A 72,089-nucleotide genomic window follows, 5' to 3' on the forward strand; every position below is an offset into this window, starting at 1 on the left:
AAAAGCACGCAACACGTAATTATTTGTGTCGTTGTTTGTGTTACGTATCTTTTACAAATCTTACTTAGCCTAATATATATTGATTAGTATAGTGGCTAGCAAGGTATCAATCCTACTCTAAATAACTAAGTGATGATAATAGAAATTCCTAATCTAAGTTACTCTAATGGATGCAAGTAAAGGATGTGGAAGTAATAATTAATATATAATTGATTTGATTTGAGATTTAAACTATGCATAAAATAAACTAATTTAAATTTATGAATATGAATCAAGAGAAAGAATATCATGGGAGAGATGAATCCACCAAAATCATAGAATTAGTCTAATAGATCTATTTATCATGCTTAATATAAATCACCAATAGAAACTCACCATACCTACAAACCTTATGCTCATAACCATGATGATAATATGTGGCTTTCAACGTGGTTTCTATATTTCCATCAAATACTTCTTCAATCTCCAATGATATCTTCTATCTAACCAAATTGTGCTTTAAGTGGCATTCAATATATAACTCTAGGTGCCATGGAAAATCCACATGTGGCATTAACCATACAACTAATTGAGGTGCCATAAAGAATCCAATCATCACACTATAACACTAAAAATTAGAAGAAAAGAATCTAGGGTTTGTGGTATTTGGCTCTACACAATCATGAATTACCCTAAGACCTCCTAACCTCCACAAGAGCGTTAGATCAATAGACAAATAAGAAGAAAATCAATGAGGGATTTAAACTCAAACATGATAGAAGAAGAATTAAACTAAAACATATGAAAAATGCTTCATCTCCCCTCCCAAGAGAAGGGAGATTAGCACCTCATACTATGCTATGAACACAATATGAAAAGAAATAATCTTTATAGCTATTAATGGTGAAAAGGTTTGAACTTTCTTCTCTCTTAATTCTAGATCTAAGATGCAAACACTAAATTTCTCAGAGCTCTCGTAAAATTGAGGTTTTTGTGCCTTATATATTGGCTTACATGCTCGTCTGGATAGAGATCAGAATCCTATGTTTATTTGGTGTCAAACTCTCTGTAATCTTTCTAGAAGCAATCCTGGAAAAGTTAAATTCGATTGGACCAAAGTTGGACGTGGCCCACTTTGCCCTGCATGCTATTTCCCAAGCTACAACTTCTGACAGCTTTCAGTTTCTTAATTCTTGTGAAACTCTGACTTATTTTCCATGTTGATCTCATCTTCCTACGAAGTCAAAATTAAGGCTTTGAGATCATATTGAAGACTCTTCTAACTCAATTATTATCCTCTTTTAGAGTCCCATTAGGCTTGGCACTTATGGAGACAAATATGACATTTTTGCCCTATGCCTTTAGCTGTAATTTCCAGTGACTCCTTTTTGACTTGTTTGACTTCTTTTCCCTCCATATTTCACATTTAGGTTCTTTGACCTGCAAAAACTCAAATTGCATCATATTAGAATATTTAAATATAAAATGGAGACTAACATACACATAATTGGGGTTATAAATCATTACTTTTGAGCACTTATCAGCGAGTCACGGATTCCTTCAATAATCAATAGCACACCTTACATACAATGTCATTCCCCAATCCATCGAGTTTGTTGATTCACATATAAATCTCACTCATTGATAATTTAAAGCAATGTACAATGCACGTAAGTTCCCGTTATTATATCCGGATTAAGAGGACAAACATTCATAATAACAGAGGTATTTGTTCTCTTATATAGTCAGTATAAAGAGAAACAACCTCACTTGGTCCTGTTCAATATACACAAAGTGTACTAGTGTAATCCTATAGTCAAGATAGACTAGTACCAGATTATACTTTAACCATAACAATGGTTTGTCTAAATCCATTTAGGTTGTGAACGTTTACTTATACTTTATAAGGTACTGATGATATGATCTTCTGTGTGTCAACACACACCATATCATCTAAAACATAAAGTATTAGACATATGCATATAACTAATAACATATATAATATGCATAACATTTTTCCATATGATTCTCATTCAAAATATAAAGAATTAGAGTTAATACAAAAGTAATACTTTTAGTATATAACCCTATCACACTAAACACTCATGCTATGCACGATATCACTTATTCACATAACTGGTCTGATAGTCCTCGTCTCATTCTGGACATCTATAGTCTTAGGTTTTTTCCCATACACGTGTCATCTGTTCAATGGCGGGAGATGAGGTCCCAGGTATTTGGCCATTCGCTCGTCTCTGGCGTCATATCCTCCATAAACTTGGAACACAACCAGTTATGAGTCACTAAACACTGTGAGGTGTGTCAGGCCCAGGTTGAGAGCCATTGTGAGGCAAGCAAGTGTCGCCTCATATTATGCCTCGTTGTTGGAGGCGTTCCAACCCAACCGGATGGATTTCTCTAGTCGCATGTTGTCAGGAGTAACTAATATAGCTCCCACTCCTATACCTCTATCATTTGAAGATCCATCCATAAATAATCACCATCCAAAGCTTGACTGCCATGGGTTTGGACGGGCGTTTGGAGGTTCAGGCAGGATGCCCTCATCAGAACTGGGGGTTGTTGAGTCGTACCTAGTGTAGGTAATTGGTAAATCTCCCAAGAATTCTGCTAGTGCCTGACCCTTCTCTGAGATTCGTGGAACATAGATGATATCATATTCTAACAGTTGGACTGACCACTTAGCTAACCTACGTAACCTGTTCGGCCTTTCCAGAACTGATCATAACTGGTATTCTGTGATTACCCTGATAGTGTGGGACTGGAAGTACAGTCGTAACTTCTCTGCTACAAAAACAAGGGCTAAAGCCACTCTTTTGAGTTTAGGATATCTTGTTTCTTCTGGTAAGAGCGTTCGGATCAAGAAATAGACAGGTTTTTCAACCATCTTTTCATCCACACGTATCAGTACATAACTGATACCGTAGTCAAATAAACAGAGATAAAGACCTAAAACTTCTCCCTCAATTGGTTTGGAAAGGATTGGTGGTGCCCTCAGGTATGTTTTAAGCTGATTGAATACTTTTTGGCATTCTTCCATCCATGCAAAGGAGGTATTTTTTCTAAGTAACTGAAACAAAGGTTTGCACTTATCTGAACTCTTGGAGATGAACCTGTTCAGAGCTGCTAACCTGCCTGTGACTTTTTGAACCTATTTCATATTCTTAGGTGAAGACATTTCTCTGAGCGCCCGGACCTAATCTGGGTTTGCCTCAATTCCTCGCTTAGTAACCAGATACCCTAAAAACTTCCCTAATGATATAGTGAAAGCGCATTTCGTATGGTTGAGTTTCATGTGATACTCTCGACGAACGTCAAATGCATGTATCAAGTGAGAGAGATGATCTCCCCATTTCAGACTCTTGATCAGGAGATCATTTACATACACCTCCACAATGTCTCCTATCAATCTTTCAAACATTTTGCTCACCAAGACCGCACGCGGCCCTCGAATTTTTTTCAAATCGAATGGCATGACGATAACAATAAAGTTATCGATAAGAGCCCAAAACTGTAGTTTTAACCCCTTAATAATCATACTTTGTTAGACCAATTATGTGAATAATAAGTAAGAGTTAATACTGATTACGTGTTTTTATGCATTTCAGGGCTTCAAAGTCCATTACGCGAGAAATGTGCCACTTTAGCGAGATAAAGGAGCAAAAGTCGCCTAGAACTTCGAAGGCCGTATCTTTGGACTCGGACCTGAATTGGGCCTACCTTATGTCAAAACGACCGCTCGGAAAAGAGCTTTCCAATGGACTAAGCCTTGACCCAATCAGAGGAGCAGAAGTGGACAAAACATCTGTCGAAGCCAACTGCAGCTGAGGAGCCCATTTTGGACTAAAGAAATTGGGTTTTGGGCCGATTTTCCGCCCCAAAACATGGCTCCAAGCCCATGCACGATTTTTGGATCTGGAAGTATAAAACAAAAGCTTGACTCTTTGTTAATGGCAGTTAGGTTAGGAAGCTAATGTTAATGGAATTTAGGGTTAGAAAAGATAGATCTAGATTAGCTTTTAGATCTAGATCTAGTTTTGTTACATTCATTCAATTAGTTAGTTTAGAATCATATTTTTAGTTTTAGAATAAAGTATTAGTTCTTCATTTTCAATTTAGATTATTGCTTAAATTCTTATTTAGATTTAGTTGTCTTAAATTCATAATTAGTTATTCACAATCTTAGTTCTAAATTAGTTTTAATTTAGGGTTTAATTTAATTATGTCTTATTGTTATTATTGTTCTTGTGTTGAGAATGGTAGTATAGAAATTTCACACTAAACACATCAAATCATTACTCTCACCATTGTTCCTTTTGGGTTTGAGTAGTTGAATTCAATTTAGTCTTGATAGATTGAGAGTGGAACGAAATCCTTACTCGTTGTATTGCATGATTATGTTTTGAGAGTAAGAAGAATTGATTTAAACGTAAGAACGGTAGGATTTCGTATTAGTGTTCTTGTAGCATTAATATTTAGGATTTTACAGTTTTTACGGGTTATCAAATGGCGCCGCTGCCATCTTAATCTCGTTCAAGACAACAATTCAATTGCTTGAATCCAAGGGGCAATCCCCCATTCTCTACCCACCCGCCCTTTTAATTTTTAATTTTTGTTTCTTGATTTTTGGGCTGTTCAATTTGTTTCAGGAATAGGGCTCTTGGATTCACAGAGAAAAAACACTGCGGTGAAGGTATTTCTAAATTTTCGAAAATTCTGAAAATATTCATACATAATATTTAATGTGTTGTTGATTTACTAGAATATTTTCAGATTTTTCAGAGTTGGTTTACCTTGTAAAACAAATACGATCTTTACAGTACTGCATTTCAGTTTTCACACCGTATGTTCTTGAAAAACAGACGAATAAGGTTACTTAGGGAGTTCTAAAAATTCTATAATCTTTACAGGAGTATCTATCCTAATCCAGAAGTTTGTAGTAAAAATTTGATGAGTTTTTGATTTGTTTTGACCACCTAAATAGTAGAGTGTTTCCAGTGTGTTTCTGCAGTGTTGCAAACACTTAATATCTGAAACACCAGCCAATAAGGAGAGGTTGTAGACATCCAATTTCTCTAAATTTTTTACAGGAACAACTAGAATCTGTCAGGAGTCTCCAGTAAAAATTTGGAAATTTTTGGATTTGTTTTGATGGGTTAACCATTCGGTTGTTTGTATTGTGTCCGAAAACGGTTTCGCAAACTTTGGAGGGCTGTAGAGGGACTTTCACTGCTCCGATCGATTTGAAATTTTACAGGCTACTTGATAGACGTCTTAGAAAATTACTGTAAAAATTTCAGATTTTTGGAGTACGATAAAAGGCCTAAAACTTGAAAACCCTGGAGCGCGCCCGCGCCATGTTGAGCGCGACCAGCCCTTATTCATTGTAATTTCAACTTACCTTGAGCGCCCAACCCAACCCCCCAACCCGCGCCCTACAAGAAAAATTCATCCGAACAGCCCAATTTTCATAGGTAAATGCATATTTTTATTCCTTAAAGTTATTTAGTGTTTCTAACTTGTTAAATACACTGAAATCGCGTATACAAGACGCTATTCAAACGCGTAGCAAGGAGGCATTAAGGTACTCCTTCTTCCACTCCTCGCCTCTTCTGTCAGAGGAGTTTTAATTCTAGTATAATCAGGCTTGTTTTTCATAGAAATAAATACCACACGCCTATCTAGAATTTCACACACTACACTTGCATCAATGGCTAAAGAACAAGAGACTCCTCTCTCTGATTTTTATAAAGCCCTAAACGATGGCCCTAAGTCATGCATCGTTTTTGCAAACCTAGTGGGGATTTTCGAATCCCCTAATATATTTAACTTGTTACCGGTTTTCATGGTTTAGACCACGAGAAGCCTTACCAGCATATCGTGGGATAGACCAAGTTCTCACTACATTCCATCATCCTAGCGTAAAGTCCGGATCAAGTTAAACTTAGGGTGTTTCCTTTCACCCTAGCCGACAAAGGCGGCGTCTTGGTTAATGCCCAAACGCCAAACTCTGTGGACTCATGGGCTCAACTTGTTCAATTGTTCATGGAACAATTTTACCCACCATTGAAGGCGGATGAAATGCTTCACAAGATTCATTTCTTCTTCCCGCCGAATCCTCATGAATCCTTTTCAGAGGCACGGAATCGTTTCAGCGATATTCTCATTGAATGCCCAAGATCATAATCTTGCGAAAGACACGCTTTTGTTCGTGCTTTCTTCAAGGGGGCTTTCACATTATCATAAGGAGGTTCTAGATATCATGTGCGGGGTAGTTTTCTTAGTAAAGGGAGCCTTAGAGGCTTATACATTCTTAGAAGATCAATCTAAGAGGAACAACAATTGGGGAGGTAACGATTCCTCCCGCTCCTCTCCTTCTTCTCGTGAGGTTAAACATGATCTCGAGCTTAAAACTCTTATCGATGCCCTCACTAAAAGGTAGATGCCATCTCTGTTCAACAACAACCCACTCCGGTCATGAACATTAACTCTACCGTTGTTGTAATGTCTGTTGTAGTCTTGAGCATTCCGACTTCTATTGTCCTCTTGTCTATGCACAAACACCACCACAACCATCACACTTCAACCGGTTAACTCAACATTAAGGACAAGGGAACTTAGGTGACCAGAATAGAGCTTTTGTACCCATAACCCGGAACTATCAACATCAAGACATGAGCGGCTCAACAAGCTTTAATTCCAATACAACCATCTACCAGACAAAGTAGTAGTGACCTTGTTGGAGAAACAAAATCAAATTATGCAACAAAACTCCAACTTAATGAAAGATCGGCATGATCAAAACTCTAATATGATGAAACAAACAATGCAAATGATGCGGTCTTTGTGCCAAAAGGTTATTGACATGTCTTCTAACCAAAATAATAACCAAACCGGCGTGTTTCCAAGTCAGCGATTACCTAATCCTAAGTCAACAAACACCGCGATTCGGAAATAAAAAGTATTGATTAATGTAATGGTAATATAAACCAAAGGGGACCTACAGGTGGTCACTACCCTTCGCCGTTCGGGAGTAGTTGATAACCAAGTGACTATGCCTAAAGATTACCCACAAACTAAAAATGATACCATACCACATACTATAATAGAAACTCGAAGACCACTACAACCAGAAGTACCGGTTAAACCACAACCAAAAGGGAAAACATTAGAAGATCCAATAATAGAAAGTGAAGATCCTACACCTGTAGAGGTTCCAATATGGATACCTAGATGGAAAACGGATAGAGATAAAGCAAAGCCTAATAATACTTTTATCCCTTCTGTTAAAAATAGCGATAAAGCACCATATCCCCAAAGACTAGTTGTGTTTTAAAATGGCGAATTTTGATGAGATTAGGGAAGTGTTTAAAAATTTGACTATAAACCTACCTTTTCTAGAAGCTATCAAAAGTCTACCTGGACACGCTAAGTTTCTAAAAGAGTTGTGCACCAAGAAGAGGAAAACCAACATACCCCACGAAGCATTCTTAACTGAACAATATCCCTCTTTATCGAACATAAGCGGATTGTTAAGTACAAGGACCACGGTCGATCCTCTTGTACAATGCACCTTAGGTGATACCTTCATAACAACTGCTTTTATTAGACACAAGGCGAGTGTTAACTTACTCCCTTTTATTTATATAAACAACTAGGTCTAACAAAACTTCAACCAACCAAAATGACTTTGCGGTTAGCCCGATCGTTCTATTAAGTATCCCAAGGGTGTAGTTGAAAATATTCTCGTTAAAGTTCAGGATTTTTACTATCCAGCCAGACTTTGTTATTCTTGACACAGAAGTTGCTCATGATTCCATTCCCATCATCTTAGGGCGTCCTTTCTTGGCAACCGCCAATGCCCAAATCAATTGTCGGGATGGCTCAATGACTCTTTCTTTTGGAAATCTTTCTGTAGAAGTTAACATGTTTAGACAAAAAAAAGGGACAACTAGGTTTGCCTATAGAAGGAGAAGTGAAGTCCATTGAGAGTTTTGTACCTCACATTAGTGGCGGTGACACTTTAGTCCCCACACTAGTAGATACCCCTCTTATGGAAGAAGACAAGGATCACAATTTCTACTCCCTAGACGTAGATAACATCAAGGAGGATTTCCTTGACTCTTTTGCAATCCTTCTTTTTGTCAGCCTCGCGAGTTCTCTCCTATTGACATCCATTCATCTCTTGGACGCCATGACGGAAGAAGAATTTTTTGCCCTTTATCCCAGTGATTCTTCTTACCCACCTATTGAGGAATGTCTTGCATATCTCAAGGCCTCTGATGATATAGACCTAAGAACACTAGTTGAACACCATTCACCCACCTCACATCCTCATGTCACTCATTCACCTTCCATCACGCATGTCCCTCGCCTCTACCTTTTCAAAGAACCATTGAGTTTGTACTTGACCTTGGTGTTTCTCCCAGGCTTCATAACTATCTAAAACCAACCGGTGAAGAAGTAACACCCAAGGATAAGCCACGACACTTTTTCATTTTTCCATTTTTCCCATTTTTCCTTCTCACACTTATCCACATTCCAAGTATTTTCCAAAACCATTCATTTACTCACGATCATTCATTTGGACACCTTCTTATTCAACTAAGTTGCGTCAGAGAAAGTTTTGGAGCTTGATTCTGTTTGGTGGTGCATTCCATGTTAACTATTTGTGGAAAGACCCACAACTTTTTAGATTATTGATATATGGGAAACTGCATGTAAATACATATATATCACTTTAAGTCTAGGGAATCGACTTTAAAAGACCATTTTTAAAAACAAATTTTACAAACCTGTTTTCAAAAATTTGTTTGGGGGTGGGGTGTTTGGTTTTTCCATTCTTGATCACTCAAATTCCTATTCTTACCCCCACCTCACTCCCTTGAAGAGTAGCTAGATTTCTTCTTGTTTGTTGTTTTGATGTTGTTTTTTATTATTTTTAGTAGATAGGATATTACGTTGTTAAATTCCGTAGTTAACTTTGAATTTGGTAGTTAAATGTTGTTTGAATTTCAATTTTAATATAATGTGGTTCTTTTCAAATTGTGCATGGATTTTAGTGTTAATCCCACCTTCCCGAATTGTTTGGGGGTGGTATTATTTATTATATCATGATTTGTAGAAGATCCTCCATTTTAGAGTTTGTTTTGGAGTGAAGGTTGAGAATATTGTCGTAATTGGCATACCTATGATTAGATGTGGTGGTAGGATGAAATCTAAGAGAGTTTAGAAGTTACTAGTCTAAATCCAGTATGAAAGATATTAGGGTTGTTATAGAATCAAGAATATGAGTTGTTTCCGTTTTGGGTTCGAAATTTTATTGTTTCCGGAAATTGCCTTTTTTTTTTTTTTTTTGCAACTTACCGATTCGTTTTTAACAATTCAAAACCTATATAAACTTCCTTCTTTCTACACTAACAAACCACAATACATTCCACCATCATCCCGCACCATCCACTCCAAGTTTTACTTTCTTTTTCATCTAAACTCCGTTTCAGCCTTCGGGATCGCGCCAGCATACCATCGAAGCGCTGCTTCACATTTTTGAAAATTTAGTTAGAAGCGTGCCCAGCTTCAAGCTAAAGCGACCGCCCTCATCTATCTATCTAGACCCATAGCCCCACGCTTGTTGAGCGACCAGCTCAAATAAATATGGAATTCTAAAATTTGGTAGCGCGACTTCGCACCCTATAATGGCCGCCCGCTACTTTTCGTGGACCAGAAAAATTCCAGTTTTCTCGGGTAGTTTCCGGATCATTCACAGCTATTCCAGGCGTAATTTTGAGATGACATCTCCTACATTGATACGGAACAATCTTTCGAAGATTTGTTTCAAAGCACTACTTATGGTGCTTGGTTTCGCGAGGTGATCACACACGTAGGCTGGGACTGCTTATGGTTCTTGCAAGCATTTGTTCTTGGACTTGCCATGCCCGCTGAAATACAAAACCCATGATGCTATTGGGTAGATAATATTCATGTCTACACTTATGACTTTTTGCATGAGGCTTATGGGTCCGACAATTTCCGTGTAGAGGACCAAGGGACATATAATGTAGCCCTTGGTAACTTGTCCCTTAATGTGATACGGTAATGTTCTTTATCATGCTAAACATATTAGGGGAGTGACATTTTTCTTCTTGCGTAATAATGCCACTTGCGATGTTTTCCTTGCTTTTTAGCCGAGGAACTGCTATATGACCTTCCTAAGACCTTAATGTCTAGTTTAGCACGAGCCCCATAGCATGAGGCATAAGTATCTTCTTATGCCTATATTAGTTTGCCATTATTATACTATGTTTCTTCCCTGTTTTTTGTGCCCCTTTCACGGACCGGGTTGGGGGGTGCGACATTGTGAGACCCACCAATTCTATTATTCGATCTTTCCGGTTGCAAATGACTTGGCAAGGGTGGAGGATACAACCTCATCAGGTTGCACCTTACACCCCATCCGACCAAGTGGCTTAATAGGTTAGCAATCATAGATGATAAATGGCGTGAAGCATGGCAAATTATCATGGCATGGCAGATCGCCGAAGGAACCTCACTTCTTTATAGAAGAGGAGGATGACGAGTAAACGCTTTGGAGTGGAGGTAAGTTTTTAGTTTCAGCTTAGTGTCCGCTTATGTCCCAAGCAATTTAATTCTGTTAACCCCATAATGGGTGGAACTCTTATAGAGTTGGGTCAGTTTTTTTTTTTATATTAGTATGTTCTAACCTTGTTTTGCAGATGTTCCAGAATTTCACGCATTTTCATGGTATTTTTCTACCCTCTTTATTTAAATGCTTTGAGGACAAAGCATGCTTCTTGTTTGGGGGCATAGAAACACGTGTAATTAAGACATCTGTTAGGATATAGATATGTATAATATGCACTTGTTTTCTAGTTAAAATTTCAAAAATTCAAAAATATAAATAAAAAGTATGCTATACACTTAGGAATATTGGTATTGTTTTCTTTCTCCATGCTCTTAACAATCTAGAAGTCTCAATTAGAAATTGCATCGAGAATAATTGTTAGAAACTTAGGTTAATATGTAGGTAATAATCTTTGCATCTATCTATAAATTTATTACATGAGTATCTATGATTGTTAGCGATAAGTTTCAAATCTAGGCTAGAGTACTTATTCTACAAATCCTGTGAGAATATAGCCTAAAGCCTTATATGAGCGTAAAACATTTGAGAAATGACACAAGGGAGAAGTAAAATCCGGATAGAGAAATCACACGCCCACTTGCTTGATCACTAAACCATATCCTAAAAGAGAATTTAGGCCCTCTTTGGATCGATATAGCCAGAAATTCAAACCTATGAATTATTTTCCGCTAGTCGCCCCTCGAGCCTTTCTTTAGCCTTCCATAAACCACAATTCCTTTTACCCTATTACAAAACAAAACAAAATAAAAAATCAACCTACCCAATTTAGAATAAGTCCGAGAATAGAATGAGGGAAGAAAGAAGAAGAGAAAACCACATGTAAACAAAAATTAGTTAGTTGCTTCAGAAAATAAAGAAAAGAAGTTTCCATCCAAAGAGAAAAGAAAAAAAAAAAAAAAAAAAAAAAAAAGAAAAAAAAAAAATAGAAATAAATAAAAACTCCAAAAAAATAGAATAAAATGGAGTCAAAGGCCAAAAGAAAAAAAAAATATGGCTAAGGATGGAAACAAAGTGTAGAAGCAAAAAAGTAAATAACAAGGTTTTCTCTAGTTACATAATATGAAGACTCTATTATCTCAGACTTGTCCTCTAGAATATCCATTTCCTTCATTCTTAAACCATCTCCTAATCCCCACAACACCTAATAAAGACCTCTAGCTCAATTAGGAATAGGTTAGTGTGATAGTAAGTGGCAGATGTGTTTGATCGACCCGGCTTCCTTGTTGTCATTGAGATTGTAAGGTAAAGTGTGCCCATTGCACTGCTTGGAGTAGCTTAAACTTGAGTGGAAAAATCAGAGTGGTTTTGTCTTGACATTTATGTGAGGACCTACTTAAGGACGCTTATTCCGAAGTTTTCAGAACGGACCGCTATTACATTTCATTGTATTACTCATTGTTATATGTTTATTTTAGATGATTGATTATTATGCATATATTAGCTTAGGGTTCTGGACTCGGGTTATTCTTATGTAATTGCTAGAGAGATGTATAGATAGTTGAGCATGAATAAGGAAACAATAGTTTTATTTTCTTAGTCGTTGTAGTATAGATGAAGTTTGTGAGTACCTTCACTAGAAAACTCTCTCCGCGAGGCTATAACTCGTCCACTAGGGAATTCCTAGTGGTTTAAAGGCCTTGTTGCATATGGTCAATGCAATCGCGACTCAGCTAAACGAGAGTAGTTAGAACTCCATTTTTGGTCACTTATTCTAATTTCTCATATTTGCTTGAGGACAAGCAAAATGTCGTTTTGGGGTGGTTTGATAAGAGCCCAAAACTGTAGTTTTAACCCCTTAATAATCATACTGTTAGACCAATTATGTGAATAATAAGTAAGAGTTAATACTGATTACGTGTTTTTATGCATTTCAGGCTTCAAAGTCCATTACGTGCAGAAATGTGCCACTTTAGCGAGATAAAGGAGCAAAAGTCAGCAGAACTTCCGAAGGCCGTATCTTTGGACTCAGACCTCGGAATTGGGCCTACCTTATGTCAAAACGACCGGCTCGGAAAGAGCTTTCCAATGGACTAAGCCTTGACCCAATCAGAGGAGCAGAAGTGGACAAAACATCTGTCGAAGCCAACTGCAGCTGAGGAGCCCATTTTGGACTAAAGAAATTGGGTTTTGGGCCCGATTTTCCGGCCCAAAACATGGCTCCAAGCCCATGCACGATTTTTGGATCTGGAAGTATAAAAACAAAAGCTTGACTCTTTGTTAATGGCAGTTAGGTTAGGAAGCTAATGTTAATGGAATTTAGGGTTAGAAAAAGATAGATCTAGATTAGCTTTTAGATCTAGATCTAGTTTTGTTACATTCATTCAATTAGTTAGTTTAGAATCATATTTTAGTTTTTAGAATAAAGTATTAGTTCTTCATTTCAATTTAGATTATTGCTTAAATTCTTATTTAGATTTAGTTGTCTTAAATTCATAATTAGTTATTCACAATCTTAGTTCTAAATTAGTTTTAATTTCAGTTTAATTTAATTATGTCTTATTGTTATTATTGTTCTTGTGTTGAGAATGGTAGTATAGAAATTTCACACTAAACACATCAAATCATTACTCTCACCATTGTTCCTTTTGGGTTTGAGTAGTTGAATTCAATTTAGTCTTGATAGATTGAGAGTGGAACGAATTCCTTACTCATTATATTGCATGAATATGTTTTGAGAGTAGGAAATATTGATTTAAACGTAAGAACGGTAGGATTTCGTATTAGTGTTCTTGTAGCATTAATATTTAGAATTTTACTGTTTTTACGGGTTATCACTATCCTCAGTTGTGAAACTTGCATGCTTGTGGTCTTCCTCATGCAATGGGATTTGGTTGTAGACAGATGACCCATTTGTGAAAGATAACAGTTCATGTCTAGCCGTCGCATCTACCAATTTGTCAATCCGAGGTAGAGGGTAACTATATTTTGGACATGCGCGGTTTATATCCGTGAAGTTGATACATATTCTCCATGACCCATTCTTCTTACGTATTGGGACAATATTAGAGATCTAGGTGGGGAAATTGATCTCTCTAACAAAATTAGCTGACTTTAGTTTTTCAACTTTGGCTTTTATCGCTTTGGACCTGTCAGCAGCTATCCTTCTCGGTTTCTGCTTGACTACTACTACATCACTGCGGACATTGAGCCAGTGGCATGCCACGTGGGGATCAATTCCTAGCATTTCTTTGAATGACCAAGCAAACATGTCTGTGTGTTCTTAAAGAAAATGTATTAGAGCTTGACGCTCTTCTGAACTCAACAAGGTGCCGATGAAAGTGGTTTTTGGGGAGCTGCCTCCCACAATTTCCACTTCCTCTAACGGATCCAATGAGGGGGAGACCCTCCCTCTCTCTTGGGACCAGATTTGAGAGAGGGGGGTCCAACTATAATTGCTATTTGGCGGGTTGTCCCACCTCTATTGGTTTAAAAGGGAGTGGGGATTGCTTCGTTGCCATAGCATAGCATGCTTTGGCAACCACCTGATCCCCTCTGATTGTCTCAATTTTCTTATTGTGTGGGAACATCAGACATTAGTGTTAGGTGCTAGGAATAGCTCGTAGTATGTGCAGCCAAGTCTTGCCCAAGATCATGTGATAAGGTGCATTAGCTTTTACCACAACAATGTTTATGATGAGATTTATCAGACCAGTTGCTACGGGTAGTTGGATCTCCCCAACTGTTAGAGCTTTGTCTCCACTAAATCCATATAGGTTGGAGTTGGTGGCAACCATCTCAGAATCTGGAATCCGCGGCTTCTTGAATGCGTCGTAGTATAGCACATCTGCTGAGCTGCCTGGATAAACCAATATGCGTTCCAAATCATAATCTCCGTAAGGGAGTGTCAGAACAAGTGCATCTTCATGTGGGCTTTGGATGATACAACAGTCGGCCTCAGTCAAGAGGATAAGCAGATCTTTATGGGGTACCGCGTTGACCTATGAACCTGTAGTCAGTTCGCTGTTCATGACCCTCATTTGCTTGGCAATGCGCATTTGATATCAAGCACCCTTTTCCGTAACCTACTGACCTGCACTCCTTTTGTGTGTATGAGATGGTATATGGATGATGTAGATAGATGATGGTCGTTGAACAAAATAGAAGTGTATCAAAACCTAATTATCCCTCAATAAGTAAAGGATGAGTAGGGTATCATTCCACTTTTAAGTGTATGTTTATATGAAGGACAGGACTGGAAAGGGGGTTTGAGGGATTAAAAACTATTATTATAGATTTTAGATTCTAATGCTAAACTAAACTAAACTAACTAAACTATTGAGAATTTATAAGAGAGGGAATTTAAGAGATTAGAATCCACCGATACTTTTAATTCAATGACCTTTTGCTTCATGGTTGTTCTCACAAGTAGACTACAATTAGGCAATCAAGAGAGTGCCGATGCCCTCTTGGATGAAACATCGTTAACGAATAACTCTACTTAAGGTTGTTCCTATGTTTATGTTATTAATATCTTCTTTCCTTTTATGTGAGCTTGGGCAGCTATTCAATGAATCACCATCTAAGGCAAACACAAGGAATACTTCCCTTACTCTAAAACACTACATAACTAGAAGAAAAGTAGAGAATAATAGTATAATATTCAATTACAATAAATAAAACTCTATTCTAGCATTATATTCAATTGCAATAAATAAAAGCATGTCACTAGCAAATATTCAATTGTAATAAATAAAACCCTAAACTAACATGATATTCTATTGTAATAAATAAAAACCTTAATCTATACTTCCATCCCCTGTGTAGGAACCGTTATTTCAGAATGAATATTTCTACAAACCATGAAAACCATGAGTAGCGGAATTAATGGTTCTCATGATTTTGGATTGGAAAACATACCTGTAAATCCGGCTTCTTGATAACTCTAAAAATCCAATAGCTATTAAATCAACAACCAACCACTTGATCTTCTATTGTATTTTTTTCAATAGATTGGACGTTGTGTGGGCAAGGATCTGCCAACCCCTTTCTTTCTCACAAAGCTAGAACCGATTTGGATCTATCTTTCCTTGCCTCTCTTTTCAATCAAGATGAATAGTGAATTTCGGCCAAGAAGAAAGGTTTCTATTTATAGGCTACAACAGGGACCATGAGGAGAAATTAGGGTTAGCTCTCCTGACGGGCTTGGGCTTTCCATGTTCACCCAGAACACACGGCCTAAGTCCGTGAACAAATGGCTTATTCCACTAAAGGCCATTGTTGCACTGCCACCCTAATCCCAAATTACTTGTTACGTTTATGGGCTCCATATTATATGCTCGTTGATCTCCCCGTGTTTAAGATATTGAATGTCCGTTGATTAAGTCAAGTTACTGACAACTACATTAATCAACTTCTTATGTCCTTGAGTAGTACCACTCAACCTTATTGTCATGTCGGATCAAATCCACCTGCAGGGTTTACATGACAATCCGTATGAGCTCCTCAAGGGGACATCATAAGCCCAACTTCTTGCGGGACATGGATTCCTTATATAATAACCAACACACCTTACATACAATATCATTACACAATCCATCGAGTTTGTTGACTCACAAATGAATCTCACTCATTGATGATTTAAAGCAATGTACAATGCACGTAAGTGCTCGTTATTATATCCAGATTTAGAGGACAAGCATCCATAATAACAGTGGCGTTTGTTCTTTTATATAGTCAGTATAAAGAGAAACAACCTTACTTGGTCCTGTTCAATACACACAAAGTGTACTAGTGTAATCCTATAGTCAAGATAGACTAATACCAGATTATACTACAACCGTACCAATGGTTTGTCCAAATCAATCTAGGTTGTGAACGATTACTTATACTTTATAAGGTACTGATGATATGATCTTTTATGTGTCCACACCATATCATCTACAACATAAAGTATTAGACAAATGCATATAACTAATAACATATATAATATGCATAACATTTGCCCATATGATTCTCATTCAAAATATAAAGAATTAGAGTTAATACAAAAGTAATGCTTTTAGTATATAACCCTATCACCCTAGTATGGGCAATGGAACTAAGAACTAAAAACATAAAGAACTAACCTGATTGGAGAATACCATGAACCAGAAGAATCAACGAACCCTAAGCACCGACTTCATCTTCTCCCTAGAAGGAGAAGATTAGCCTTCCATAAAGAAAGAAGAACACAAAAAACGAGAAGAAAAAGAGTCGAAGAACATAAGACTAGAAAGACTAATTTATTAAGATTCGACTAGTTAAAACCGAATCATTTATTATTAATCTCTCTCTGCCTCAAGTTCTGGAGACAAGAGTATAAGTGAATTGGCAAATTACATGAGGAACTTAGGTCCTCTATTTATCGGGGTTACAATGAGTTCTAGAAGCATTCCAAACCGCCATTTGTTTCCTAATACAAATCAACTTCTTTCAAAGTCCAACTTCGTCTCCAAAACTAAGAAGGAAGTCGCTAGACTACCGGATCCATGCGTCTGGACGCACGATCCATGCGTCTCAGGCATAAGCATTGCATCTGGACACACGATCCATGCGTCCCAGACGCGAAAGTCTATTTTCCTTCTTTTGCTCTATCCTTCTATCCTCTTTTGCAGGCTTTGGTCAAAGCAACGAATCTTTTGGCCTTAGGCTTCCAAATAGGCTTTAAAATAGGTCCAAGTCGCATCTTTAATAGCTTCAATTCCTTGGATTTCTCCATGATTGTCCATGGGCTTCCCATGTGATCCTTAATGCTCTAAATTGCTCAGTTTTACCCCTTTTTCTCTAATATTCCACAAAACTCTCTCTTTCACCTGTAGAATCATAAAACATAACTTAGAAACACTATTAGTCTACTAAAATGGCTAAACAAGAGGCATAATCGAGGGTTAAATTGCACTTTTTGAGCATTTATCACCTGCCCACTTCGTTTGCTTGCTTTTTCGGAAATCATATTTAGCTGGAGGCGGCCATTGAGCGGTCCAGTTCCTGGGGTATCCTGAACTGACGTACTGATCTCTTCAAGCTGTACTGCGTTCGCTTGCTCGTGTGCTACAAACTGCTTTAACTACCCCCTTTCAATCAGATCCTGTAGTTCATTTTTCTTGGTCCTGCAGGCTCTGGTGTTGTGACCCATACTCTTATGGAACTTGTAGTAGGTCCTTTGGTCTCTAGTACCCAAGGAGCCTGGCTTAAGCGGAGCTGGCCATTTGAGGTAACTCTGATTTTTGATCGAGTCTAAGACCTGATCTGGTATTTTGTTCAAAGGGGCGAAATTTCTGTCCATCGAGGGAAGAGCTTCTTCAGTTCCTTCCATTCGTGCTTTCTTCTGTGGTTTTCCATCTGCGCTACTGATAAGAGCCCAAAACTGTAGTTTTAACCCCTTAACAATAATACTTTTAGACCAATTATGTGAGTAATAAATAAGAGTTAATGCTAATTATGTGATTTTATGTATTTCAGGCATTGAAGTCAATTACGTGTAGAAATGTGCCACTTTGGTGATATAAAGGAGCAAGGGTTGGTTGCTAAGAAGTTTTTTGATTAAAGGCCAAGATTCAAGGAGAAAAAGCCTTTGTAAAGTCCAGTCAGAAGCTGAAAAGTTAGAGTCAATGCGAGAAGAAACAACACACAAAAGTCAGCAAAACTTCCGAAGACCGTATCTTTGGACTCAAGCCTCGGAATTGGGCGTACCTTATGTCAAAACCACTGGCTCGGAAAGAGATTTCCAATGGTCTAAACCTTGACCTAATCAAAGGAGTAGAAGTGGACGAAAAGCCTATTGAAGTCAAAGCCAGTTGAAAAGGGCCCTGTAGACTGAAGAAATTGGGCTTTGGGCTCGATTTTCCGGCCCAAAACATAGACCCTCAGGCCATGCACGAAAATGTTGATCTGGTCTCCTCCATTTCCACACACAAGACTTAGCTTTTAAGTATCAATTAGGTTAGGATAGAAGATAGCCATTAGAGAATATTTTAGATCTAGTTTTTACTTTGCAATATATTAGTTAGAACAAGTAAATGATTAACACTACACCAGAAAAGGCCATAAACGACGGATATTGCCGTCCTAAATCCAGATTAACGACCGAAAATAGTGTCCTAGAGTTCGTCGCGAATCGCCCTGTCGTTAATAATAACGACGGGAAAATGGGTGGTAAAGCGAATTAGAAATGCGACGGGATTGCGACACTTCAAGCCGTCGTTAATTATAGGACATTCAAAACCGTCGCAAATTGCCTTTTTGCTGTAACTGCCTATTTTCAAATCTAGAACGTACTGAACCGTCATAAATTTTTGTCTTAAATTTAGGACACGCATTTTCGTGGTGTATTGTCTTAGGGAAGTCAAGTAACGACAATATTCGCCGTCGTGTTTGTTCAAAGTAATTTTTTTTTTAAATAATTAATTTTTTTGGTAGAACGTATTTTTTCCCGACACCGCTACTAATACTACATGGTTCTCATATCATATAAAATCAATTATACAAACATACTAAAGCATACTAAAACAACACATTTGAAAATTTGATATATTATACATTGGTTTTCCAAAATTTACAATTTTTTCAAGCTGTTGATTGCCAATAAATAACTATGCTTTTAAAGTACACATCAAGGCATAATAAAAACATAATGGGAAAAAAAACAATTTGTGCTTTGAAATTATTATCTTCATCACCTTTATGCAATTTGGTCTTTCATTGAGTCGCACAACCTTTCATGAGGGTAAAAAATCTCGAGAATTTATTTTCTAGAGATGGAAGCAGCAGCTAGCCAAAGCATAGGCAAACGTACAACACGGTAGGAGCATTATCAGTGCAGCTCCACTCCAGCAAGTGTAGACTTCGGTTTATCTGAATGAACTTGGAAGTTATTGTACAAGACTACTTATGGCCAGATACCTAATAATAGCATTCATATATTAAACACTAAAATCAAATAATTAGCACAAAGAGCACTACTGAAAACATCAAGGTTTAAGTATCTAGTAGGCTATTTATCATTGAAACTATTATGTAAGAATTGCCGTGAAAGCGAGTTTAACACTATTATATGAAGGACTCGAGAAAAAAAAAATGTACAAATTCAAGATGATATAATTCTCATGTTCGTAGAAATTTACCCGTTCAAGCGAGTAGTGATAACAACAATAAAGTTTCAATTTTGTGAACCTTGCAATCATTAAACAAATATTCAATAAACAAAACAATCAAGGAATTGATCAGCTCATTTAGACAAACATAACAAATGTAGGAGAATACCGAAACTTCTATCACTGCAAATTAGAGTTACACTGATAGTATAATAACGAGTAGTGACAACAATACCATCTCAGCTCCTGCTCTAACCTTCGGCAAAAAAGGAATATGCAATCAACCTAACAAGTTCAAAGAGATGAAATTATTAAGTGAATATTTTCAATATACATTCAGTTTCCTAGATTACTGAAAAGCATATCAAACTACAAATGTGTAATGAATCTATATATTTTCCGAGGAGGATTTCCCTAATAAGGATACATATCATTTCCCAGGAGGAATAGACAAAACCTAAGAATTAATCAACACAGGCACACAAAATGGTGACTCATGAACACAGGGTATTTCATGCAAGGAAAACAAACAAATCAACATGACAAAAAGGGATCCGAAGTAAAAAAAAAAAAATAGATCACATTTTTTTAGGAATTCATGCTAACATACCTCTACATACAAATTTAGTATCATATTTTATGGCGGCACCGCCATTGTGTGTAACCATCAATGCCATGTCAAACATATGTGCATCTGCAAGATGCCTTTCCAATTTGTCCCTGCTGCATTTTCAGAGGCAAAGAAAGCCAATTAGCGAGAAGGACAATGGGAAAGCTAATATAGGAAGCTCAAGTCTTCATCCAATCTAACAATTTTAAATGGTGCAGAAGTTAAACATCAACGTCCAGATGGCACAATTCAAAATTATAAGTAGGTAAAACACAATAAGCATCGACAAGCTTCTTTCTGGCTCAATTATAAGTAGCACACCAGGGAAGAACATATACTGAGAGATACTATACACTTCCACTAAGTTACAAATTACAACACAACATGAAGTAAATCAGCGTAACTCAACCATACCAGTCTTGATGAAATATGTGGGTTGGAGCATATGGCCAGCCATTCCAAATTATAATCCTTGACCTGTCAAGCATCTTCATTCAGTGTCTGCTATAAAGTTGGGTTGCTCGCCTTGGCAAAGGTACTCATCACAAACTGAACTTGTACGCCAATCTTTTCGGAGTCGGAGTATGTCCTCTGTGAATGTCGAGCCTGATGCTCCAATGAACACACAGTTGACATAGCACTCGATGGTTTTATCTAGCATAGCTTCAACCTACATGGGATAAAAACAATTCATGATTGGAGACCAGAAAATAATACCATAATCCGTAAAGAGTTAGGAAGGTTCAATCCATGACTGAAAATTTATTTTCTTGTTCTCGTTTCTGCAAGAAGTACCGGTTTCTTACTCTACTTGGGAATCTCCCTCAATACCGCGGTTCAGATAGCAAAGCATCCCATTTTTCAGCCAATTTCGGGCTGGCCGTTTAACCAGTGGAATGGTTCTTCCATTAAGCATAGTTAGAGACTGGAGGAGATCAGTTTCACTTTCTGATGCATCTGTTGACTGATAGATTACTGGTGTATTGGCCCTCTCTGCCATCCAACTGATACAATTTGCTGCTTGAGGAATGTTGCACCTGAACCACATGCTTAAGCATTAAGGAAGCCATGACATTACTTAGCATTTAAAAAACAGCTAATCAAACCTGGACCAGAAAAAGAGTGAGTTAATACCTTGTTATTGGACATCAGGCAAACACTATCTCAATGAAATTTTATCTTCAAGCTGACCAGAACATATAGAATGAACTTCATTCATTGACTGTCTTACAACTCATAGCATAATATAGAGATACATGCACCTATACCCCAGTCCCTTTCTCAACCCAAACAATAGAAGCTCGAGTTCAAGAAACAGAAATGATTTAGAACCTCTTCTGATAAACCTTTTTAAGCTTAAATTGGTGTGGCTCTTATATAATTAAAAGTTTTCAAGAATGGAGCGGATCACACACTGGACAAAGTGAATCACACAAGTGAACTTACTGGTACTCATGTTTCCATAGTTAAAATGTACCACTAAAGAAATATAAATAAATAAATATACATGTTGAGGCAAGTTTAATTGCACAAGCGTAAAACATTATTTGGCAGCAATACTTCTTGGTAGTATTGAGATATATACTTTATATGTTCATTTTCTTATTCTCTTCTTTCTATGTTCCCCCAGCATCTGCTTAAAAAGCTTACTTTATAATTCTTAAGCATTCAAAAGTTAATAAACAGATAAATTTAGCTAAACTCTGAAGTGCAAGACGAAGGGAGTGAATAAAAGAAATATATCTTCCTATATTAAAGCCATAATATATACCTGCTTTGTGTTCCATGTAAAAGCTGATTGCAAATCCATAGAAACATTGAAGGTTAGGCTGACCTGTGATAATATAATAGTCAACATCCAGTCGCAGATGTACATTAAAATAGACTCACAGTGCGCGATGCAACTACACGGCGTGATGACAACTTCTCTGTGTTCATTCACTAGTTGAAGTTCATGTGCCACTTTCTATTTTGAAGTGATTATGCTAGTAAACAAGTGGAACATACAAGGTAATTACCTCAGACCTATGGATTACTTGGGGATCAATATCATGCCCCTTGAACCTGAGATATTTCCTATATTCAATATCAAGGAACATGTTAAATATAATAGTAAAAGCCTTCACAGATTAATTGCACATAACCAATGAAGCAAGCGACAAAACTCCAATACTGGCACACAACATGAAACACGTGCTAGATACAGAAAGATGGAAAGTATATTGAACACTAGTAACTTAGAGCATACCCTTTCACATCTTTAGATTTAGCTAAAGGTATATCCTCGTCACCTCAGTTGCTTCTGTAGTGTTCCATCAGGCAAACATGGGACTTCGTATGATCCTCGTGACTATGAGAACCTGATTGCTTCTACAACATTTACACTACATTGCAACCAAACTTCAACTAATTACATCAGATAAGGCACAAAATGGAGCTTCTAAAAAACAAACTAATATAAAAAACCAATAGAACCAACACCAAATGAAGCATCACATTTGTCGACTCATATTGTTAAAGTTCAATGGCAGCCAACTAAGTGAAGCCCGACCGAATATGCACCGTGTCCCATTTTTTCAACACTATGTTTTTGCTGATGTCTGATGCTAGCAATGCTGGGAGGCGTCTTCTATAGGCCTATATCAGCCTATGCAAGAACTTGTTTAAATCCACTTGAGCATCTAGGTCCCGTATACATACTTATTTTATCTACTACAAAATCTAATGTCCCTTCCCTATCTCCTTTTAAAAATCTTATATTCGTTCTTTTGATCTACTAGAAAAGATGTTGTAATTATTGTCAACACAATCACACGCGTAACATATTCTTTGGCGGTGTCAATAAAATTTAATTAATGTTAGCAATTTTGGCCTGTTAGAACATTTTTATTTCTAAAAAACCGATTCTTGTTCTTTTTAGCTAGCTGATGAAACCATCGATTTATGAAAAATCAATGGTTGCAGACACACATATTCACCGAAATTAAGAAGAAAACCATCGGTTTCTAAAAAAAACCAACACCTGTGAACTGGAACTAATGACTAGAACAAGAACAATCAACTATAAATAATAATGAATAAGATAATGTTTGCAGTTACTCACATTTGCACTTATTCTAGAAACGAAAAGCTTTGACTCTTTCTTGAACTGCGAAAGCTTGTTGTTGAGATGGCTTCTTTCCCTCTCTATGATGGCAGAAAGTTTCTCCTCAATACTCTACATTCTTGCAAAGGTGAACTTCTTTTTAGAATTTCACCTGTACGTCAAGTTATAAAATCACCATGCCATGTGCATGATATGCACAAACTAGTGGATTAGTGTAAATTTAAACCAAAACTATACTTAAACAATCAAATAAGAGAAAAAGGAAATTGTAATTGTAATCAAGTAATTAAGTACCTCAAATGAAGCTCAGGCATGCATTCAGTTACCTCACCCTGAAATTGAATTTCTCAAATTAAGAATTTATTCAAACAATTGATACCCAGGGAACTAGTTATGACAACTTGAAATGATAACTCACTTGAATGATCATAATCATTCGAATGCAATCTGAAAATAAACATAATGAATCCCATAAGTCAACAGCCAAAACCCAATAAACAAAAATCTATAAAACATAAAGAAAATACAATACATGTTTGAGAGCTTCAAGATCATTAGTTCCATTCCCTCCATTGAGGATAGACAGGGCAAGATGTCAAAGCTTGTTCACCGTCCATAAACGAGTAACTGAGGAAAAAAAAATAAACACGGAAAATGGTACAAAGGAACATACAAACGCACACGTCGTTAAACATACACGAGATCTAGATTCAAACTTTCAACCAGTAGGCTAGTAACTTCAAATTCGTGTTCTATGAACCAACATACAAAACAAGGGGATACTATCAACTTAATACAAAAAAATCATCGGTATACACAAAATACTAGAGGTTCATCTAAGCATTTACATCCTACCTAAGCACTGATATACAAAAAACAAGAGACTTCTACGAGCATCTTCCATGACCTTTAGTAACACCGATGTACAAAAAGAGAAGCAACACGCAAAATGTCAACATCCTGCAAAATAAGAGCATTTTCTATTAGCTAAACCCTTTTTAGTAGTAGATACTGATGTAGTAAGATATCACACATTTAGATATTCATACCCCTAATGGCTAATGATCAAAGACAGTTAGAGCTTTCAGCCAATCGACAATTGATCCTATCTCCTCCTCTCCAAGAGTTGCGCGGTTTGTACTTTGAGCATGAGGTACAAGCACGCTATCCAAGATAACATCATAAGTTTCGATAACTTCTCCACCAACTTCTTCTCCTAGAATTGCCCTTCCATTAGTCACATGCTCACGGCGCATTGAGTATAACTTACAACTTGCTGAGCGTAAACCAGGTGGAAATCCTTGGGGTGCTGGTCCCATCCGATTCAACTACAAATAGTAGATTTAAATTTCATCAATTAAGTAAGATGTTTTGGAGTAAAATCTGAACTAAAAAATTTATATGGAAGGTGCATTCGACCTTACCTGAGAAGAACCGGAACAAGGGGAGAACGGTACATTCGACCCTTGACCAGATTTCATCATTGCTACGTCCTTTTGCAATTCTCCACACATCAACTTCAAATCCTGGACCTCCCCAATAAGAGTTGAAGTCATCTCCTTTTGCATTTTAAGCTGATTTTTTGCTGGAGCTGAAGTGTCAAGTCCTCTTCTACTAACTCCAGCGCCCAAGCCACGAAAGCGACCTTTGGTATCACGTCCCAATACTTGTGCAACAGGATCATGATCCAAATCCAACGTAGTGCTTGCAGGGTTACTAGCAACAATTTCCTTTATACTTTCCTATATAACAAATAAGAATTTGTTCATAACCTAAAACATCAAAATGATTGACAAATAAGTTATCTATTATAAAATGTCTCACCACTTGGTCACTGTGCTCTTGTGTGGGGCAAGTGTCGTCGCTATTGGTATGTAAAACTACATACACATCCATTCTCGTGACAGGGACATTAGGGTTCTTTAGTTTTTGGAAAAAAAAATTTATACATATACATATAAAGATATTCAAGCACATAAAGACTTACTTACATGTACAAAAATGCTAGACCATGCTAAAATTAGGTCGATCTTTATGCAATGCCATTGGAATAGATATGCAAATGGTGCTGGACATGGTGAAGTTCTAAGAGATGCATCGGGTCAAGTTATTTCTTTTTAACTATAGTAATGGGTGTGTGAACAGTAAGTAAGTAACTTACAGCCATCAAGATAACTATATTACATGCATGTGCACATATAGAAGATATGAAATTGAGGCCTGAACCAAAGAGTAAAAGTGCACGTACAACAAGTACCTCGAGAAACATAACTACCCTAAATGCACCAAAAAGTAAAAATTAAATATGATAATGATTACCAATTCGTGAGCAATTCTAGCTGAACCTTTTCTTTTGGATCTTTGTCGTGCTATCGCAGCCTGTCTAGAAAGTTTTCCATTAACTCGACGAGATTTTGTCTTTTTTCAAAGGGACTCATTGTCAACAAATTTTTCCCAATCTTCTTTTCTAATTTGACTGGGCAATGCCTTTTCCTTTTCTTCATCTGTTCTATACTTATCATAAACCTTCCTAAGGGAGCTGCTCTTGTACTTCCTCCAATATTCATTTGCCTTGGCCATGACTTTTTCTTTCGTTGTTCCAGACAAATCATATTCTTCCTATATTTACATTAAATTATTAGTTAGCGTAGTTAAACAATAATATTGAACTATAAGATAGTTGTAATCAAATTTACAGAGATTCGCTTCCATATGAGTGTCTTATCATCATCTGACACATTCTTCCATCTGTGATGGGCTATTGAAGCATGCGCCCGACTATATTCTCCGAGATGACTACTATATTCAGCAGCTTTGTCTCCAAGTGGTCTTCCATCTTCATCAAATAGTACAAAAATCTTCTGTCTAGGTTCTAAAATAACACAAGTATAAGTAAGGAATACTTAAATGCATCTCTTATATATATATACTTAAAATAACCCAAGTAACAATATACCAGCATTCGCAGTTTCCGATTGTCCAGATACATTACCACCTGTAGACTGCTCGGATCCACTCCCACCCTCAGCTTGTCTAGATGCCATTGTGCTAAAAACTATATTGCACAAAACAAAATAGAACACCTCATTTTCATAACAAAAAAACTCATTTAATTCATAACTCACTTTTCAAATATTCCATCATCAATTACATTTCAGTAGCTAACAATTACAAAATGCACACAACAAAAGAAAGTACGCCAAATGCAAGACACATTCTATGCATACACATTAGTAGTTACAAAAAACTGCTTCACTAAACTAAAACATGAAGATGTGATTGCCCAATCGAATCAAATGTTCCATCCTTTCAAGTTGTGAATCTAGATTCATTCCAAAAGCACTGTTCAAATTAAGAAAAAAAATTAATATTTGTAAGACATTCAGGGATGCTAAAATAAGGTTTAGAAAATGAAAAATGAATATGAAAAGCAACAAGGCGTATAACATTTAACTATGTCCGTGCACCTTTAAAACTCAGCTAACTTTCAACCCATGATCCTTCACAAATATCTTCTTCTACAACCTCATCTACTAATGTCGATCTAAAAGCATCTGCTTTTAGCCTTGCCTCGAAGACCAAGGGATCTTCATATGTGTCCACATCTCGGGTCAACTTCTTAGGAGCATCTAAAACAACACGCCAATCTTCTCTTTTGGGATCTTCGCAATAAAAGACTTGGCGTGCTTGAGAAGCAAGAATAAAAGGCTCATCACTTTCCTTTGAACTGCTCATGAACCTTCTAAAATTCACAAATGTTAACCTGGTTTCTGGATCAACTGAACACCCATTTACTTTATCTCTTATTCTAACCCAATCACATAAAAAAACAACTTGTTTGAACTCAGTATAGTCCAGCTGGAGAATCTATTGGACGACGCCATAATAAGTCGCATCTCCATCAATCAAGTTCTTATCTCTTGCACTGGCTCGAAAACTCGTCGTGGCATTCATGGCAACCCCACTATTTTGTGTTGTCTTGGTACTGTCACATTTGGCTGTGCAAAATTGATATCCATTTACTGTATATCGGTTATACGACATAGCCTTAAATAACGGACCTTCAGCAAGCCTTTTCAAAGGGGACATCTCTTCATTTTCCAACTAACTCGGTCAAAATGCATATGTTAATATTTTTGTACAAATAAAAAGACACCAACCAATATAAAGCTAAATAATTACTAATTTGAACCTGTTCTCGAAGCCAAGGAATAAAATCCATCACTTTCCCAACTGATTTCCCCTTTCGTCCTCTTTTCTTACTTGGGTGGTTTTGTTCGTAGGAATGGTACTTCCTGGTAAAAGCATTAAATGTTATTTTATTATTGAGTATAAGAGTCTAAAATCATGAACTGGATGTTGTACTTACTCTCTCCAACTAACAACATCTTTAGAGCACTCCAATACCCATCTTCTCACTTGTTCGTACTGGATATTTGAAAGTTTGTACACCTTGCCCTTTTTACCACTAAGTTGTTCACTAGAACAAGCGTTATCCTCATCCAAGAAATTTTTCCTTGCTCGTTTGTGGTTTCCACTCCCACCTTTTGGCATGTATTCATTGCAATACAAAATTGATTCTTCAATAAGGTATCGCTTGGCAATACACCCTTCCGGAAACCTTTTATTCCTAACATAGGTTTTGAATGTTCTCATCATCCTAAAAGAAGACATTAGGTTAAGGTTTTAAATGACAAATATCACTTGAAAAATTAACACTTGAATTGAATAATTATATATCATTTCGCTTACCTTTCAAAAGGATACATCCAACGGAATTTTACAGGACCACAAATACGTGCTTCCTCCGCCAAATGCACTACGAGGTGTGTCATTGAAACAAAAAATGAAGGATGAAAGTACTTCTCAAATACACATAATAGTTCCACAATCTGTCGGCTAGCAGTTTCAAGCTCTTTTCGACAAATAACCTTAGAACAAAGCACATTAAAAAATATTGACAATTGTCTAATCGTAGCACCCAATGGCTTTTGCTCTTTGTAGGCATACATCAATAGTACCGGCAGTAATTGTTGAATAACAATATGATAATCATGTGATTTGGGACACCTAATATGAAGATCCTCCATGCTTACATTATACGCCCAATTAGAACTGTATCCTATAGGAACCTTCAATGTTTTCAAGGTCTGACAAAATAACGTTTTCTCTTCTCTTGAAAGTAAGAAAGGAGCATGTGGTAAAAAAGTTCTAGTCCCATTTTGTACAGGCCACAACTTTTTCCTAATATTCATCTCCTTTAAGTCCAAACGAGCTACAAGACAGTCCTTATTAGTCTTATTTTTTGCGCCCATTATTGTACCTATGAGATTTTCAGCAACATTTTTCTCCACATGCACCACATCTAAATTGTTACGAACGACCAAATTCTGTAAAGACACAAAGGTTATAGTTTATTATAGTTTAAACGATAGACATTAAACTACAATTGACAATAACGTATTTTAAAATTGCACCTCCCAATAAGGCAACTCAAATAGGATCGATCTCTTTGACCATGCAGTCTCATCATCGTCCTCTCGCTTCTTTCTTTTCCTAGACGCTACTTTTCCAAACACATTTTGAAGGTTCTTCACTTTTTCAACTACTTTGTCACCTTTTAATCGTTTAGGAGTCTTCCCATGTTCTTCTTTCCCATTAAACTGAGATTTTTGAGATCTAAAGGGATGGTTATCCGGTAGAAAGCACCTGTGACCCATGTAAGCTTGTTTACTCCCGTGTTTAAGCCTAATTGAGGATATATCTTCACCGCAGACCGGACAAGCATACTTTCCAGAAGTTCTACAACCCGATAAATACCCATATGTCGGGAAATCTTGTATGGTCCACAAAAGAACAGCTTTCATTGTGAAAGAAGTCTTGCTGTGAGAGTCGAAAAAAGTTGATCCATTGTTCCATAGATCTTTCAACTCATCCACCAATGGTTCCAAATACACATCAATGTTTTTTCCGGGTCATGCTTCCTGTGAATTAACAATGATAACATAGTAAACTCTTTTAGCATGCAAAATGAAGGTGGAAGATTGTAAGGAACAATCATTATAGGCCAACAACTGTGAGAAAGACTCTTGTTACCAAACGGATTAAATCCATCTGTTGAAAGACCTAAGCGAACATTATGCGGCTTGGCAGCAAATTCAGGTGACGCGGTATCAATTCCCCTCCAACAAGAAGAATCTGATGGATGGCGCATATATCCTGGTGGGGAAGCTGATTTGGAATGCCATGTCATCATCTCAGCTATCCACGGAATGCTACAAGAGTATATGTACGAAAAAATATATCAACTTATTTTATATAGAAACAGCATAAATGAATATTACCCACAAACAAGATGGCTAACATGTAAAGCCTACGCAACCTTGGGGTTAAAAGAAAGTATCTCATTACTTTTTTTGGTACAAGCGAGGACTTATTATTAAACTCAGCCTTGTACCTGCCTTTTCCACATGTAGTACAACATTTAAGAGCTTTATTATCTTTCCAATATAACATACAATCGTTGGGGCATGCATGGATAGATATGTAATTCATACCCAGATACTTGATCATTTCCAAACAATCAGTTGTGCTCTCTGCCAAGGTGTTACCACTGGGGAGAACTCTTTTAAATGTCTTAAGCAACTCATCAAAACTGTTATTGGACCAATTATGCGTAGACTTCAAGCCTACCAGCTCAACTATAACAGACAATTTTGTTTCCTCAACTCCACATGAGGGATATAGAGGTTGAGTTGCATCATCCCGTAACTTTTTAGCTTTTATGTCCTCACGTGAATTGTTTTCAGAATTATTATCTTCTCCACGTTCAGCATGAGCATCCCCATGTGAACCCAATTCATTCATGCACGCATCGAGGCTCTCGGGCAGAACACACCTAAAAGCATCATTCACCAAATCCAACATTTAAGGCTGCTCTTCATAAGTCTTGCCACTAGAAGATGCACTACAACGCTCCTGGTTTGGCTCAACCTCAATAATGGGTTCGCCATGACAATACCATGTGGTGTAGGAAGTCATTATACCATCACAAATTAAATGTTCCTTGACCACCTTATAAGTTTTTCCACCAGCAACATTACAACAGTTTATACATGGACAAAGATACCAATCTACATTCCCTGAATGGTCTTTGGCAAATTTCATAAATGATTCGACACCTTCCAGATACTTAGGGCAGGGACTTCTTTCTTTCATCCATGCCTTGCTTGGAGGAATAGAAGTCATTTAACTCACAAGTATTTGAATACCACCTACTACTTCTATTACAAAAAGACAAGTGAAAACTAATAAATAACAAATAAGATGAAATAAGAACTCAAAAGAAAAAATCTGCCTTATTGATAAAAGAAAGTATATGTATAAGCTAGAAAATAAACATGCTCAAATTAAGAGGCATGCATCACACTAGCGAAAAACAGATAACCACCTTTAAGATTTCAATAGCTGATCATATGACATAAGTTGTTTAGTTTTAACCCCAAAAAAATAAAAATAAAATAAATGGAATGCAAGCAATGAAATGTAAGTAGCATCTCATAAAACAATAACAAACAAGTAACATTCGTACATCTGTTTCATATGTAGCAAGTATTCATTTTCGCAAGCATTAAGAAACATAACAAAATTGTTATATGATATCGACTTACACTTTAAAATGCAACAAGTCTGCATTTTTCATAATATCGCAATAGCATCATGGAGGAATAAAATCACAATTTTGTCATGGCTTGGGTATTTTATAGGTGATGTCAACTCTTCAAGAATAAAATTCTGATGTTGTCGGACACAATCTATAATGTATTATTTGCGCATGAGTAAATGTTTGAGGATGTACTCTAGTGCACATCTGGTACCGACCGATCCCCTCGACTTACCCGACGGACTTACTTGAAGGATGGAAGGAAAGGAAGAACTCTGACTCCCTTACGCAATAAGGAAGGCATGAGGGATCCCTGACTTATCGCATGGGATGCCCCCCTCTTTCAGGCCGACTTTGACAGCCACCGAATTGCCCCAAGGCGTCTCAGCTCAGATAAGATCTCATACCATGGGTAGTGGAACCTATCTTACAAACGGACTTCACTCCCTACAGCTGTAGAAAAGCCTCACTTCTCCATTCAGGAGAGTCAAGAGGACAAAGATTAAATCATCCTTGCATTCTTCCCAAGCCAAGGTCTCAGTCGACTAGTTTTCTAATTCGTATTCTGCTCCTATACGTCGTCCTTTCCTAGCCTCAGCTAGACCTTCCGTCTCTATGCTCTTATCCAGAGGATTGGCAATCCCCAAAAAATTCTAAAGATTGCAGAAAGTTAGGAAGCCTTTTGTGCGACCGTCCAATCTTCGTGGCTTTCACATGGAGGCTCTACGACGAGAGCTACTGATAAGTGCCTAAAACTGTAGTTTTAACCCCTTAATAATCGTACTTTTAGATCAATTATGTGAATAATAAGTAAGAGTTAATATTGATTACGTGTTTTTATGCATTTCAGGCTTCAAAGTCCATTATGTGCAGAAATATGCCACTTTAGCAAGATAAAGGAGCAAAGGTCGATTGCTAAGGAGTTCTGTGATTAAAGGTCAATTTTCAAGAAGACAAAGCCTTTGAAAAGCCCGGTCAAAAGCTGAATAGTCAAAGTCCATGCGGGCAGAAACAGTGCACAAAGTCAGTAGAATTTCCGAAGATCATATCTTTGGACTCAGACCTCGGAATTGGGCCTACCTTATGTCAAAACGATCGGCTCGAAAAGAGCTTTCCAATGGTCCAAGCGTTGGCCCAATCAGAGGAGCAGAAGTGGACGAAACATCTGTCGAAGCTAACTACAGCTGAAGAGCCCATTTTAGACTAAAGAAATTGGGTTTTGGGCCCGATTTTCCTGCCCAAAACATGGCTCCAAGCCCATGCACGATTTTTGGATCTGAAAGTATAAAAACAAAAGCTTGACTCTTTGTTAATGGCAGTTAGGTTAGGTAGCTAATGTTAATAGAGTTTAGGGTTAGAAAAAGATAGATCTAGATTAGTTTTTAGATCTAGATCTAGTTTTTTTACATTCATTCAATTAGTTAGTTTAGAATCATATTTTAGTTTTTAGAATAAAGTATTAGTTCTTCATTTCAATTTAGATTATTGCTTAAATTCTTATTTAGATTTAGTTGTCTTAAATTCATAATTAGTTATTCACAATCTTAGTTCTAAATTAGTTTTAATTTCAGTTTAATTTAATTATGTCTTATTGTTATTATTGTTCTTGTGTTGGGAATGGCAGTATAGAAATTTCACATCAAATCATTACTCTCACCATTGTTCCTTTTGGGTTTGATTAGTTGAATTCGATTTAAGTCTAGAGAGTTAAGAGTGGACGAATCCTTACTCATTATATTGCATGATTATGTTTTGAGAGTAAGAATATTGATATAAACACGTATTTACGTAAAATGATTATTTGTGTTTCCGCATAGATAGTTAGAATACGTAAAATAACTTTTATCAAATGGCGTCGCTGCCATCTTAATCTCGTTCTAGACAAGAATTCAATTGCTTGAATCCAAGGGGCAATCCCCCATTTTCTACCCACCCACCCTTTTAATTTTTCATTCTTATTTTTTGAATTTTTGGAACTGTTCACTGTTTCAAGCATAGGGGCTGCGGATTCACAGAGAAAAACACTGCGGTGAAGGTATTTCTAAATTTTTGAAAATTCTGAAAATTTTCATACATAATATTTAATGTGTTGTTGATTTACTGGAATATTTTCAGATTTTTCAAAGTTGGTTTACCTTGTGAAAAAAATATGATCTTTACAGTGCTGCATTTCAGTTTTCACACCGTATGTTCTTGAAAAACAGACGAGTAAGGTTACTTAGGGAGTTCTAAAAATTCTATAATTTTTACAGGAGTATCTATCCTAAGTCAGGAGTTTGTAGTAAAAATTTGACGAGTTTTTTATTTGTTTTGACCACCTAAATAGTAGAGTGTTTCCAGTGTGTTTCTGCAGTGTTGCAAACACTTAATATCTGGAACACCAGCTGATAAGGAGAGGTTGTAAAACTCCAATTGCTCTAAATTTTTACAAGAACAAGTAGGATCTGTCAGGAGTCTCCAGTAAAAATTTGGCAATTTTTGGCTTTGTTTTGATGGGTTAACCATTCGGTTGTTTGTATTGTATTCGAAAACTGTATCACAAACTTTGCAGGGCAGTAGAGGGACTTTCATAGCTCCGATTGATCTGAAATTTTACAGGCTACTTGATAGATGTCTTAGCAAATTACTGTTAAAAGGCCTAAAACTCGAAAACCTTGAAGCGCGACCCGTGCCCAAACCGAGCGCGACCGCGCCCAAAACACTAGACATTCGAAAAAGCGAGGCAGGGCACCCGGCCCTCGAAGGAAAATTCAAACGTGAAATGCCCAATTTTCATAGGTTAGTTCAAATTTCTATTTCTTCAAGTTATTCAGTGTTTCTAACTTGTTAAATACACTGAGATCGCGTATACAAGACGTTATTCAAACGCGTAGCAAGGAGGCATTCAGGTACTCCTTCTTCCACTCCTCGCCTCTTCTGTCAGAGGAGTTTTAATTCTAGTATAATTAGGCTTGTTTTTCGTAGAAATAAATACAACACGCCTATCTAGAATTTCACACACTACACTTGCATCAATGGCTAAAGAACAAGAGACTCCTCTATCTGATTTTTTATAAAGCCCTAAACGATGGCCCTAAGTCGTGCATCGTTCTTGCAGACCTAGTGGGGGATTTTCGAATCCCCCCTAATATATTTAACTTGTTACCGGTTTTCATGGTTTAGACCACGAGAAGCCTTACCACATTATCGTGGGATAGACCAAGTTCTCACTACATTCCATCATCCTAGCGTAAGTCCAGATCAAGTTAAACCTAGGGTGTTTCCTTTCACCCTAGCCGACAAGCGGCGTCTTTGGTTAACGCCCAAACGCCAAACTCGTGGACTCATGGGCTCAACTTGTTCAATTGTTCATGGAACAATTTTACCCACCACTAAAGACAGATGAAATGCTTCACAAGATTCATTTCTTCAGCCGAATCCCTCATGAATCCTTTTCAGAGGCACGGAATCGTTTCATCGATCTTCTCATTGAATGCCCGCATCATAATCTTGTGAAAGACACGCTTTGTTCGTGCCTTCTTCAAGGGCTTTTACATTATCATAAGGAGGTTCTAGATATCATGACTGGAGGTAGTTTTCTTCGTAAAGGAGCCTTGGAGGCTTATAAATTCTTAGAAAATCAATCTAAGAAGAACAACAATTGGGGAGGTAACGATTCCTCCCGCTCCTCTCCTTCTTCTCTTGAGGTTAAACATGATCCCGAGCTTAAAACTCTTATCGATGCCCTCACTAAAAAAGGTAGATGCCATCTCTGTTCAACAACAACCCACTCCAGTTATGAACATTAACTCTACTCGTTGTAATGTCTGTTGTAGTCTTGAGCATTCCGACTTCTATTGTTCTCTTGTCTATGCACAAACACCACCACAACCATCACACTTCAACCAGTTAACTCAACATCAAGGACAAGGGAACTTAGGTGACTAGAATAGAGGTTTAGTACCCATTACCCAGAACTATCAACATCAAGACATGAATGTTCAACAAGCTTTAATTCCAATACAACCATCTACAGACAAAGTAGTAGTGAACTTGTTGGAGAAACAAAATCAAATTATGCAACAAAACTCCAACTTGATGAAAGATCAGCATGATCAAAACTCTAATATGATGAAACAAACGATGCAAATGATGCAGTCTTTGTGCCAAAAGGTTATTGACATGTCTTCTAACTAAAATAATAACCAAACCGGGCGTGTTTCCAAGTCAAGCGATTACCTAATCCTAAGTCAACAAACACCGCTTTGAAATAAACAAGATTTACTATAATGGTAATATAAACCAAGGGGACCTACAGTGTAGTCACTACCCTTCGCTCGTATGCAGTAGTTGATAACCAAGTGACTATGCCTAAAGATTACCCATGAAAACTAAAAATGATACCATACCAAATGCTATAATAGAAACTGAAGACCCTACACCTGTAGAGGTTCCAATATGGACACCTAGATGGAAAACGGCTAGAGATAAAGCAAAGACTAATAATACTTTTATCCCTTCTGCTAAAAATAGCGATAAAGCACCTGATCCCCAAAGACTAGTTGTGTTTAAAAAGGACGAGAATTTTGATGAGATTAGGGAAGTGTTTAAAAATTTGATTATAAACCTACCTTTTCTAGAAGCTATAAAAAGTCTACCTGGACACGCTAAGTTTCTTAAAGAGTTGTGCACCAATAAGAGGAAAACCAACATACCCCACGAAGCATTCTTAACTGAACAATATCCCTCTTTATCTGAACATAACGAAATTGTTAAGTACAAGGACCCTGGTCGTCCTACTGTACAATGCACCTTAGGTGATACCTTCATAACAACTGCTTTATTAGACCTGGGGGCGAGTGTTAACTTACTCCCTTTTTATTTATATAAACAACTAGGTCTAACAAAACTTCAACCAACCAAAATGACTTTGCAGTTAGCCGATCGTTCTATTAAGTATCCCAAGGGTGTAGTTGAAAATATTCTCGTTAAAGTTCAGGATTTTTACTATCCAGCAGACTTTGTTATTCTTGACACAGAAGTTGCTCATGATTCCATTCCCATCATCTTAGGGCGTCCTTTCTTGGCAACCGCCAATGCCCAAATCAATTGTCGGGATGGCTCAATGACTCTTTCTTTTGGAAATCTTTCTGTAGAAGTTAACATGTTTAGGCAAAAATAGGGACAACTAGGTTTGCCTGTAGAAGGGGAAGTGAAGTCCATTGAGAGTTTTGTACCTCACATTAGTGCGGCTGACACTTTAGTCCCCACACTAGTAGATACCCCTCTTATGGAAGAAGACAAGGATCACAATTTCTACTCCCTAGATGTAGATAACATCAAGGAGGATTTCCTTCGACTCTTTTGCAACCCTTCTTTGCCTTTAGCGAAGTTCTCTCCTATTGACATCCATTCATCTCTTGACGCCATGACGGAAGAAGAATTTTTCGCCCTCTATCCCAGTGGTTCTTCTTACCCACCTATTGAGGAATGTTTTGCATATCTCAAGGCCTCTGATGATATAGACCTAAGAACACTAGTTGAACACCATTCACCCACCTCACATCCTCATGTCACTCATTCACCTTCCATCACGAATGTTTTTCGCCCTCTACCTTTTCAAAGAACCATTGAGTTTGTACTTGACCTTGGCGTTCCTCCTATGCTTCATAACTATCTAAAACCAACTGGTGAAGAAGTAACACCCAAGGACAAGCCACCTGACACTTTTTCATTTTTTCCATTTTTTCCTTCTAAAAATTATCCACATCCTACGTATCTTCCACAACCATCAATTTTCTCACGTTCATTTACTTGGCATCCCCTTCGTAGGAGGACAAAGAAGAAACTGTATGCTCGATTAGGTTTTAGATCTATAAGGCTTTGCTCTCATTCCACTAAGCTACGTCATAGGAAATCTTGGTGCTTAATTCTATTTGATGGTGCATTCCATGTTAATACAACTTTTTCGATTGTTGATATATGGTAAACTACATTTTAATACACATATATTAGTAAGTCTAGGGAATCTGACTTTAAAAGACCCAAGTTTTCATACAATACCAACTTTCTGGAGTATAGGCCAAACAAAATTTTCAAACTTAAAAAGAGTTTTCCAATTTTGTTTGGGGGTGGCGATTTTGGTATTCATTTCAAATCATGTTGCCACCCTAAGCTGTCATGTTTACTCCAAAGTAGAGTTTGTGTTAGTTAGCATACCAGTTTAATTGTGCTTCATATTATCATATCATCTTTACAATATTTCATTTACAGTAATGCGCCAATTTTTTGCCACGCTTCTATGGTAAATTCTTTCCTTATCTCTTTACACTTTGAGGACAAAGCGTTAGATTGTTTAGGGGTGGGATAGAAACATTTGCAAAAATTAGACACTTTTAGGATGTAAATTACGCACTTTTATTTATAAAATGTTAAAAATTATAAAAATTAGTTAGTTACATAATTTAATTGTGCTATTGAATTGTTTCATGAACCCCCTTCTCCCAAATTGTTTGGGGGTGGTATAGAAACACAATGTAAATGTTAAGCACATATTAGGTTGTATATTACGTATTATTTGTCTTAAAAATAATAAAAATAAAAATAAAAAGTTTATGCTATACACTTAGGAATATTGCTATTGTTTCTTTCTCTATGCTCTTAATAATCTAGAAGTCTCACGTAGCTTTTGCATTAGAATAGTTTTTAGAAACTTAGGTTAATATGTAGGTAATAATCTTTGCATCTATCTATAAATATATTACATGAGTATCTATGATTGTTTGGCAGTAAGTTTCTGAAATCTAGGCTAGAGTACTTATTCTACAAATCCTGTGAGAATATAGCCTAAAACCTTATATGAGTGAAACATTTGAGAAATGATACAAGGGAGAAGTATATTCCGAATAGAGAAATCACACGTCCACTTGCTTGACCACTATACCATGTCCTAAGAGAGAATTTAGGCCCTTTTTGGATCGATATAGCTCGAAATTCTAACCTAAGTATATTTTCCGCTAGTCTCCCCACTGAGCCTTTCATTATCCCTTTCATAAACCACAAATCCTTTACCCTGTTACTAAACAAAACAAAATAAAAAATTCAACCTACCCAACTTAGATAAGTCTGAGAATAGAATTAGGAAGAAAGAAGAAGAGAAAAACCTGTGTAAACAAAAGTTAGTTAATTGCTTCAGAAAATAAAGAAAAGAAGTTTCCATCCAAAGAAAATAAAAATAAAAATAAAAATAAAAATAAAATAAAAACTCCAAAAAAATAGAATAAAAGGAGTCAAAAGCCAAAGAAAAAAAAAAAAAAATATGGCTAAGGATGGAAACAAAGTGTAGAAGCAAAAGCAAATAACAAGGTTTTCTCTAGTTACATAATATGAAGACTCTATTATCTCAGACTTGTCCCTTTTGAATATCCATTTCCTTCCTTCTTAAACCATCTCCTAATCCCATGACACCTAATAAAGACCTCTAGCTCAATTAGGAATAGGTTAGTGGGATAGTAAGTGGCAGATGTGTTTGATCAACTTCGCTTCCTTTGTGTGTCATTAAGATTGTAAGGTAAAGTATCCCCACTTTTTGGAGTAGCAAAACTTGAGTGGAAAAATCAGAGTGATTTTTGTCTTGACTTTTATGTGAGAACCTACTTAAGGACGCTATTCCAAAGTTTCAGAAACGGACCTGTTACTGCATTTCATAGCATTACTCATTGTATATATATTTATTCGTAAATGATTGATTATTATGCATATATTAGCTTAGGTTTCGACATGATTATTCTGTATTCATTGCTAGTGAGAGGTATAGTTAATTTAGAGCATGAATAAGGAAACAATAGTTTTATTTCTTAGTCGTTGTAGTATAGATGAAGTTTGTGAGTACCTTCATTGGAAAACTCTCACGAGGCTATAACTCGTCCACTAGGGAATTCCTAGTGGTTTAAGGCCTTGTTGCATATGGTCAATGCAATCGCGACAAAAATAAACGAGAGTAGATAAAACTCCATTTTGGTCACTTATTCTAATTTCTCATCTTTGCTTGAGGACAAGCAAAATGCTGTTTGGGGTGGTTTGATAAGAGCCCAAAACTGTAGTTTTAACCCCTTAACAATCGTGACTTTAGACCAATTATGTGAATAATAAGTAAGAGTTAATATTGATTACGTGTTTTTATGCATTCCAGGCTTCAAAGTCCATTATGTGTAGAAATGTGCCACTTTAGCGAGATAAAGGAGCAAAGGTCGGTTGCTAAGGAGTTCTGTGATTAAAGGCCAATTTTCAAGAAGACAAAGCCTTTGTAAAGCCCGGTCAAAAGCTAAAAAGTCAAAGTCCACGCGGGCAGAAACAGTGCACAAAGTCAGCAGAACTTCCGAAGACCATATCTTTGGACTCAGACCTCGGAATTGGGCCTACCTTATGTCAAAACGACCGGCTAGAAAAGAGCTTTCTAATGGTCCAAGCGTTGGCCCAATCAGAGGAGCAGAAGTGGACGAAACATCTATCAAAGCCGACTACAGCTGAAGAGCCCATTTTGGACTAAAGAAATTGGGTTTTGGGCCCGATTTTCCGGCCCAAAACATTGCTCCAAGCCCATGCACAATTTTTGGATCTGAAAGTATAAAAACAAAAGCTTGACTCTTTGTTAATGGCAGTTAGGTTAGGAAGCTAATGTTAATGGAGTTTAGGGTTAGAAAAAGATAGATCTAGATTAGTTTTTAGATCTAGATCTAGTTTTTTTACATTCATTCAATTAGTTAGTTTAGAATCATATTTTAGTTTTTAGAATAAAGTATTAGTTCTTCATTTCAATTTAGATTATTGCTTAAATTCTTATTTAGATTTAGTTGTCTTAAATTCATAATTAGTTATTCACAATCTTAGTTCTAAATTAGTTTTAATTCCAGTTTAATTTAATTATGTCTTATTGTTATTATTGTTCTTGTGTTGGGAATGGTAGTATAGAAATTTCACATCAAATCATTACTCTCACCATTGTTCCTTTTGGGTTTGATTAGTTGAATTCGATTTAAGTCTAGAGAGTTAAGAGTGGACGAATCCTTACTCATTATATTGCATGATTATGTTTTGAGAGTAAGAATATTGATATAAACACGTATTTACGTAAAATGATTATTTGTGTTTACGCATAGATAGTTAGAATACGTAAAATAACTTTTATCAGCTACTCAGTAGCTCTAACATGCAAGAAGAATTCTAGAAAGAAGTAAGAGGCAGATCCTCAACGAGAAGAGTGGTTGAAATACTACTCTGAAGGACAAAGGGAAGAGATCAGAGACAGATGGCTTTGTGACAGGGAGTACCATGTCACTCCTTAATTATGTTTATCGCTCTGGTTTTGTCTCAAGACCAAGCAAGCGAAGTTTTCCCACAAGCCATCCGCGCCGGAGAAATAGCAACCTGCTAGTGTGAAGGCAACACCGGCGATAATCGAGCCGACGACGGCTGCTTATTTATCGGCTAATGGGTGCGAGCAATCGGACCAGCCCGCATCGAAGAGTCAGAAGAATGACAATCCTCATCAAGGATGCATCTCAATGGTTAGCCAAACCGACCGGCTATCCAAGAAGAATTGCCCAAGAGACAACCGTAATTCCCGTCGTTTAAATCGGTCATAATTGAAGGCATTGCTGCAACCCGGCTTGTGGACATCTATGAAACCAATGAACCACTAGGCTAACATAGCTATTTAAGTAGTAAACCAAAAGATTGGGCCACATATCCGGAAGGGCGTTGAACGGATCCAAAGAAGCTCTCTACTTAATCCTCTTCGAAGATATGGACATCCTTCGACTTACACTCTAGGAGATGAGCACATTGATAAGCACTTGGAGTGCTCATCCGAGCTCATCTTTGGCCGTCCCTCGCCTTCTCGAAGCCAAAGTATCCGATAGCCCGACAACCACAGAATCCATTACCAATGATCCTGAAGATTCAACATGTCTAGGTGGGGAGCTCAGGTGGTATGAGGGAGATTTCTCTCGCTGACTCAGAGAAACCGGATGGTAAGAAATAAGGATAATTTGGGAGGAGAGGTCGGATGATAAGAAGGCGACTTCCCTGCCTGCTTGTGAAGTGGTCGGGCTACTAGGGGGATGCTCAAACTCTTTCTTCTCAACTGTGTTCTTTTACACAAAATAACTACCCACTGGTACGAAAAGCACTCACTGATATCTAACCCCCCTTTCCATAATAGGATTCTTAGGTGCAGTTTTGGGGAGTGTAAGAGTTGGTGGTGGTGGCATCTTTGTCCCTCTTCTCACACTGATCATTGGCTTCGACCCTAAGTCCTCAACTGCCATTTCTAAGTGTCTGTCATCCTTCCTTTTTAACTTCTATTTCTTCCAACAACTAATAATGAAACTTTTTTTTTTATTAAGAGTCAAAGCTAACTTAACACGATGGTACTGGTAAAGGTGCTAACTGCTTGACTTGGCACTTAAGTATCTAAGCTGGTACTGGTAAAGGTGCTAAATTATGAGCAAATATAATTATTTTGCATCTTTTTTAGCATTTAAACATTCTTACTTTGCCGCTTCAAGAGTTAAATTATTCAAGATAAAAAATGTAAAAAAGAAAGAAAGAAGATGTTTTGCTCGTCTTTAATCTACTGCCAATGATTCTTCATGAGAACATATACAGTTAAGGTTATGGCATGCAGAACTTACAAAGATTTTTTTTTTAGGTGAATGAGAACGTACTTACAAAGAAGTGATCATAATTTCCAGATAACCTAATATATAACTTACAAAGATGTGACCATAATTTCCAGATAACATAATGTACTACATACATTGGGGAGTCCATACATTTTCAAGGGATTTTTTTGTAAAGCAAACAAACTTTAAACATAAAGAAAATAAAAACCAAATATGTCGTTGTTTGGTTTTTGTAGCATATTAGCATATATAACTGGACCTGTGTGGCTGTGTCTAACAAAAACAGAAGTGGATCATGGACTCAATCAAGATTTGAGTTTTTCTTAGAAGTTTTTTCAGTTACCAATTTGTTGCGCACAATTGGGTTGTCTTCCGAGTTACGAAGTACCATTAAGTTCCTCATTTTCATCTGCAGCCTACCAACTTCTAAACAAAAAGGGTGATAATATGTTCTTGATCGTTTACTTTAATGATACACTCTTTCTCAGTCATATGACATGCCACTCATGGATAAGCCACCCTCTTTCTTCAAAACATTTCCTCGACCTATCGTTCTTCCTTAGTTCTACAGGGTTTCCCTTTTCTTTCCGAATTCTATATGGTTTACCCTCTCTTTCATATTTCTATATATTATTTTCAATTACTTTAAAGAGACCTGGAAGGTTTGCTAAGTTGTTTTTTTCATTATTATGGCAGTTCTGAGAATATATCATAGATGAGACTACTTTGTATCCTCTGTTATTTTTGAAAGAAAGGTGGTTAAGCAGATCTGTTTAAATTCAAGTGTTTGAAGAAGGAGATTTCTGAAAATAAAAGTGGTGGATGAGTGGATCTAATTTAGTCTAATCACTTCCCAAGCTATAGAGTTGTTCATAGTTAACATCCATCCAGACTCTCGTCTCCAACGTATATCTCATCTCCAAGCCTCTTTCTTTCTTTATCCCCCAACAAATTTGTTGGTTTCTATTCAAAGAGGAACTCTCTTAGCTTCATTTGTCTAGTAGCGTAAGTTGTAATGTTTGATCTATGACCCTAGTCTTTGGTTTATTATCATCTCATCATTAAGGTGATTTTGATGATGTTGATGCTCAATCAAGACAATTGCAACCTATCACAAAGAATAGTTTATCACTCACTGTTAGCTTGAAACTTTTCTGTTATGACTCTAAACGGGTATGTTGACTGGAAAAATAGATGAAGAAGAGAAGCAGAAAACTATTTTCAAATGGAACAAGTTACAGAGGGTAAGGGAGAGGCGGAGTGTATGTCATGGAGGAGAAGTGTATGTCACTATGGAATTACGTAGGCCTGATACCTAGTTGAGGCTACTTCGTATTCTATGTTACCTATATCGTTATGCAGAGTTGTTTAAAATCATTGGTTGAAGGGATCTAAGAAAAGGATAATTACTAATTAAAAGGATGGAAACTCGATGATTCAAAGGCAAGTTTTTTCATCCTTCGCTGTTTAGTTTCAGATGAAAAACAATCATTTGATAATACATAATATTTTACTTGTATTGCAGGCTAAGCAAGGTTCTCTTTAAACTCAATTGGTTTAAGAAGGCCTTGAGAAGAGAAGAGTTCTGAATGACAAAAGGATATATCACGCGTTGTTTTAACAATAGAGTTTCCACTTTAAGTAACAATATAATTAAGTGTATAACACACGAATTCTCAACTTCACATTTTTCTTTTCCCTTTCCTTTTCACCTTTTATCTGTTTATTTCTTCCTTAAATTGGCATATAGGCTATACCGCTGTAAGCCCTGCACTACTGCCTTAGGCAGTTGATAGTTGATACTTGGGAGATACTTTTGCACAAATGTTTTTCATTATTCTAGACAACATTTGTCAATTGTCATTTGCGGCTAAAATCAGAGTAAATTTCCGCAAGGCTGATCCAACTCTAGATACAACCCTAGCGCATATTACCATTGAACTATCCCACTTACTAATGAGGCTTCAACAAAGTTTCAAACTTTGGAATCTATGCAACCAGAAAAAACATTGTACTTATAAGCTTGTTTCATCCATTTTGTATTTTCAGGGAAAAAAACAAAGTTCATTTGTGTTAAGAACTGGGTAGTATACTTACAAAACACACACAAACAATTCAATCCAGCCAGAAAATAAAATAATAGACAACAATGGTAAATATTAGAACAAAGAGATTGGTTTCTACATTTTAAATAATGAAGCAACCGTAGGCAATCTTACTAACATAAGAAATTGAGCAAATTATAAAAAAAGAAAAACAATTATGAAACCATCAAAAATTGGGGTTAAACAATTATGACATTAAACAAAATTGAAACTTGTTGAAAGAGATAGAGATGGTTACCAAAGCTTCAGAGAGATGCAGCTCTAGCTCTTGCGGATCTTGAGACAGAGAGAGGTAAAGCTCTTGCACTTCGACCGAGGCCTTCACTACCAGAACTATCAGAGCACTCCCACCGTCCCACGAAAGCTTCACTCTTGCCGTTTTGTTTTAGTTTTGGCCTTTTGGGTTTAGTGCATGAACAAAATATTGGGCGGGCTTAGTGCAAATATTGGGCGGGCTTGTGAGAAAGAGGGGGGAAACCAACTACAACGGTCTGTGAAAAGTTAACAGACGCCTTGTCTCGTCCTTAATATGGGACAGAAAGGAAAGTCTTTTTGCCAACATAATGAACAAATACGACGGGCACAAAACGATTTAAGACGGTATTGCTCGTACTTTATTAGAGACGGGGAAAATAGTCCTAAGAGTGCGTCCTTTTTCTTAAATTATGGTGTAGTGTAATTTAGAATCACATTTAGTTTTATAATAAAGTATTCATCTTTAATTCCAATTTAGTTTATTGATTCAATTCTTGTTTAGTTTTAGTATTGTTAAATTCATAAATTAGTTGTGTTCAATTGCTAATTAGTTAATCATAATCTAGTTTTAATTATTTAGTTATCTATTTCATTTCTTAGTTGTTAATTTAGATTTGAATCAATTGATTAGTTAAATTAGTAAAGTTAGAATCTTTATATGATGTCTAGTTTTAATTCATATGGAAATGATAGTTTGATGAATCAAGGCTAAACCTCTATTAGAGGGGTTTGATGAAGCCTTGATGAAAACTTGATTGTATAGTGTAGAATCGTTGTAAGAGTCTATTCCACTCTAAAAGGTCGTTGATTCGCCATGAGAATGGGTTAGACTTCCTCACATGCTAGTTATGAATTAGTAGAGATGCCATGTATAATTAGGGATTAGAACGACCAATTCTTACCGTAAGAACGTAAAAATTGGATTACAACAAGCTATGCTAGTTTATTAAGTTGGATTCAAGGTGGATTCAATTCCCCCAAATCTTATTCTAGATTCAAACCTTAGTATCCCGTAGCATTTCATAGTTGAATCATTATAGTTAGTATCTTGTTCTTTGAATTCACATCATAGTATAATCCCTTCGTAAAACTCTCGTTAGACTTTGGATAGATTCGCAATTATAGAAAACTTAGAATGCTAAAGAACTAGGAGTGGAACTAATCTTTTATTCCAACTCTACTTCAATAGTATCAAGAGTAGAAATCTTTGATAAGAATTGTTACGTAAAAGAAATAGTTTTACTTCCGTTTAAACTTCATCGTTTATTCGTAAGTAGAGTTATATTCAATTTTATCCTTTTATCAAATGGCGCCGCTGCCATCTTAGTTCCTTTTAATATTGTTTTCTTTAGAATTGTTAGTTTTCCAAAGTCCCATAACCCACCCACCCTTGTTTGATTCTCACTGTGGTTGTCCATTTCAGCAGTGAAAATTTTCCTCATAGAATTACAAGGAACGCGACCCGCCCCCTGGGCAAGCTAAATTGGAGTGCCACCCATGCCCAAACGTCTGGAACTCCACTTTTTAGCTGAACGCAACCCGTGCCTTGCCAAGGCAAACCACGAGCGCCCCCCGCGCTGAAGCGCCTGGACCTTGAGTTTTTTCCTGAGCATGACCCGCGCCCTACCAAGGCTAAGTTCGAGCGCCACCCACGCCCAAACGCCTAGAACTCTGGCTTGACCTGAGCGCGACCTGTGCCCTACTTAGGCCTATTCTGAGCGCGACCTGCGCCCTCTGCTGAAACTGCCTGATTTCCATATGTTTGTTTCAAATTTCCATTTCTTCATAGTTTTCAGTGTTCTAACTTGTTATACATACTGAGCACGCATAAACAAGATGCTATTCATAAGCAAAGCAAAGAGGCATTCAGGTACTCTTTTCTTCCACACCTCGCATCTCCTGTTAGAGGTTCATACTAGCATATCAGGATTGTTTGGAGTGTTGTTGTGTTTCATTAAGATTGGCTTAGCCTTGCATGAGATTAAGGTCAAGCCGAAGAAAATCGCCCTAACATAATCAATCGACAACGTCAACAAATACGCCTTTCTAGTATACGACTTACGACACCTCTAGCTAATATACCACACACACCACCTGAAATAATGGCTAAAGAAAGAGAGTCTCCTCTCTTTGACTTTTACAAAGCCTTGAACGATAGTGCTAAATCTTGCATCGTTCTATCAGACCCAGTGGGGGATTTCCGAATACCCCCAAATATATTTAATTTGTTACCCGTTTTTCATGGGTTAGACCATGAAAAGCCTTATTAGCACATGCGTAGGATTGACCAAGTCCTTACTACATTCCGCCATCCTACGGTTGGTGCTGAACAAATTAAACTAAGGGTATTTCCTTTCACTTTAGCCGATAAGGCGGCGTCTTGGTTAACTGCCCAAGCGCCTAATTCTGTGGACTCGTGGGCTAAACTTGTTCAACTATTTATGGAACATTTTTACCCACCACTGAAGACCGATGAAATGCTTTCCAAGATTCATTTCTTTCGACAGAATCCTCATGAATCATTTTCAGAGGATTAGAATCGTTTTACCGATCTTCTTATAGAGTATCTACACCATAACCTCGCGAAAGACACGCTAGTTCGTGCCTTTTTCAAAGGACTTCTACACCACCATAAAGAAGTCCTTGACATAATGAATGGGGGAAGTTTCCTAAGTAAGGGAGCCTCAGAGGCTTATAAATTTTAAGAAGATCAAACTAAGCGTAATAATAACTGGGGGGGTAGTGACGATATCTCTCGTTCCGCTAGTTCTTCTACAACAGTTAAGGCCGTCGGTATGTTTGAGATGAAACCCGATCCGGAACTTAAAAATTTAATCGAATCTCTCACTAAAAAGGTAGAGGCGATTTCTATTCAACAACAGCCTATTCCCGTCATAAATGTCAACTCCAATCCATGTAATTTTTGTTTGAGTCCTAGGCATCCAGAATTCTATTGTCCTCTTGCCTATGAACAACAACAATCACAACAAGATAATGTTTGTTCCATTAATAGCGAACCTAACGCAGCTTGGCGACAAAACCCCAACTTCGTTTGGCAAAATAATCAACAACCTCCAAGGTTGTTTAACCCAAATGTTAGGCCAACAAACAATTACAACCAAGGTCCACCAAGGCAAGGACAAGGTCAGGGTAATTATAATTATAACAATCAAGCTCAACCACGACAAGGACAAGGTTAGAGTAATTATAATAATTATAACACTAATAGAGGTATCGTTCCGGTTAATAATAATAACTATCAAAATCCACCCATTAATAATCAACGTGACATAGTTCCTGTCACACAACCTATAGCTAACATTCATCCACAACCAGATCATTTCGATACCTTTATGCAATCTCAACAACAGATTTTACAAGCTATCCAACTTTCCTTACAGCAGTTAGCTCAAGAGAAAGTACAACCCAAAACTGTGTTTCCAGGACAAGCGATACCTAATCCTAAAACACCAAACACAACCTTTGAGGTAAACGGTAATACTAGTAACGAAAATGCAAACGTAGGTGAGATAAATTTCATCACCACTCTCTGTTCTGGCAGAGTGGTTGATAACAAAGTAACTATGTCTATAGTTACCCCACCAGTAATCCCTACATTGGATACCGAACTAGATACCAAAATAATAACTGAAGATCATACCCCTGCAGAGGTACCAGTTAAACCACAGCCTAAGAAACAGAAAAGCAAGGTTAACCATCCTGTTGATCCATATGCTAAATATAGAGAGAAACCATCGTTTCCTCAGAAATTAGCTATGTTAAACAAGGATACAAATTTTGACGAGATTAGGAAAGTTTTTAAAAATCTAACGATAAACTTACCTTTTCTTGAAGCGATTAAAAAGTTACCTCACCATGTTTAAGTTTCTTAAAGAGTTGTGCTCTACTAGGCGTAAGATAAAAATTCCTAAAGACGCCTTTTTAACTGAACAATTTCCAACTTTAACGGAACACAATGGAATCGTTAAGTACAAGGACCCTGGTCGTCCTACTGTATAATGCACCTTAGGGGATACTCATACGACCACTGCTTTATTAGACCTCCGTGCGAGTGTTAACTTACTCCCTTATTATTTATATAAACAAATAGATCTACAGGAAATGCAACCTACAATAATGACGTTGCAATTAGCTGATAAGTCTATCAAGTATCCTAAGGGTGTACTGGAAAATGTGCTGGTTAAGGTTCAGGTTTTCTACTATCCTGTGGATTTTGTTATCCTTGATACAGAAGTCGTTAACAATTTTATTCCGATCATTTTAGGGCACCCTTTCTTGGCAACTGCCAACGCGCTTATAAATTGCCGCGATGTGTCGATGTCCTTGTCCTTTGGCCATCTTTCCATTGAGGTTAATGTTTTTAAAACAATCAAACAGTTTCTTGATATATACGAATATCGATGGAGAGGTTAGCATGATCGAGAGCTTAGCTCATGATTATTTCAAAACCATGTTTCCGGAAGACCAGATGCACAAATTCCTTTCTTTTGGAAGCTCAAACTTCAACAAGGACTCCTTGGACGTAGATGAAATTAAAGAAGAGTTCCTTCAACTCTTTTGCAACTCTTCCCTGCCACCTCACGAGTCCCACCCTACCAACATCCATTTATCCCTTGACGCTATGACGGAAGATGAATTTTTCACCCTCTATCCCAGTGATTCTTTTGACCCACCTATTAAGGAATGTCTGGCATATCTTAAGGCTTCTAATGATCTAGACCTGAGAGCTCTAGCTGACACTCATTCATTTTCCATCACCAAATTTCCCCACCTTCCACCTTTTCAACGGAACCTGGAGTTTGCGTTTGACCCTCTTGTTTCTTCGGTGCTTAATGATTTTCTAAATCCTCTTAATACATAAATAATTCCCAAGGGAAAAGTACTTGACACCTTCATTTTCAGAATTGAGACAATTCCCACCTACACCATGAATGAGTTTTATGCCAAACCTACATTCTCATTTCTTTAATTCCTTACGTATAAAATTCATCCATATCCACCATATCTTCCACAAACATCCATTTTCTCACGATCATTCACTTGGACACCCTCTCGTTCAAAGATGAAAAAGAAGGTGCATGTGCGGTTACATTCTAGATCTATCAGACTTCGTTTCCATTTCACTAAGTTGCATTGTAGGAAATCTTGGTATTTGATTCTGTTTGGGGGTTCATTCTATGTTATTTATTTATGGGAAGACCCACAACTTTTTAGGTTGTTGATATATGGAAAACTGCACAAATAAATATATATATATATATATATATGGATATATATACCCACAAATAAATGGATATATATATATATATAATATATATATATATATATATATATATATATATATATATATATTTGTTAAAGTCTCGAGTATCTGACTATAAACGGCTCATTTTGTTGTTTGGTGTACTTCCTTACAATTCCATATATTGGTAAGTGCATCATTCAGGTAACCGAGCCCTCCTTATGGAGTGTGTGGATGTAAGTATTGGATCCTAAGTCCACGTTAAACATAATTCATGTTTTCTACTCTTGCATGTTTTTTAGGATTTTGAGTCATGTTCCTCTAGTTCCTCTATGGTGTGAATTATGTATTTATTGTTTTCTTGTTTTTCTTATATTAAATATTTTTCATAAAAAAATAAAAATTGTTAAAATCACAAACATAGTAATTTAGGAAGTCTCGGGAATCTGACTTTAAAAGACCCACTTTCAAAAACAAATTTTCTAAACGTTGTTGTCTGAAATTTGTTTGGGGGTGGGGTGTTCGTTTTCCGTACTGGATTGTTCAACTTGCCATTTGTGTTGCTTAGACTGTTTCATCGTATTCCGACTCGGGTTGACATTCTTTATGAAATTAGATTTCATTCGTTAACATAACTTACGTCCCGCATTTTGAGGCATTTTCCATCTTCTTATATGTCATCCATAGTTAGAATAGAGTGTTTTATAGATCATTAGATTGGAAATTCTCTCCTGATTATTTCCATAGCTCATTCGCAAAAATCAGACTGGTAACGAAGCGGCAATTTTAGTTTGAAGTTGCGTGAAAACTCGACAAAAATCGAAAAATCAAATTGGGCTTGGGCCCAAACTCGTACACACGTGACACGCACGTGCGTCCCTTTCCTTCACACCAACAGTTCGCGATTCTATCTCCCACCACTGCCATTAACAAGCTTTAAACCCTAAAAAGAAAAAAAAAATAAAAAAAAACCTAAGTTAGCCCACCCTCAAGTTCATTCCCAAAACATATTTTCTTCTCCAAATCATTCCCCCACCAATTTCCACCACCAAAAATATTAGAAAAATTTGAAAAATCAACAAAATTTGAACTGCCGCGCCACCCACGCGCCACCACCATCATTTATTTTTGTAAGGTTGTTTCACCTTGTTTTCTACACCTTCTACAAACCCTCAAATCCTTTCAAAACTTTCAATGGCTCTAAGACGAAGAATTTTACCGGAACAAGCTTTTACGGCCGACCACTTCGTGCCGTTTTATGGTGACGAGATGATTATGAGGAATTGGAATAGGTTGTGGTACTCGACAGATGATTTCTACCACAAAGATTTGGTCTGACAATTTTATAGGACGAGGGAGTTGGATGGGAATAAGATTTTTGTTAAAGTGGCCGGGACGTGGAGAGAATTATCAAGAGAGAAGTTGGCTGAGATTGTAGGAATTACGCCTGCACGCCACCTCGAAGCCACCGTGCAAGAATCCCAATATACTGGAGTTCCTGCTTTGATGAAAGACACTCTCATGGAAGGTCAATACAATCCGAATTCTCATTGTGCTCGACAGTCAACGCTACAAACCAACCAACTGGCTGTAGCTCAGTGGATTGGTAAGAACGTCATTGGGAAGGAGAAAGTGAGCGACATCGGTTTGACATGTTTGCACGTTATCTGGATATTGCAAGAGAAGAGGTATGAATTCTGTATCCTCGAGTTTTTGATAAATATGATTAGAGGAGTTGGGAAGAGTATTGCACCATTTCCTACTTTAATTACGAAGATAATGTTGTCTAGGGGGAGGGAAACCAAGAATTGAGCGGACTATGTTGAAATTGCATTCAAACGAAATTATTTATACGAACTGTATCCAAAAGACTTGGATATTGCTTGAGGACAAGATGGTTGATTCGGATAAGGAATGGGAGGACATGACATATTTGGATGAAGATGCCTTGGAGAGGTGTACGTCTGATTCCGAACGCATGTCAGTGTTGCATACTGGCATGCGCTGCATTTATGATATTTATGAAGATATACGAGATAGGTAGATTAAAATTCGAATGAAACAAAATACACTTCAGACAAATTTTGAAATGCTCGACAAGAGCCAGTCGGATCTCCATTATAACATGGAGACAGTCCTACAACGTCAGGTTGCGCATTATACAGAGATGAAGGCAGAGATGGAAGCACAACGCCTGTTCCGAGTAGAGATTCTACGACGCATGCCACCCCTGGAGGTTTCTGTTTCAGATGAGTCTGAGAGGCATGAGCATCGTCGTCAAAGGACGGATGGCTCAGGCCCTTCTTCATCTCAGCCCCCATCTTCATCCTAGGCCCAATCTCCATCTCAGGGTCCATCTTCATCACATGGCTAGGTGTTTCTAAAAATATGTTGTTTCGATGTATTTAGTTATTTTTATTGTTTTTATTAGTTAAGATATTAAGTTTTTTAAATTCAGTAGTTAAATTTAAATTCGGTAGTTAATTGTATTTTAATTTTAATATAATTTCATTTTTTAAATTATGCTTTGATTTTATTGTTAATCCCACCTTCCCGAATTGTTTGGGGGTGGTATTATTTAGTCTAGCATGATTTTTATAAGATCCACAAATTTATTATATAATTTTGCGATGATTGTTGGGAATATTACCGATATGGGCATGGCTATGAATACATATTGTGGTAGGATGAAATCTCGATGAGTTAGGCAGTTTTTATCCTAAATTCAACCTAAAAGATATTAGGTTTGTTTTGGAATAGAGAATATGGGTTGTTTCCGTTTTCGGTTTCGGAAATATTTTGTTTTCGGCAATTGTCGACTACTTTCAGCTCGAGTGTGCCTCTGCTTGATGGAGCTTCCACCTGCGCCCTAGCACCGCTGTCGATCAAAATTCTTCAGAGCGACCAGCCTACCACCAAGCCCAAACTGAGCACGACCTGCGCCCAAAACATTGGAATTCTAGTTTTCATTCTCGAAGCGACCCCCCCATCCTGCAAAAAGTAAAGCGTGCCCGGGCCCAAGTGCTGAACTTCGAAATTCACAAGAAGCGCGCCCATCCCATCCCCATAGGTTGAAAACCCCGCCCGTGAGCACGAAAAAAAAAAATATGACTTTTTGTGGGTTGGTCTAGGATCTTGTGCAGCTATTTCAGCGAGTTTATTGGCAGAGTATTTATGATTGTTGGCAGTAAGTTTCTAAAATTTAGGCTAGAGTACTTATTCTACAAATCCTGTGAGCATATAGCCTAAAGCCTTATATGAGTGAACATTTGAGAAATGACACAAGGGAAAAGTAAAATCCGGATAGAGAAATAACACGTCCACTTGCTTGATTACTATAGCATATCCTAAGTAAGAATTTAGGCCCTCTTTGGATCAATATAGCCAGAAATTCAAACCTATGAATTATTTTCCGCTAGTCTCGCCTCTGAGCCTTTCTTTAGCCTTTCATAAACCACAAATCATTTACCCTGTTACAAAACAAAACAAAAAAATAATAATAAATAAACCTACCCAATTCTTTGAATAAGTCTAAGAATAGAGATGAAGAATAGAAAAGAGAAGAACCTTTGAAATCAAGAATTCGTTAGTCGCTTCAAATGAGAAAAGTAAGTTTCCATCCAAATAAAAAAAATAAATAAAAGAAAATAAAGAGTTAGAACTCCAAAAATAGAATCAAGTAGTCAAAAGCCAAAGAAAAAGAAAAAAAATATGGCTAAGGATGGAAACAAAGTGTAGAAGTAAAAGTAAAGAACAAGGGTTTATCTAGTTGCATAATATGAAGCCTCTATTATCTTAGACTTGTCCTTTTTGACTATCCATTTCCTTCCTTCTTAAACCATCTCCTAATCCCCGCAACACCTAATAAAGACCTCTAGCTCAATTAGGAATAGGTTAGTGTGATAGTAAGTGGCAGATGTATTTGATCGACTCTGGCTTCCTTGTGTGTCATTGAGTTTATAAGGCAAAGTGTGCCCACTGCACACTGGAGTAGTAAAACTTGAGCGAAAAAATCAAAGTGGTTTTTGTCTTGACAATTATGTGAGGACCTACTTAAGGACACTATTCCGAGTTTTCAGAAACGGACCTGCTAGTTCATCTCATAGTATTACTCATTGTATATATGTTTATTCGTAGATGATTAATTATTATGCATATATTAGCTTAGGTTTCGACTTGATTATTCTGTATTTATTGCTAGTGAGATGTATAGATAATTGAGACATAGATAAGGAAACAATAGTTTTATTTCTGAGTCGTTGTAATATAGATGAAGTTTGTAAGTACCTTCACTAGAAAACTCTCACGAGGCTATAACTCGTCCACTAGGGAATTCCTATTGGGTTAAGGCCTTGTTGCATATAGTAAATGCAATCGCACTCGGCGAAACGATATTAGTTAGAACTCCATTTTTTGTCACTTATGCTAATTTCTCATATTTGGTTGAGGACAAACAAAATGCTGTTTGAGGGTGGTTTGATAAGAGCCAAAAACTGTAGTTTTAACCCCTTAACAATAATACTTTTAGACTAATTATGCGAGAAATAAATAAGAGTTAATGCTAATTACGTGCTTTTATGTATTTCAGGCATTGAAGTCAATTATGTACAGAAATGTGCCACTTTGGTGATATAAAAGAGCAAGGGTTGGTTGCTAAGAAGTTATGTGATTAAAGGCCAAGATTCAAGGAGAAAAAGCATTTGTAAAGCCCGGTCAGAAGCTGAAAAGTCAGAGTCAACACGGGCAGAAACAGCACACAAAAGTCAACAGAACTTCCGTAGATCGTATCTTTGGACTCAGGCCTCGGAATTGGGGGTACCTTATGTCAAAACGACCGACTCGGAAAGGGCTTTCCAATGGTTTGAATGTTAACCCAATTAGAGGAGCAGAACTGGACAAAAATCTTTTTGAAGTCAAAGCCAGCTGAAAAAGGCCATGTGGACTGAAGAAATTGGGCTTTGGGCTTAATTTTCCGGCCCAAAACCTAGACCCTCAGCCCATGCACGAAAATATGGATCTGGTCTCCTCCATTTCCACACACAAGACTTAGCTCTTAAGTATCAATTAGGTTAGGATAGAAGGTAGCCATTAGAGAATATTTTAGATCTAGTTTTTAGTTTGCAATAGATTAGTTAGAACAAGTAAATGATTAATTTAGAATCACATTTAGTTTTATAATTAAGTATTCATATTTAATTCCGATTTATTTTATTGATTCAATTCTTGTTTAGTTTTAGTATTGTTAAATTCATAAATTAGTTGTGTTCAATTGCTAATTAGTTAATCATAATCTAGTTTTAATTATTTAGTTATCAATTTCATTTCTTAGTTGTTAATTTAGATTTGAATCTATTGATTAGTTAAATTAGTAAAGTTAGAATCTTTATATGATGTCTAGTTTTAATTCATATGGAAATGATAGTTTGATGAATCAAGGTTAAGCCTCCATTAGAGGGGTTTGATAAAGCCTTGATGAAAACTTGATTGTATAGTGTAGAATCGTTATAAGAGTCTATTCCACTCTAGAAGGTTGTTGATTCGCCATGAGAATGGGTTAGACTTCCTCACATGCTAGTTATGAATTGGTAGAGATGCCATGTATAATTAGGGATTAGAACAACCAATTCTTACCGTAAAAATGTAAGAATTAGATTACAACAATCTATGCTAGTTTATTAAGTTGGATTCAAGGTGGATTTAATTCCCCCCTAATTCTTATTCTAGATTCAAACCTTAGTATTCCATAGCATTTCGTAGTTGAATCATTATAGTTAGTATCTTGGTCTTAGAATTCACATCGTAGTATAATCCCTTCGTAAAACTCTCATTAGACTTTGGATAGATTCGCAATTATAGAAAACTTCAAATGCTAAAGAACTAGGAGTGGAACGAATCTTCTATTCCAACTTTACTTCAATAGTATCGAGAGTAGAAATCTTTGATAAGAACTGTTACGTAAAAGAAATAGTTTTTCTTCCGTTTAGACTTCATCGTTTATTCGTAAGTAGAGTTATATTCAATTTTATCCTTTTATCAACTACTGGTTACATTCTGGTACTATCCTCTGAGCATCCGTCCCTTTGATGGGGATTCAGCCCTTTGACGACCATTATTACGGTCTATTTTCGTCTTTGGAGGGAAAAGTTCCCTTCTCGAGGGGCCACAGGAGCTGCCCGACTAGCCTTTTTTGCTTTCTGACGTCTGTTCAGGACATCCTCCTCCCACCCCGCATGAGTTTCAACCATATCTAGGAGTTTCTCTAAATCACGGGGTGGTTTCCTGGAGAGGGATCCTAATAAGGGGTTGTTTTCATCCAACCCTTGTTTGGAAGCTATTATGGCAGTCTGTTCATTGGAAGACTCTATCTGAATTAAAATTTCCATGAATTGTTGCATGTAGGACCTCAATACTTCTCCGTCCTTTTTCTTGATGTTGAATAATGCGACAATCCGCTTTGGTTGGTGCTTGTTGCATGAGTACCTGTCTATGAAGGTCCTAAACTTTTCTCTTGAGGACCTGATCTACCGCTCTGGTAACCTATGGTACCACTAGAGCGAAGATCCAGATAGCGAAGCTTTGAACTCTTGACACATGACGTGCTCATACCTTTCATATTGTCCTATAGTTGCTTGATATCTGAATACGTGATCCACCGGATCTGACTTGCCGTTAAAGACACTAAACTTCGGTTGCCAGTAGCCGCGGTGATAAGGCTTTCTCATTATTCGAGAAGCGAAAGGAGATCGGCCTGCCCCTATTATGGTAGATTGAACAAGGGAGTCTTGCACTTTTCTCCCCTTGTCTCGCGTCGAGCTGGGCCCCCACGCCTTGGGTTCTTTGCATGACCACCTTCTGGAAAGTCGTCATCATCAAGATCGTTGACTGGCTCCTTCCCTGTGTCAGATTGATACAAATGCCTTAACAACTATACTTCTCATTCTAGATTGCTCCTTTGTTGTTCCAGAGCCTGTACTGCTTGACTTGCCTGAACAGACTCTGGGTTTGTGAGGACAGCATTCTCGTTCACCATCTTGACGCTCCCCTTGAGCATTATTCCTTGGGCCTGCACTGGGAGCAGCTGGTCCGTTGGTGCTGGTCATAGGTTTTTGGAGGGGGTCTTCACGTCATGGTGACTGACGTTCTCCCCCCCCTTCAGGTATCTCATGCTCTTCTTCTCTCACGGTGACGCTGCGCTTGGTAGCGCCACCCTTTGTTTTCTTTGCTCCTGCCATCACAATGGTAAGAGTTTTTAAACTAAATCAGTCGTTCGAACAAATGTTTAATTACCTGATTTCATCCCCACAGACGGCACCAAAAGGTGTAGGGGAGTTTTCAAGTATCCCTTGATCTTCCTCTGTGCCTTGTGATCCAGAAACTTTGACTGAGTAGAGAAGGGATGAGATGATTGTGAGTTCAGGGTTGAACCGCCTGGCGTCTGCCTACGTATCTCCTTGTTTATTTAGGAGAATCAAACCCTATTTTGCATAGTTCCTAAGAGCAAATCCCTATGGTTTATATAGGAAGAGCTACGAGAGTCCTAGGGTTAGGACTGTTCTCACGGCTTGTGAGTTCCCTTCCATCTTTGGACTCTACCTTCCTATTAGGATTCCTCTTCTTATGGAAGTCTGAATCTAGACCATATCTTATGAGAGGTAAGTTTCCTTGTTGATCATAATGTCCCATCGTGTATGGGAAGATTATATCTAAAAAGTAACGCCTAAGATATGTCATCACGATTCCTTCCTTATCATCAAAGATCACCATCTTCAGTTTCCTTCTGTTCAGGAACTGTCTATATCAGTTCCTAACAATTTGGAGAACTGTCATACTTAGAGGCGGTCAGCTACGAGATCACTTATTCACAGAACTAATCCAATGGTCCTTGTCTCATTTTGGACATCTATAATCTTAGGTTATTTCCCATACACGTGTCATCTATTCAATGACGGGAAATCCCCCCTACAGTTATGTTACCCATATGATGAAGGAGGACTGGGGATAAGGAATGTGAGAATAGTAAACAAGGTAGCAAATCTTAAAGATGTATGGCAACTGATCTCAAGGAAGGAAAGCTGATGGGTGTCATGGGTATGGAAGAATTTGATCAAGGATAAGAATTTTTCGAGCATGAAGGTACCACACCATATTTCATAGGGATGGAGAGCAATCCTTAACAGTAGAGTGGAAGCTAAAGGGACATCACTGCATCAAATTGGGATTGGCCGAGACACTCTATTTTGGCAAGATCCATGGCAACCAAGAGGTATACTTAAAGAAGTTTTTCCGCAAAATTTTACTTCTGACACATTATGCAACATGAATGCAACTATTTCTAACTTTACAAATGAAAGAGAATGGAACATCCCACCATATATGGAGAATCAATGCAGAGAGATTGTAACAGAAATGAGAGAAGAGGTAGCAGTGGGAAGAGGAAATGATAGAGTTGTATGGACTGATTCACTGCAAGGAGAATATCAGATGAGAGATACTTATCAATCTCTAAGAAGGAAGGTACAACCCAATAACTGGCACAAGATCATTTGGTTTCCGAATCAAATACCCAAACACTCCTTTATTGGGTGGATATATGGTCATGAGAAATAATGTGCTGAAAACCTTGAGCAAACTCTTTGAGTTCAAGGTGATTCCATCGAAGTTATGTGTGCTCTGTTGGAAGGAGGATAAGACAGAGCAACACTTATTCTTTCAGTGTAACTTCTCGCTGTATTTATGGCAAAATATATTATACTTTGCAGGTTATAGAAGGAAAACAACAATGACTTGGCAAGAAGAGATACAATGGGTACTGAGAACAAGCAACGGGAAAGGGGGACAACAAGATGCACTAAAGCTGCTGGTAAATGATTTCTTCTATTGGCTCTGTCATGAAAGAAACAATAGAATCTTTAAGAACAAGCACCGACAATTTCAAGAACTAATCCAGGGCATCATTGGAGATGTAAAGATAAAGATCCACGCAACAAGGTACAAAATGAAGGAAGGACCCAAGAGACAGAAATTCATGGAGACTTGGAATGCTAGCACCGAAGTAAGGAAGGAATAGATACAGTACTGCATATGGAACAGAGATGGAAGTGGTACGTTCATTTTAAATTCAGATGGAACTTTACAAGGCTTAATAGGAGGATGGGTTTATGTTGTTCGAAATGATACATGAGATGTAATAGTAGCGGCCCATGGAAAATCAAACTACCATTTTATCGCTTTAATTGAATTACAGGGGCTACATCAAGGGCTTAAGCTAGCGAGAGGGAGAAACATAAACAGATTGCAAGCATAGACAGACTCATCAAATGTGGTTTCCTTTGTCAAAAGTGAAGGAAGACACCCTTGGCAAGCCAATCAGATTATGGAGGAGATCCAATGGATGATACAAAAATTAGATTTTTTTTCCCTTAATTCATGTATTTAGATAATCTAATAGGCTAGCAGATGCATTAGCATCAGATGTACCTGCAGTTAGTGTTATTAATCTAGACCCTAGCTCATTCTCATTAGATGTTAGGAATATTGTAAATGAGGATGCTAGTAGGTAAAAGTACATAAGATGTAAGTGACTCAAGTTATTTTTTGATTATTAATAAAGGGGTAGAGGACCTCTTTAAAAACCCCGCTTGCCAACCAAAAAAAACAGAGAGTCTAGTATGACCGTTTTTTTTTTTTTTTTTATACAAGGGAAGATTAACATGTTAACATCACTGTGACGACTATAGACCTCTTTTTCAATCGAGATGATCTTAGACAACTTTCATGTCGGCTCATAAACGAACCCAATCCAGCCAGACTGTGGCTTTACCTTTATGTTTTGGGGGTTTTATTGCTCAGGACAATACCGTCCTAGACCTTGCGAGGAGTGCGACGGACTAAGATACCCTTATTACATATGGCCTATAGCCTCACACTGCCCCATAGAAGAATGGAAATTGCGTACTTTGAGGAGTTAGTCTGGGTGGAATCCATTGTCTGTGTTCCTAGTAGGTAACATATGATGTCCTACACGAAATCTTTTTGTGTGCAGCGATAATGCAAGGTGAATTGTAAAAGACACGAGTATATACTTTCTATATGCTAGTTTATTAAGTTGAATTCAAGGTGGAATCAAATTCCCCTAATTCCTTATCTAGATTCGAACCTTAGTATTTGAATGGCCATCGTAGTATAATTTCTATCATTATTCTCATTGATTTGATAGACTGATAATCGTAGTTAACTTAGATTTCCAAAGAACTAGGAGTGGAACAAATCTTCTATTCCAACTCTATTGCAATAGCATCGAGAGTAGAAAACTTTGACAACATTAAGCAAGAAAATAGTTCTAGTTTTACTCGCGTTTGAGTCTCGTTACTTATTCGTAGGTAAAACTATCGTTTTCCCTTTTATCAAATGGCGTCGGTGCCATCTTAGTTCCGTTTATAACTGTTTTCATTAGTATTGTTAGCCTTTTCAAAGTCCCATTAAACCTACCCACCCTTGTTTGTTTCTAACAGTGACTATTTGGTTCAGAAACTAAAAAAATTTCAAAGAACAAGCCCTGAAGCCTGCTTCCATACAAAGCTAACTTCGAAAGTGCCCCTAGCACCGCGCTGAACTCGAATTGGACTTAAGCGCGACTCACGCAAAGTTCGACCGCTGAAGCACTGAACTCGAAGTTGGACTGAGCGACCGCGTCCCTACCAAGGCTAATTCGGAGCACAACCCGCGCCCTTTTATGGAAAAGCCCGATTTTCACTGGTTATTTCAAACTTTTGTTACTTCAAGTTATTCAGTGTTTCTAACTTGTTACACACACTGAGCTCGCGTATACAAGATATTATTCATAAGCGAAGTAAGGAGGCATTCAAGTACTTCTTTCTTCCACTCCTCACATCTCCTGTTAGAGGTTTATACTAGCATATCAGGATTATTTTGAGTGTTGTCGTGTTTAGTTAAGATTGGTCTTAGCCTTGCATGAGATTAAGGTCAGGTAGAAGAAAAATGTCTAACGTAATCAATCGGCAACGTCAACAAACACGCCTTTCTAGTATACCACTCACTACATCTCTAGCTAATATACCACACACTCCACCTGAAATAATGGCTGAAGAAAGAGAGTCTCCTATCTTTGACTTTTACAAAGCCTTGAATGATAGCCCAAAATCTTGCATCGTTCTTGCAAACCCAGTGGGGGATTTCCGAATCCCCCCAAATATATTTAATTTGTTACCTATTTTTCATGTGTTAGACTATGAAAAACCTTATCAACACATGCATAGGATTGAACAAGTCCTTACTACATTCCACCATCCTACAGTTGGTGCTGAACAAATTAAACTGAGGGTGTTTCCTTTCACCTTAGCCAATAAGGCAGCGTCTTCGTTAACTGCCCAAACGCCTAATTCTGTGGACTCATGGGCTAAACTTGTTCAACTATTTATGGAACATTTTTACCCACCACTAAAGAAAGATGAAATGCTTTCCAAGATTCATTTCTTTTAACAGAATCCTCACGAATCATTTTCAGAGGCTTGGAATCGTTTCACCGACCTTCTTATAGAGTGTCCACACCATAACCTCGCGAAAGACACGTTAGTTCGTGCCTTTTTCAAAGGACGTTTACACCACCATAAAGAAGTCCTTGACATAATGAATGGGGGTAGTTTCCTCAGTAAAGGAGCCTCAGAGGCTTATAAATTTTTAGAAGATCAAACAAAGCGTAATAATAACTGGGGGGGGGGGGTGGGTAGTGACGATATCTCCCACTTCCCTAGTTCTTCTACAACAGTTAAGGCCGCTGATATGTTTGAGATTAAATCCGATCCTGAACTAAAAACTTTAATAAAATCTCTCACTAAAAAGGTAGTGGCTATTTCTATTCAACAAAAGCCTATCCCCGTCATGAATGTCAACTCCAATCCATGTAATTTCTATTTGAGTCCTGAGCATCCCGACTCCTATTGTCCTCTCGCTTAAGAACAACAAACATCAGAACAAGACAATGTTTGTTCCAATAATAGCAAACCTAACACACCTTGGCTACAAAATCCCAACTACGGTTGGCGAAATAATCAACAAGTTACACCTCCAAGGTTTAATAACCAAAATGTTAGGCAAGCAAACAACTACAATCAAGCTCCACGACGATAAGGACAAGGTTAAGGACAAGGTCAGGGTAATTATAATAATTATAACAATAATAATTACAATACTAATAGAGGTATCGTTCAGGTAAATAATAACTATCACAACCCACCCATTAATAATCAATGTGACATAGTTCCTGTCACATAACCTATAGCTAACACTCCTCCATAACCGGATCTTTTTTACGCCTTTATGCAAACCCAACAACATATTTTACAAGCCATCCAACTTTCCTTACAGCAGTTAGCACAAGAGAAAGTACAACCCAAAGGTGTGTTTCCAGGTCAAGCGATACCTAATCCTAAAACAACAAACACAGCTTTTGAGGTAAACGGTAATACTTGTAAGGAAAATGCAAACGTAGGTGAGCTAAATATCATCACCGCTCTCCGTTCTGGCAGAGTGGTTGATAACAACGTAACTATGGTTATAGTTACCCCACCAGTAGTACCTACACCGGATATTGAACTAGATACCGAAAAAAACTGAAGATCCTACCCTAGTAGAGGTACTAGTTAAACCACAACCTAAGAAATAGAAAGCCAAGGTTAGACATCCTATTGATCCATACGCGAAATATAGAGAGAAACCACCATTTTCCCAGAGATTAGCCATGTTAAACAAGGATACAAACTTTGATGAAATTAGGGAAGTTGTTAAAAATCTAATGATAAACATACCTTTTCTCGAAGCAATTAAAAAGTTCCATCACCTTGCTAAGTTTCTCAAAGAGTTGTGCACTACTAGGCGTAAGACAAATATTCCTAAAGATACCTTTTTAACTTAACAGTTTCCAACTTTATCAGAACATAATGGAATCGTTAAGTACAAGGACCCTAGTCGTCCTACTGTACAATGTACCTTAGGAGATTCCCACACGACGACCGCTTTATTAGACTTGGGGGCTAGTGTTAACTTACTCCCGTATTATCTATACAAACAAATAGGTCTACAAGAGATACAACCTTCTAAAATGACGTTGCAATTAGCTGATCGGTCGATTAAGTATCCAAAGGGTGTGGTTGAAAACATGCTTGTTAAGGTTCAAGATTTCTACTATCCTGCTGATTTCATTATCCTTAATACAGAAGTCGCCAACGACTCTATTTCGATCATTTTAGGGCGTCCTTTCTTGGCTACTGCTAACGCGCTCATAAACTGCCGCGATGGTTCGATGTCCTTGTCTTTTGGCCATCTTTCTATTGAGGTAAATGTTTTTATAATGACGAAATTGTTTCCAGATACGACTTTAGATGGAGAGGTTAGCATGATCGAGAGCTTAGCTCAAGATTATTTCAAAACCACGTTTTCAGATGATCAGATGCACAAATTCCTTTCCTTTGGAAGTTCCAACTTTGACGAGAACTCCTTGGAAGTTGAGGAAGAGTTCATTCGTCTCTTTTGCAACTCTTCCTTGCCACCTCGCGAGTCCCACCCTACCAACGTCCATTCATCCCTTGACGCAATGACGGAAGATGAATTTTTCACCCTCTATCCCAGTGTTTCTTTTGACCCACCTATTGAGGAATGTCTTGCATATCTTAAGGCTTCTGATGATCCAGACTTGAGAGCTCTAGTCGAGCCCCATTCATCCACCTCACATCATCCTGCCACTCATTCATCTTCCCTCACCAATTTTCCCCACTTTCCACCTTTTCAAAGAAACCTTGAGTTTGCACTTGACCCTCTTGCTTCTTCTGTGCTTAATGATTTTATAAATTCTCATAATACAGAAATAATTCTTAAGGAAAAGGCACTTGACACCTTCATTTTCAGAATTGAGATAGTTCCTACCTACACCATGAATGAGTTTTGTACTAAACCCACATTCCTATTTTTTCCATTCTTTCCTTTTAAACCTTATACATATCCAACATATCTTCCACAAACATCCATTTTGTCACGATCATTTACTTGGACACCCTCTCGTTCAAAGATGAAGAAGAAGGTGCATGCTCTGTTACATTCTAGATCTATCAGACTTCTCTTTCATTTCACTAAGTTGTGTAGTAGAAAATCTTGGTGATTGATTATGTTTAGGGGTGCATTCCATGGTAATTATTTATGGAACGATCCACAACTATTTTGGTTGTTGATATATGGTACATTACATGTTCATTATATACATATGTTTTAAATATAGTCTTGAGTATCTGACTATAAAAGACTTATTTTGTTATTTGGTGTACTTTCTTTCACTTTCATATATTGGTAAGTGCACCATTCAGGTAACCAGGCCCTCCCTATGGAGTGTGTGGCTGTACGTACCTGATCCTAAGTCCACGTTTAACATAATTCACATTTTCCACTCTTGCATGTTTTCTCGGTTTTTGAGTCATGTTCCTCTATGGTGTGAATTATGTCTTTATGGATTTTCATTTTTCTTATATTAAATCTTATTCATAAAAAGTAAAATTTTTTAAAACCATAAATAGTAATCTAGGAAGTCTTGGGAATCTGACTTTAAATGACCCACGTTTAAAACAAATTTTCTAAACTCTGTTATCTAAAATTTGTTTGGGGGTGGGGTGTTGGTCTTTCCGTCCGTGATTGCTAAACTTTCCAATTGTGTTGTTTATGCCGTTTAATCATATTTTGAATCGGGTTGACATTATCTATGAATTTAGATTTCATTTGTTTGCATAACTTACATCACACACGCACTTCAAGGTGTTTTCCATCTTCTTATATGTCGCGCACGGTTTGAATAGAGTATTTTATAGATCATTGGATTGGAAATTCTCTCCTGATCATTTCCATATCTCATTTGTAAAAATCGGACCGGTAACGAATCGACAATTTTAGTTTGAAGCTGCGGGAAAAAATCGAAAAATTTCGGAAATCGAATTGGGCTTGGGCCCAAATCTCACACACACACGCCACGCACGTGTATCTCCTTCCTCCAAACAAAACAGATCGCGAGTTTTTGTTCTCACTTCCGCCATTACCAAACTTTAAACCCTAACCAAAATAAAAAAATAAAAAAAATAAAAAAAATAAAAAAAATAAAAACACCACGCCAAAAGTTTAAACCCACTCCAAAACTTCTCCACAACATCCCCATCACCATTTCTAACCTTTTGCACCACCAAAACATAAAAAAATTAACAAAAATTTTAAACCACCACCGCCACCACCGCGCCACCTCCCATTTTCTTAGTAAGTTTAGATTCAAACTCGTTCCCTACATTGTCTTCATCCCACAAATCGTTTCAAAACTTCAATGGCTTTAAGACGAAGAATTTTGCCAGAACAAGCTTTTACTACCGCCCGCTTTACGCCGTTTTTTCGTGACGAGATGATTAGGAGGGATTGGAATAGGTTGTGGTATTCGACAGATTATTTCTACCACTCCGATTTGGTCGAACAAATCTATATGAAGAGGGAGTTGGACGGTCAAAAAAATTTTGTGAAGGTGGCTGGGACTGGGAGAGAAGTATTGAGAGAGTTGTTGGCTGAGATTTTAGGTATTATGCCTGAAAGCCACCTCAAAGCCACCTTGCAGGAATCCCAGTATACTGGAGTTCTTGCATTGATGAAAGGCAATGTCATGGAGGGTCAGTACAATCTGAATTCTCATTTTGTTCGACAGTCATCTCTGCGAACCAACCAACTTGCTGTAGCTCAGTGAATTGGTAAGAACGTCATCGGGAAGGAGAAAGTCAGCGACATTGGTCTGACATGTTTGCACGTTCTCTGGATATTGTAGGAGAAGAGGTATAACTTCTGCATCCTCGAGTTTATTTTAACTATGATTGGAGGTGTTGGAAAGAGTGTTGCGCCCTTTCCGGTATTGATCACTAAGATCATGCTGTCTTTTAGAGCTGTTACAAAATATGTTTGTATTATGATAAAATTGCATTCAAATGCAATTATTTATATGGAGTGTATCCAAAAGACTTGGAAGTTGCTGGAAGATGGGGTGGTTGATTCGGATGAGGAAATGGAGGATATGACATGTTTGGATGAAAATGCCTTGGAGAGGTGTACTTCTGATTTAGAACGCATGTCAGTGCTGCGTAGCTTGCGTTGCATTTATAGTATTTGTGAAGATGTACGGGATAGGCAGATTATAATTCAAAATAAACAAAAGAACTTGCAGACGAGTTTTGAAGTGCTCGACAAGGGTCAGGTGGATCTCCAGTATAACATGGAGACTCTCGTCCAGCGTCAGGATGCGCATTGTACAGAGATGAAGGTAGAGATGGAAGCACAGCGCCGATTCCGAGTAGAGATTCTACGACGCATGCCACCCCTGGGGGGTTCTGTTTCAGATGAGTCTGAGAGGCATGAGCGTCGTCGGCGAAGGACAGATGGCTCGGGCCCTTCTTTATCTCAGGCCCCATCTTCATCCCAGACCCAATCTTCATCTCAGGGTCCATCTTCATCACGTGGCTAGTTGTTTAGAAAAATTTGTTGTTTTGCTGTTATTTAGTTATTTTATTGTTTTTATTAGTTTGGATGTTAAGTTGTTGAATTCAGTTGCTAAATTTGACTTCGGTAGTTAATTGTAATTTGAATTTGAATTTTAATTTAATGTGGGTATTTTCTACGTATGCGATAATTTTAACATTAATCCCACCTTCCCGAATTGTTTGGGGGTGGTATTATTTCTTTTAGTATTGTTTTGATATGATCCACCATTTTAGAACTAATATTTCGATGACTGTTGGGAATGTTGCCGATATTGGCATGGCTATGATTAGATATTGTAGTAGGATGAAATTTCAATGAGTTAGGAAGTTGCTATTCTAAATTCAACCTAAAAGATATTAGGTTTGTTTTGGAATAAGGAATATGGGTTGTTTCTGTTTTAGGTTTCGAAAATATTTTGTTTCCGGTAATTGCCTTAAAATTTTTGGCAACTTGTTAATTCGATTTATAAACTAAAACCCTATATAAACTTCCTTCATTCTCCACACAAAACCCACACATCTCACTTTCATCTCTCACCTTAAACCTCCAATTTTTCCTTTTATTTTTCACTTCACCCTGCTCAGAAGACACGGAGCGCGACCCGCGCCCTCCCAAGACAGATTGTGAGCGCGTCTTGCACTAACACGCTTGTTCCTCCATTTACACCTGAGCGCGACCCGCGCCCTGCCAAGGCTAAATTTGAGCGCAACCCGCGCCCTGACCTCCGTAGGCACAAAAAATTCCATTTTTTTTGGGGGTTGTTCCAGGATCGTTTGCAGCTCTTCTAGAGAGTATTTACTGTGATGACATCCTCTCGTATCATACCGGAATAGTCTTTTGAATACTTGTTCCAAAGTGACATCTATGGTGCGTGGTTCCGCAAAGTAATCATACAAGCAGGATGACAATCTTTAATGGTAAGTTCTGATGAACTTTAGTCTCCTGCACTTACCTCGTATTTTTATGACCATTGTAAATTCTTTTATCGGATGGATGGAGAACACGTGTTCTCCATCAATATTGATGACGAAACAATGGAAATAACAAAGTTCTTGTTAACTTTTGTTGTTGAGCTTCCTATGCCTGCTGAGATTCAAGACCCATGGGGCTACATAGTTGATAATTTCTCTGCCTACAACTATGAGCTTTTGCATGAGACTTATGGGGCCGACATTTTCCGTGTAGAGGACCAAGGGACATATAACGTAGCCCTTGGTAGCTTGTCCTTTAACGTGGGCACGGTCATGTTCTTTATCATGCTAAACATATTAGGGGAGTGGCGTTTTTCTTCTGCAAATGACGCCACTTGAGACATTTTCCTTGCTCTAGTTGAGGGATGCCTACTATATGACCTTCCCAAGACATTAATGTCTAGTTTAGCACGAGCCCAGAGTATGAGGCATAAGTACCTTCTTATGCCTGTTTTAGTTTGCCATATTATGCTATGTTTCTTCCCTATTTTTTGTGCCTGTTTCATGGATTGGGTTGGGGTCGACATTGTAAGACCGACCAATTGTCTTATTCGATCTTTCCGTGCTATGACTTGACCGGGATGGCAGGTGCAACCTCATTGGGTTGCCCCCTACACCCCATCCCACCAAGTGGCGCTAAACAGGTTAGCGATTGTAGATGATAAATGGCGTGAAGCCTGGCAAATCACCATGGCGTGGCAGAATGCGAAGGAACCTCATTTCTTTATAGAAGAGGATAAGGATGATGCTTAAACGAGGGAGATAAGGTAAGTTTTTTAGTTTCAGTTCGTGTCTGCTTATGTCCCAAGCAAGTAGATTCTTGTTAACCCCATAACGGGTGGAACTCATATAGAGTTGCGTCTGTTTTTTGTTTTTCTTTATTAGTATGTTTTAATCTTGTTTTGCAGATGCTCCAAAATTTCACGCATTTCCATAGTATTTTTCTACCTTTTTAATTTTAATACTTTGAGGACAAAGCATGCTTCTTGTTTGGGGGTGGCATAGAAACACGTGTAATTAAGGCATCTGTTAGGATATAGATATGTACAATATGCACTTGTTTTCTAGTAAAAATTCAAAAATTTCAAAAATTCAAAAATATAAATAAAAAGTTTATGCTATACACTTAGGAATATTGGCATTGTTTTCTTTCTCTATGCTCTTAATAATCTAGAAGTCTCACGTAGCTTTTGCGTTAGAATAGTTTTTAGAAACTTAGGTTAATATGTAGATAATAATTTTTGCATCTTTCTATAAATATATTGCATGAGTATCTATGATTGTTTGGTAGTAAATTTTTGAAATCTAGGCTAGAGTACTTATTCTACAAATCCTATGAGAATATAGCCTAAAGCCTTATATGAGTAAAAAAAATTGAGAAATGACACAAGGGAGAAGTAAAATCCGGATAGAGAAATCACACGTCCACTTGCTTGATCACTATATCATATCCTAAGCGAGAATTTAGGCCCTCTTTGGATCGATATAGCCAGAAATTCAAACCTATGAATTATTTTCTGCTAGTCGCCCCTTTAAGCCTTTCTTTAGCCTTTCATAAACCGCAAATCCTTTACCCTTTTACAAAAACAAAACAAAATAAAAAATTAACCTACCCATTATAGAATGAGTCTGAGAATAGGATGAGTGAAGAAAAGAGAAGGGAAAAACCTTTTGCATCCTCCTCCACTATTACAAAAAGCTCATAAACAAGTGGTGGAGTGCTAAAAGCAGTACCTAGCCTCACACAAGGATTTATACGATCCCTTACAGACTAGACTTAGCCAGCCAGTCGGCAACCCTATTCATCTCCCTGTACACATGGGTTACAACCACTATCTCAAAGAGACGCATGCTTTTCCTAATAGACTCTACTAGGTCCCAACAATACCAAGGACAGTCCTCCTTTCTATTAATCACATTTACTGCTCGCAAAGAGTCCGACTCCAGCATGATCCTTTTACAGTTCATGTAGCAAGCTGCTAACAGCCCTGCTTCGATCCCTTTTAACTCCTTTGGTATTGCCCATGAACACGATCAAAGGTGCTCCCATGGTTTTTCGGCCTCCCCCCATATCCTCGCGCCAAAGCATTCACAGCCCTCCATCCGAGTTAATCTTTATCGTGTCGGGGTTGGTGGTTTAACCCATCGCCCTTGTATTGGCTTTTTCTCACGCTTAACCAAGAGCATTCATCCCAAGAGGTTTTTTATAGAATCGTCGCCTTCTTTTATCACCCTTTGTAAGTAAGTTCTCATCCTATTTACTATATCTCTGGCGATCACGATCCATGTGGGTTTGCTTTTAAACTTTTGGCAGTTTCTTTCATTCCAGATCCCATATACCGTAGCGCAAGTCAGTGTCCGAATTATCTCACTGGCAGTAGAGTTTGATCGAGTAACTCTCAGGAGAAGATACCATTCAAGAGTTGACTCTTGCACTACAGCGCCTAGCCCCAGTCTTGTTTTCACCGCAGACCATACCTTTCGGGAGAAGTCGCAGTCAAAGAAAAGGTGCTTCGAGTTTTCAGCTTGGGTTTCACAGAGGCAGCACCTAGATTGAGTGATAATCTTCCTGTGGATTAACCAATCTTGTGTAGCCAAGCACCCTGCAAAGAGCTGCCATGCAATGAAAGAGTGCTTCGGTACAGCATACTTCCCCCAGACCAGTTTATACCATGCAACTCTTAGTCTCATATTTTTTTATAGCCACATACGCATATTTGGTGGAGAACTTTCCATTGCTAGCTGGGCCCCAGACTACCACATCCTTCTCAAGATTTACATTGATAGAGGTTTGCAGTATACTCGTCTTTAGTTCACTGTCTTAAAAGAGATTAACCAGCCCATTCCATTCGCCATTTGTAATAATGAGACTCACCTTTGCATCATCGGGCACCTGGAGCATATTTCTAGCTTGAGAATTATGGATCAGAAGCTTTGACGAAATCCACGGGTCATGCCACAGACTTGTATTTTCACCATTTGCGATCAAGCACTTTATATATTTCCGTGCAATCTTTCTATGCTTGAGAATACTACGCCAAACCCACGAGCAGTCCTGGGGAATCTTCATAGACCAAAAATGTTTGTTTCCAATGTGATATTCCCACGTCCATTTTGTCCACAAAGTCTCTTCTTTGCTCACCACCTTCAACACAAGCCCACAGTAAGCTACTCTATTCCACACTCTAGGATCAATGATGCTCAACCCACCCTCCTTTTTATGCAGCCTCAGAGTTGCATGACTTGCTTTATGCATTTTTGCTTGCATCGAGACTCCACTCCATAAAAACCTGTTACATATCTTAGCCACCTTGTCAAGCACACGCACTGGGAGGATGAATGTTGTAGCCCAATATATGTGAAAAGACGAAAGAATTGACTGTATGAGCTGCAATCTGCCTGCATAGGACAAGGCTCTATTCTTCCAATTTGACATTCTAATAGTGAGTCTTTCAATCAGTGGAAGACAATCATTTGCATTGATTCTCAAAGCTGTGAGAGGTAGGCCTAAGTACTTGATAGGGGGAGCAACTAACTGAATACCCAGTAACCCTGCTAGGGCTAATCCGTCATCTTTTGTCATGCTTCCAGTAAAGATAGATGTTTTCATAATGTTGATTTGGAGCCCTGAGAGAGATGAAAATTGATCAATATAGTCTTTGACCGCTAGGATAAACTTCTCTTCCCCTTTATAGAAGAGGAGAACATCATCTTCAAAACTCAAATGAGTTATAGCAAGCCTTTTGCATCTTGAATGAGGGCCAAAACTTTTGGAGGAGAGACCTTGCTTTAACAGACCACCCAGTAGTTCCATAATCAGCACAAAGAGATAGAGGGACAGAGGGTCGCCTTGCCTTAACCCTCTTTTTCCTTCAAAGAATCCATGTGGGCTTCCATTGATCAAGATAGAGTAGAGTGGGGATGTGAAGCACATAGATAGCCATATGATAAACTTTGGAGGAAACTTGAACTTTTTAAGAACAAGGAGCATGGATTCCCAACTGACAGTATCGTAAGCTTTCTGAATATCTACTTTGATAGTACATCTCTTTGGTCCATGCTTTCTCGTATATCCTCTGAGGAGCTCATGAGCGAGAAGAGGTTATCTTGTATACTGCTCCCAGGGACAAAGGCCGACTAATTAAGCTCAATCCACTGATCCATATGAGGCTTCATCCTGTTACTAAGAACCTTGGCAATACACTTGTAAGTGACATTACAACATGCTATAGGCATATATTCATCAACCTTGGATACAATAGGTTTCTTTGGAATTAAACAAAGAAAAGTGGCATTTGTACCTTTATGTACTTTGTTAATCCTGAATATGGACTGAATGGCATATAAGAAATCACCTCCCAATATGTCCCATGAATGCTTGAAGAAAAAGGTTGTATACCCATCTGGCCCCAGAGCTTTTGAATCCTCCATAGAGAAAAGAGCTTTCTTGATCTCTTCATCAGTTATGTCTTCAGAGAGTATCTCAGCAGTCCCTTGATTAATAACTTCCCTTACTGGTATCCCATCCAGCATCTCTTCAGAGCAAACAGCTTGAGAAGAGACTCCAATCAGCTCTTGATAAAAGGATATGAAAGCATTCGAAACTTGAGCAACTCCTTCATGCTTTACCCCATTCATGTTCGAAACAGCCCAGATGTTGTTTCTATTCTTCCTTTCCTTGATAGCCTAATGAAAGAAAGCATTTCCTTTATTTGCATAGTCAAGCCAGTCATTGTCTGCCTTCACTTTCAATTCCATATACTCCATCTCGATAAGGTTACATAAGCGATCTTTGGCTCCCTTTTCCTTTACACATAGCTGGCCATCCAGCGGATTCAACTGCAGCTCTCTTTATATAAAATGCAAATCAGCCCTTGCCGCCTCTGTTTTGATGTGAATATCGGACATGTATGTCCTTGCCCATCCACGCAATCTATTTTTGAGTAACTTCAGCTTTGACACTAATATATACATCGGGCATCCAACTACCTCAGTACCACACACTTCCTGAACCACCGTATTAAAATCCTTGTGAAGAGCCCAGAAATTACAAAATCTGAATGGAATTCTACCCCTTTCCAAGTCCACAAGATGCACCAACATGGGAGAGTGATCAGAGATACCTGGAGAGAGGAATTCAGCAGTCGCCTGAGCAAAAGCA

General features: G+C 37.7%; 2 protein-coding genes, 1 long non-coding RNA gene and 1 pseudogene across 5 annotated transcripts; all 4 read right to left on the minus strand.

The window, feature by feature from the left end:
- Nucleotides 1-19,147: 19,147 nt before the first annotated feature.
- Nucleotides 19,148-23,620, minus strand: LOC147503839 (uncharacterized). Of its 2 annotated transcripts, XR_015220277.1 has the most exons (5): nt 23,445-23,620; nt 20,756-21,011; nt 19,967-20,016; nt 19,762-19,810; nt 19,148-19,540 (listed from the first exon to the last, which is right to left on the minus strand). It is a non-coding gene; the product is annotated as an uncharacterized LOC147503839 (long non-coding RNA). The 2 variants fall into 2 exon arrangements; XR_015220276.1 differs by lacking the exons at nt 19,148-19,540; nt 19,762-19,810; nt 19,967-20,016 and adding an exon at nt 20,290-20,454.
- An 881-nt stretch (nt 23,621-24,501) lies between these two features.
- Nucleotides 24,502-25,368, minus strand: LOC147503840 (uncharacterized). The gene is made up of 3 exons (XM_086604004.1): nt 25,272-25,368; nt 24,872-25,189; nt 24,502-24,775 (listed from the first exon to the last, which is right to left on the minus strand). The coding sequence occupies exons 1-3, from the start codon at nt 25,341-25,343 to the stop codon at nt 24,506-24,508; spliced, it is 660 nt and encodes a 219-aa protein (XP_086460130.1). The 5' UTR covers nt 25,344-25,368; the 3' UTR covers nt 24,502-24,505.
- A 503-nt stretch (nt 25,369-25,871) lies between these two features.
- Nucleotides 25,872-26,491, minus strand: LOC147503841 (uncharacterized). The gene is made up of 3 exons (XM_086603699.1): nt 26,404-26,491; nt 26,144-26,319; nt 25,872-26,066 (listed from the first exon to the last, which is right to left on the minus strand). Exons 1-3 carry the CDS (start codon nt 26,489-26,491, stop codon nt 25,872-25,874), a joined length of 459 nt encoding a protein of 152 aa, XP_086459825.1.
- Nucleotides 26,492-26,927: 436 nt separating this feature from the next.
- Nucleotides 26,928-27,972, minus strand: LOC147503842 (uncharacterized; annotated as a pseudogene). The gene is made up of 3 exons (XR_015219737.1): nt 27,817-27,972; nt 27,640-27,742; nt 26,928-27,551 (listed from the first exon to the last, which is right to left on the minus strand). The product of XR_015219737.1 is annotated as an uncharacterized LOC147503842 (transcript).
- Nucleotides 27,973-72,089: the final 44,117 nt, after the last annotated feature.

This window comes from Coptis chinensis, chromosome 4 (genome assembly GCF_015680905.1).
Source record: "Coptis chinensis isolate HL-2020 chromosome 4, ASM1568090v1, whole genome shotgun sequence".
In the NCBI taxonomy this organism is placed as follows: Eukaryota; Viridiplantae; Streptophyta; class Magnoliopsida; order Ranunculales; family Ranunculaceae; genus Coptis; species Coptis chinensis.

Excerpts from the sequence above, each read along its gene's own strand:
- LOC147503840 (XM_086604004.1), bottom strand. The coding sequence starts at position 25,343 with ATGGATGTGTATGTAGTTTTACATACCAATAGCGACGACACTTGCCCC. Across the intron at positions 25,190-25,271 it reads AAGAGCACAGTGACCAAGTG|GAAAGTATAAAGGAAATTGT; the intron begins GTGAGACATTTT and ends TTTGTTATATAG. Across the intron at positions 24,776-24,871 it reads CTTGTTCCGGTTCTTCTCAG|TTGAATCGGATGGGACCAGC; the intron begins GTAAGGTCGAAT and ends TACTATTTGTAG.
- LOC147503841 (XM_086603699.1), bottom strand. The coding sequence starts at position 26,491 with ATGGCATCTAGACAAGCTGAGGGTGGGAGTGGATCCGAGCAGTCTACA. Across the intron at positions 26,320-26,403 it reads ATCGGAAACTGCGAATGCTG|AACCTAGACAGAAGATTTTT; the intron begins GTATATTGTTAC and ends GTGTTATTTTAG. Across the intron at positions 26,067-26,143 it reads TCATATGGAAGCGAATCTCT|GAAGAATATGATTTGTCTGG; the intron begins GTAAATTTGATT and ends ATGTAAATATAG.